Source organism: Pollachius pollachius, assembly GCF_949987615.1.
Source record: "Pollachius pollachius genome assembly, chromosome: 14".
NCBI classification, from domain to species: Eukaryota; Metazoa; Chordata; class Actinopteri; order Gadiformes; family Gadidae; genus Pollachius; species Pollachius pollachius.
Window position 1 is genome coordinate 20,943,592 of NC_136947.1, and position 72,089 is coordinate 21,015,680.

The 72,089-nt window shown below is 44.6% G+C and overlaps 3 protein-coding genes across 4 annotated transcripts; 1 reads left to right on the forward strand and 2 right to left on the reverse strand.

Moving 5' to 3' along the window:
* Nucleotides 1-12,986: 12,986 nt before the first annotated feature.
* cpdp (CPD photolyase) lies at nt 12,987-19,205 on the reverse strand. Its single transcript, XM_079751496.1, has 10 exons — nt 19,167-19,205; nt 18,478-18,814; nt 16,984-17,132; nt 16,443-16,625; nt 15,912-16,070; nt 15,298-15,496; nt 14,793-14,945; nt 13,795-13,916; nt 13,483-13,642; nt 12,987-13,389 (listed from the first exon to the last, which is right to left on the reverse strand). Exons 2-10 carry the CDS (start codon nt 18,728-18,730, stop codon nt 13,241-13,243), a joined length of 1,527 nt encoding a protein of 508 aa, XP_079607622.1. The 5' UTR covers nt 18,731-18,814; nt 19,167-19,205; the 3' UTR covers nt 12,987-13,240.
* An 87-nt stretch (nt 19,206-19,292) lies between these two features.
* LOC307085438 (UAP56-interacting factor-like) lies at nt 19,293-23,567 on the forward strand. 2 transcript variants are annotated; one of them, XM_079750233.1, is made up of 9 exons: nt 19,293-19,437; nt 19,626-19,745; nt 19,859-20,022; nt 20,299-20,492; nt 20,600-20,672; nt 22,244-22,299; nt 22,392-22,466; nt 22,751-22,877; nt 23,068-23,567. In XM_079750233.1, the coding sequence occupies exons 1-9, from the start codon at nt 19,377-19,379 to the stop codon at nt 23,164-23,166; spliced, it is 969 nt and encodes a 322-aa protein (XP_079606359.1). In that variant the 5' UTR covers nt 19,293-19,376; the 3' UTR covers nt 23,167-23,567. The 2 variants fall into 2 exon arrangements, with proteins under 2 accessions (XP_079606359.1, XP_079606358.1); XM_079750232.1 differs by having other exon boundaries at nt 22,751-23,117.
* Nucleotides 23,568-23,612: 45 nt separating this feature from the next.
* LOC307085437 (TSC22 domain family protein 2-like) lies at nt 23,613-57,501 on the reverse strand. The gene is made up of 3 exons (XM_079750231.1): nt 55,070-57,501; nt 27,188-27,239; nt 23,613-25,893 (listed from the first exon to the last, which is right to left on the reverse strand). The coding sequence occupies exons 1-3, from the start codon at nt 56,761-56,763 to the stop codon at nt 25,261-25,263; spliced, it is 2,379 nt and encodes a 792-aa protein (XP_079606357.1). The 5' UTR covers nt 56,764-57,501; the 3' UTR covers nt 23,613-25,260.
* Nucleotides 57,502-72,089: the final 14,588 nt, after the last annotated feature.

The window sequence follows — 72,089 nt, forward strand, 5'->3', positions numbered from 1 at the left end:
AGGCAGGAAGAAGCAAGAAAAATCCAGCCTTTGATATTATTGACATATTTTTTGAGAAATGTGGAATTGATAGGATTGTTTTTAGTCACCTGTTGTTTGCATCATCTTTTGTATTTATATCCACACACGGCTTTGTAGCGGGAAGTGATTTGATGGGGGGGGGGAGATCAAGAGTAAGACTGAATTTCTATCCAGTGCAGGCAGGCCGAGGAAACAAGCAGCAGTGGAATATGTGATAACCAACCAGCATTTGGGTTTGTCAGTGCTGAAAACTTTGTCAGGAATAATGTAGAGACCACCAGTCATTATCGGGAAAATAAGCCCCAACTGAAGGGGCTTATTTTTGATAATGACCGGCATTCAATACATTATCCTGCTTATTACACGGCTACTTGCGTCTTTTTTCTTTTTTTTTTACTACTTACTTGTGTCTTTTTACAATTTATTTGTTACCATTCGTAGTGTTGATCAGCAGAGAAATAGTTTGCCAAAGACGTTGAAGTCGCTTAGCAGCCGAATACGCTGGGGTTGACAAGTTACCGTACTACTTGCGGAGAGGTACGAAAGACGTGAATCAGAGGCAAAAAATCCACTTTCCTTTACGGTCAAATATCAATAAATAATTGACGGCCGGAAGTTGGGAAGGCCCATGCAAGAAAACAGAGCATTCCTCACAGAACTGTTGACAGCCGCTGTATAGCTGTTCCGGGTATAGTTAATTTCCTACTTTCTCTTTTGTTTCCATGCGCACAGCAGTTTACAATCTTTGCTTACTCACAGAAAATTGTGTTTTATTAGGCTTTTATTTAACCCAAGTGAAATCAGCCACATACATTGGTCTTGCTGACGAGGCATACAATGACACTTTAGGTCTGCTCCATTCACATACACTACATGACTCAATACTCATTATCGCCTCAGTGATAAGCCTTTAGCGTCACATACTATTATATCCCCTAGACAGAACCGGCCATAGTCCCACTAAAGGAAAACATCCAATACCTGATGAATCCTCAGCCATACAGCCCCAACACTAGAGAGGACATATCACCCATTCTCAGGAGGATACATCAATAAGAAATTGGACCCAGTGGATGTTGAGATCAATGAGATCCTCAAACTACAACACCTCAGCATCAAGACCCTCACAATGAGGATTTGGGGGCCTGAAATGTTCACCCAAAACACCCCGCGGGATGACCCCCTCTGGCCCCCGATGCCCTCAGACGGACCGTGAAACGGGAAGTAACTCATCCTGGACCAGCCAGCTTCATCCCACCCATCTATCATACCACTGTCAGCGTGGGGGAGACCGTCTCTCCCCCCACGAAAGAGAGAGGGGGGACTCTAGGGCACCCGAAGGGTCATGGTGGGGAAGGAGGGGGTTGATAGGACCTCGGACCTGCTGGCTCCTCCATGTAGGTTGTAGAGAAAGTAATTGGTTGTCCAAATCTATTGTGGATCCAAATCTCGTCAAGAGGTTTTATGTTATCAACAAGTTCACTTACAAGTCAGGATTCAAACTCAATGTCCACAGTCTATCAGCATCCGTTGAGCAAGAGGGATTGATGATGGATAGATGATCCCTACCAGCTCCTTAAGTACATGTGTCCAAAACAAAACCAGAATCAGTAAATGGCTGATATGAACACAGGAGTGTGTCCAACAGTCTGCCTCGGCAGCATGGCTCGTCATGGGAAAGAGTCCTGCATTAAAGTGCAGTCCCTTGCTCCTTGCTGACCTGTTTTATTATTATGAAGACAGCAGGTTAATGAAGAAAGCTGTGTGGTCAATCTCTGGGTCAAAGCAACTTTTGAGAGAAACGGTTTTATAATGAGGTCATAGTGTGCCCAAGTGTCTTATGAGTCAGGGAGTCAGGTCTACTTTGTGTAGAGACCGGAATTAACCGGAAAATTCCCCAAGGAGATGCCCTGTGTTCTAATAAATTGCATTAACACAGGATATTCCCAGAGGTGTGTATGGAGTCCTGGTTGACGGCAAGTGTTTGTGACCGCCTATCTTCTCCCGACTTGTATACCCGGTGACTCTTGAGAAGGCTATGAGGTCTTGAATAGGTTTATTGTGAAAGTTAATGTTTGTTTTAAAGATCAGGAGAAAGTGTTCTTTGCTTTGATCATGTTCAGACAGAATCACAACACCTAAGTCAAACCTTTACAGTGGTTAGGGTATAGCACAGCATCATGTTCTATGGTTACACTGGTCCAACACCAGGTTGTCCTGCCCACATGCTGATGGCAAAGGTGTAATTAAAACCCAATTACTACTAGGAGGCCAGGCTCCTCTCTTGTCTCCTCTGGAGAGCCCAAAAGGGTCCAAACTACTCCTCGTTGTAGACGTGTATTGCTTAAAATCAACCTAATATATGGCGTTGTATTTTATGACTGATGATTTAGTGGATGCGAACACAGTTTTTTATGTCACATTTCATCAACTCTTTAACGTTGTAAAAGACAGCGCATTTTCATTAACCACCCAGATTCAGCCTCCACAAAGTGTAGCATAGTTAATGCACAGCACAAATGATAGTCAGATGGAGGAGGAGAGGAGGAGCTCCTCTTGATATATTTTACGCCATATTTTACGCCATTGTAGAGTGGAGGAAAATAAACGTAAGAAACTCACTTTAAGCCACAAAATCGGTGTATTCTACGGCGTAATACCATAAAACCGACATTATGATAGCATAAACACCATACTTTACGTTGATTTTAAGAAAGACACGTCTAAAATGAGGTGTAGTTTAAAATGTGGCATGCTGAAACCTAAATGGAATAGTTTATCAGTGTGGACAGGTGGGAAACCTAACCAAGACTGTAGTGCTGCAACATGAGCTCACACAATAGAGGACATGAACAGGAACCTGAGCAGAATAACAATGCTTTTCTGCTTCAATATTCAGTTGTCCGATTTGACAGTTCATGGAGCGACGAAGCCATCCACGAACAGCAAAGAGAGAGAGGAGAGAGAATCAGAGCAAGAATATAGCCAAGATAATATAACAAAATCTGCCAGAAATACATGGAGAGATAAAGAGCAGAGAGGGTAGCCCAGAATGAGGAGACAAGACAATATCACGAGATGGCAATGGAACGAAGCAGAGCAAGAGAGAGAGAGAGAGAGAGAGAGAGAGAGAGAGAGAGAGAGAGAGAGTGAGAGAATATAGAATCAGATAATCAGAAGCTGTGTTGACCAAGCATGCCTTCACGCATGCAAGGAATCTCTCAATAAGATATGCATGGAATATATAGAGCTATATCATAGCATTGGTTTGTTAATATCTGTATTGTTTTTCTCTTTATTATACTTATTAAATATGTCTACAAAGAAATGTGTAGGGCTGTAATATAGCGATAATAGCAGTTTTCTAAATCTATAGCTCTAGTATATATATATAGATGTATACATATATACATAGATAGATAGATAGATATATTTATATATATAAATAGAAATATATACATATATATATATATAGAGAGAGAGAGAGAGAGAGAGAGAGAGAGAGAGAGAGAGAGAGAGAGAGAGAGAGAGAGGGAGAAAGAGATGAGTATGATTTCACTCGTTTTTCATGTGATTTGCCAGAGAAGCAAGATAATGCCCAAGCATCCAGGTGAGCAATGAACAAATTTGTAGGTGCCTAGCAGCGAAGGTGCAAGGAACCTATTGTTATTGCCATAGCACTATTCATTCAAATGGCCACTATCCTGAGTCCTAACGTCAGATTTGAGCGGAACCAACTTTGGGGCAGTTGAGGGTCGATGTTGAAGGCCCTAAAAATATAGCCAACAGAGTCCCACTTATGTCCAGTCAGTTTCAAGGAGACACAAGGCGGGGTTAACTTTATCTATCAATCATCATCAAACCTGGTATACGGAAAGGCGGATGACTCAAAATTAAACCAAACCGTCCATCGCGGACAATGGGGGGCGCTGATACTGGAAGATGAATGGTCCTTTAATGCATTCAGATCACACATCTGGAGCCATTCATTTGATTTCATACTGAGTCCCCCTATCACTGGCAAACAACGCTCAATCCTTCCTCCAAGGCGGAAGTTCACCCATTTGCATCCCAAAAGGTGTCCAATAGGGTTTGGGAAATAGTTTTAACGAAACCTATTTCGTTAAAGCACCACATTTAAATGTAAAATGAAGCCACTGAATTCACTTCATCCAAATGGATCACCTTGCTGACATTAAAACCAAACCAGACCTAATACGGTCTGAGGAAATAGCTTTTGATACGGCACAATACAACACATTTACATTTACATTTGCATTTAGGGCATTTAGCAGACGCTTTTGTCCAAAGCGACTTACAATAAGTGCATTTGTTACAATAAGTACATTTGTCATAAGAAGTGAAACAATATATCACTGTCGGTACAGTAAAGATGTTCATAGAACCAAGTGCAAGTATTACAATCACTAGGCTAACCCATTCCCCGTGTAAAGCAAAAACAGCAGCTACTGTAGATGCTACACAATTAAGTACCTTGAATAAGTGCAATGTACAAGTGCCAGGACGTACAACATTCAATGGTGGCTGTGCATTGGTTTCTATGCAGGGTCAAGGTGAACTCTGAACAGGTGAGTTTTGAGTGTTTTGCGGTAGCTGGTGAGCGACTCTGCGATCCTGACATCGGTAGGGAGCTCGTTCCACCACTGAGGTCCCAAAACAGAGAAAAGTTGTGACTTCGCTGATCGACCTTTGCTTGCTCTTAGCGATGGCAGTACCAGACGTCTAGCTGAGGTAGTTGAGCGGAGGGATCGACCTGGGGTGTGTGGCTTTACTAATGCTTGGAGGTAGGCAGGGGCAGTTCCATCGACTGCCTTGTATGCCAGTACCATCATCTTGAATCTGATGCGAGCTATTACAGGGAGCCAGTGGAGGTCTCGGAAGAGGGGGGTTACATGTGAGAACTTTGGTAGGTTGAACACGAGGCGCGCTGCCGCATTCTGGATGCGCTGCAAGGGTTTAATCGCAGAGGCTGAACACATAAGTGTTGAACTGGCTCAATAGTGGGCGTAGTGGCTCACTCGGGCCATCTCACCCTGCTGGAGGTTGGCAGAAGGCTCTCGGTTTGGACGATTTGTCCATCACCTCAAGGTCCTTCCAGCAGTTCTCACTGAATTCACAATTTTTCAGACTACAGACGGCTGCACGCAGTAATGTGGTTATAGTTGATTGTTTTAATTTACTTTTAATTTATTGAATGCATTTTCTTAAAGAATCTCATATTTTGTGACAGAGAGAGTGACACAGAGAGAGAGAGAGAGAGAGAGAGAGAGAGAGAGAGAGAGAGAGAGAGAGAGAGAGAGAGAGAGAGAGAGCAGGAGAGAGCAAGAGTGTTGTGTTTACCTTCATCAACATTAATTGAATAAACAAAGTTTAACATATTGTTCTAATGGCACCACCTGGGGTAATAGCAAGCTCATTAGTCCTCTTATTGGAGTGAATATACTTATTCTGAGATAATAGCTGGTTCAATAATCATTGAACTTCTTGCTGCGAGCAAACCGTCAATTTATAATAAGTAATTTCAGCCAGGGACTAGGAAAAGGCTGCCTGGAGGCATTGATTACAGCAAAGACAGAGCCACATGAGAGAAGAGAGAGGAAGAGAGAGGGTGTGTGTGTGTGTGTGTGTGTGTGTGTGTGTGTGTGTGTGTGTGTGTGTGTTTCAATCTGTTTCCAGATTGAAATAAACGGTGATTGACCGAACGATTGCCATCGTCGTCATTCAACACAACGCAGATAGCAACTGTTCCACTAACTTGTATTTCACGTCAGTAATGTATTCAGTACGGGTCATTAGTGTATTCAGTACGGGTCATAACCAGTCGGCTATGAGGTGGTTTCAAATTACTCAAACCACAGTTATATTACAGTAATGGCATTTCTGTTGTGGTCCGGATTACTTTTTATCAAAGACATTGACCCCTAGACAGTGACCATCCGGATGCCTTGGTGTAATTCACCTGTAACTGCTGACACCGCGACTCAATGATTGGCGGTGATTTAGCATTTGCATATGGTCTCAAAATAATATTTTTAATCCTGTTTGAATTTGCGTTCACTCCTCCAGCACTCATCATGTTTGGATCTGTTAACGGAAGCTCCGCCATCATCTTTGAGAAACCTACATTGGCAAAGCAAAGAGGTCTGTATTTTTCAAAAGTGTTATTTTAGAGCAGGGGTTCTCAAAGTTTTGACAGCTGAGGGCCAATTTAGGAACCCAGAATTTGACTGAGGGCCGCCAAAAGAAAAACAATTAGGCGGGAAACGCCGTCAGCCTCCCAGTGAGGTCTAAATCCCGAAACTGAGGTTCATCCTTTCAAAGTAATGTACAGTCGGATTAAAACTAACAAATTTAACAGGATTGAATTGAAAGCTAAAGAGAGTCGACTTTTTTCTTTATATTTATTTATTTTTGTTTAAATTAATATTGATATAATAATTTTAAAAAAAAAGGGCAGAAGGTCACCCGTTTGTATCCCAAAAGGCGTCCAATAGGGTTTGGGAAATAGTTTTAACGAAACCTATTTCGTTAAAGCACCACATTTAAATGTAAAATGATGTCACTGAATTCACTTCATCCAAATGGATCACCTTGCTGACATTAAAACCAAGCCAGACCTAATACGGTCTGAGGAAATAGCTTTTGATACGGCACAATACAACACAGAACACACACGTGGTGAACTGGCTCAATAGTGGGCGTAGTGGCTCACTCGGGCCATCTCACCCTGCTGGAGGTTGGCAGAAGGCTCTTGGTTTGGACGATTTGTACATCACCTCAAGGTCCTTCCAGCAGTTCTCACTGAATTCACAATTTTTCAGACTACAGACGGCTGCACGCAGTAATGTGGTTATTGTTGATTGTTTTAATTTACTTTTAATTTATTGAATGCATTTTCTTAAAGAATCTCATATTTTGTGACAGAGAGAGTGACACAGAGAGAGAGAGAGACGGAGAGAGAGAGAGAGAGAGAGAGAGAGAGAGAGAGCAGGAGATGCAGGAGAGAGCCAGAGTGTTGTGTTTACCTTCATCAACATTAATTGAATAAACAAAGTTGAACATATTGTTCTAATGGCACCACCTGGGGTAATAGCAAGCTCATTAGTCAGGATAGTGGCCAAATATGAACAAGTCTGATCTGATTCTACTCCTTTCCAAGCCATACTTTACTGATCTATACTATTCTCTTCGATTCTATTGTGTTCTACTCAGTGTGTTCTTACTCTCAGGTGGTTGATGGGCAGGGCAGCACTTTTTGAAGGTGGCCGGCTTCCTTGTCCGATCCAACGGATCCTATCCTTGCAATATTGCTTTCGATGGAGGTTAATTAGAGATGGTTAATAGATAATATAATTTTTCCCCTAGTATGCCATTTGGTGAAAACATTTCATTGAGATCAAAGAGAAGAGGATTGATGCAATTCTCCCCACTTGGCTAAATTGTTCCGTTATATTTGACAAAATAATTAATTCCCGACGTCTCCTACCATCATTACGTCTATACCCGCATGCCCTGGGACGTAGCCACATGGGGGCCTGGTCAGAGGTTGGCCACCCCGCTGCCGCAGATCAGGGAGTACGGCTCCCCGGCTGTCGCTCCATGTTCCAAAACGTCTCTGTGTTCATTGAAACGCAACCATGCTACCCTTGAAAGACGGAGCAAAAGCCTAAGTCCCCAGACATTTGATTGCTGTGCTTTTTAAAGAGCGAAGACACCATGTCGACAATTAGCAGAGCTTAAAACAATCAAACATTCTTGGTTCCCGTTGGTGTATGAAAAAAAGAAATGTCATGAACACCAAATGTCTCGGCTTATGTCTCACTATGCTCTGGGCAATTCATTCCATGTAGCTTTTAATGCACTTTTGGCAACCTTTACTCGATTTGTGATGTTTTTAACATTTCAAGTGTGTCAATATATGACTCAAGTTCTGGATTTAATATGGCAATTACAGAAAAATAATTATTCTAACTATAGAAGGAATAGTACTTCAGTTGATTGCCATCAGCAACACTTTACTTTTAAGTTAAGTACTTTTTAGAGTGCCTTTAGCCAGCATGCTCAAATACAATCAGCACCTGAAGGCACCATAACGCTCTTTAATGCATACATAATTCAGTGGAGGAATAGATCATTTTCACAGATTGGATAATTAAAATTAAAATTGTTGTACGAGAGTCAAGGTGCAAGGGAAACAGTCTTTGGTTTGAGAAAAAGAATGCAACCTTTCTAAGCAACATTTTGTTTCCGTTAAAATTGGTGAAATTATCTCATGCACAGCACACTGTTACAATGTGAGAAAAAATGTGCTAGCTCCGAGGATAATTAACAGAAAGAATTGAACTAAAGATTGTCAAGCTTCGATCCTCTATACTTTCCTGGGCTGTGATATACATCGCACAATAAGGACCCAACATTAAATCTAACCATATTGCTACAGGGTTTGAATGGATAAACCCTGATTTCCACCGGGGACGTAAGCGCCGCGGTCACCGCTGCTGATCGCTGCCACGCTGCGGAACGTCTCAGCAGCGTCCCAGGAGCGGCGCGCCGCGCCGCAGAGCTATCATTCCGCAGCACTTCTATTTTTGACGCGAGCCGTTGCTGAACCGCTCCAATTTCAACAGAGCAGATCGAGCCAGGCAGGAAGTGAAAAAGTAAAAGCCATAGAGCATCCGGTCAATTTTCAAAATAAAAAACAATACTCAGCTCATGTAGCCTATCACAACTTCACATCAACATTACGTCATGACCGGTGAAACCAGGTCAGCAGTCAAACAATCAAAGGGTCTCAGAGGTTCGGCAACATGGACGCAGTAGTTTTGGGAGTGGAAGGTGAGTACATTAGGTTTAGGATTATCGCGTGATCTCGTGATCTCGCGTGAATACGGCTGGCTCGCAAGGCAGCGCTACGCTGCCGTTACGCGCCCGGTGGAAATTGACGCAGGGCAGAGTTCGCAGCCGTTCCGCGGAGCGTACGTCCCCGGTGGAACTCAGTGACTAACTGCCTGGAGTTAACAATCATAGAAGGCCTGAGCTACGACGTAAGGCACCATATTGTTTACAGATATGAGGACGACATATGACCTGAAAACATTTGGTTGGCGTTTGACTATTCTTTCCCGCATTTAGAGGGGTCGCAGAATTCGACGGTCCACTGTCATGGATTGTGACCCATCGTGGATTGCGACCTGCTGCTACTAGACCCTGTGATGATCGCAGACATTAATAATTGCTTACACATACAGATATGATGACAAATGACCTAAAAAAACATTTGGTTGGGGTTTGACTCCTTTTCCCCCGCATTTACATTGGGGTCGCAGAATTCGACGGTCCGATGTCATTGTGACCCATCGTGGATTGCGACCTGCGCTGCTTGTGGACTCTGTGATGATCACGGACATCAATAATTGTGGCAAGAGTTCATATTTATTTCATAAACGGCAGTAAAAAAAAATAATAACGGTGGGCATACAAATAAAAACGGTGGGCAACGCATTATAACAAAAACATAGATAAAACATAAGATCCCCCCCCCCACACCGTAGCTTATTAAATGTGTTTAATAAATACATTTGATTTCGTTAGCCTTTCACAGACCCATAGTATGAATAGGGCGTTTAGTAAGGTTGCTTCTTTCCCCATAAGACGCTATCAAGAAAGAAAGTATTGCCCGGTGTCCTAAACTAATGCACCAATTCCGAGTGATCGATGACGATACGCTTTAAGCTCGTGCATGTTTCCGCACGTGAACGACTTCATGCCTGTCTACGCTTCAAACTCGTGCATGTTGCAGAAAATGTGCAACAGCGCCCCCTGGGGTCACACCTTTCGGTGGGTCGCAGAATTCGGTGTAACACCGGAAGTTGTGAAGGCCCATGCAAGTGAACGGAGCAGTCCACAGCATTGAGAAGAGCCGTGTAATAAATTATATTTGTATTTTTTAATGGTGTAAGAATGTCTGCGTGGAGATATCTAGATATTGTTTCCTTCTTAATAAAAGGTCCCTTGGCATGCTGCTTTATGGACGCTTTTATATAGGTATTAGTGGGCCCCAAATACAGTACTTGAAGACGTTCAAGAAATTCAGCCTTGGTGCAGAATTACAGCCACTACGAGCCTGTCCCACAATGAGCTTTCCACAAACGTGCCGTTTGTGGAGGCGGCTCAGGGTGGAGGATTGGGCTGTGGCCCTGAGCAGCTTGCGGCCACAGTACCATGCGCTCATGTTTAGTGGATGTATTGCAATGGCGAGGCGCACACAGCTTTTGGCCGTGTTCTGTAAATACTCTAGAACAGTGTTTCTCAAACTTTTTCAGACCAAGGACCACATAAAAAAACACTCAAGGACCACCTAACTCAAAATAGCCCCAAAACAATATGCCAACTTCAGTTCACAAATTACAACATAAATGACAGTTTTACCAAAGATACAGGTACTTTATTTTTGTCACACAGCTTGTACAGTGACATTCTTTGTATTTAACCCATCCCTCAAGGAATTAGTATCTTACTTAATGAGAAGAATGGTGCTGCTTTTTTTTTCTCGGCCATGAGTGATGCAATGTCTGGCTCCAAACTGGACAGTTTAAGTCTCATATCATAGTCCACATTAATCCGGTTGCACTGCTTTGTTTTCAGACCAACAAGGGAGGAAAATCCAACTTCACAGTTGTAGGTGGTTGGAAACGGCATCAACAATTTCAGAGCAGTTAGCCAGCTCAGGGTGCTCAGGCTGGATGTGGAGCCAAAAGTCGGTCAATCCTTTCTCCCTGAAAGTTGTTCTCAGTGTCCCATCTGATGCAATGTCCACAAGGCTGTCAACCTCTTTTGGTGAAAGTTTGGAACTGACTTGCTCAATGTGCGTTTTGTCCCCAAATGGATTTCTCATCCACTCAAAGCTTGTGTCTAATTCTGGGAAATATATTCCCAGCTGCGAGTGGAGGTCTTGCAGATGTTGCCTGAAGGATGCAACTGTGCTCCTATCCATGTCCTCTTCAGCAGTGAGGAGAAAATCTGCAAGTGTGGGAAAACTGTCGAATTCTCCGCGATCGAGACGGCCACGCCATAATTCCATTTTCATGCGTCTGGCTTTAATTTTGCCTTGGACATTGAAGATGGTGACAGTCTTCTCTTGCAGCGCCACATTCAAAGTATTGAGAGCGCTGAAAACATCAGCCAAGTATGCCAACTTTGTGAGCCACTGGAAGTCATGCATTCTGTCATACAGTTCATCGCTGTGGTGCATTAATAACATTACCTCGTCTCGCAGTTCAAATAGACGGGTGAGAACTTTGCGACGCGACAACCAACGAACTTCAGTGTGGAACAGGAGTTTTGTGTGTTCGCTCCACATTTCTTCACACAGAGCTTTAAAAATACGTGTGTTCAGTGCTTTGCCTTTGATCTTGATGACTATTTTCACAGATTCGTCCATTACTGATTTTAGGCACTGTGGCATTTTTTTCACAGCCAATTGTTCTCTGTGGATGCAACAGTGTGTTGCTGCTGCAGACGGCGCAACTGCGCGAACACGCGCCACAAGTCCTTTATGCTTTCCTGTCATTGCAGTTGCACCGTCAGTGCAAATACCAACACATCTTCACCAGTCCAGATTATTCGTCATAATTAAATCATTGAGTGAGTGAAAAACTGCTTCACCTGTGGTGTGGGTCGGCAGGAAACGGCAGAAGAGAAAGTCATCATGCACTTCACCGGCATAAATGTATCTCACAAAACACAGCAGATTTGCCTCGTTCCCAATGTCGGTGGATTCATCCAGCTGTAGTGAGAAGAACTGGCTTTGGCGCCAACGTGTCACCAGCTGATCTTCCACGCTTTCAGCCATAGATTTGATGCGCCGCTGGACGGTGTCATTAGAAAGAGGAATCCTGTTAATTTCGTCGCTGGCTTTTCCCCCAAACAATATGTTAGTCATCACCTTTGCAGCTGGTTTAACTAAATTTTCACCTATTGAATAAGGTTTTCCAGCTTTAGCGATCAAGAGGGATACCTTGCATGAAGCCTCAGTAGCCTTAGCATTTTCTCTGGGTGAAAAAAACTGCAGCCTCTTATATCATATGCTGCGTGAGTTCGTTGCGTTTCCGTTCAAAAAATCCAGTAGGTTTCCCCATGTACTCCTTGTGTTTAGTTTTAATTTATGTGTCGCTTCAACTTTACAGGTTTCATTCCCTCGTTAGCTAACGTTTCATAGCACAACACACAGTGTGGTTTAGGATCCTCCTCGTCGCCAGTCCAAAAAAAACCAAACTGTATGTAGTCATAACACCGACAGCAGAACGGTTATCCAAAAAACAAAGAAGTGTACAACACTTGCGTTAGTGTGTGTATTCACACAAACACACACACACACGTGGCGCTCTCATGGTCGGAGCTCATTGTCTCATTGGAGGGCCAAATTCTATGGGCGGGCAAGTCAGAGAAAGGGGAGGTAACTTGGTCCCCTTATGAGGACATATGGGGCCATATTCGAAATCGGCACGTCTAAGCTTTCATTTTTTAAAAGCGGAGCAGGATACCTAGTGCTCGTTTTACACCTAACGCCATTTCTAGATACTGGGGGACCGCAGGCAGGCTAGGGGAACTCTTGTTAATGTTAGAAAACCTCAAAGTGAGATTTTTGTGCCATGCAACCTTTAACAGCTAATTGTAATAAAAGTACAAATATCAGTGCACTCCTTGTGAATATAACACAAGTTAACATACATGGGCTCAAGGATGTTTGATTAACCAGATATAGAACAAGAGCATTAATTTAATTAGTTGTTTCTGTATTCATTTATTGTCAGAAAATATATGTGGTAGTCAACATGCACAAACACTCATGTAATTTCACGTTGAAAGATAAACTGCTGTGAAAACTCATAAACAAGATACCAAAACACATGTTTGTATCCAAATGCTTTGGACTTGCTCTCAAAGTAAAGTAAAGAAACTAACAAAACATCAAACATAAAGTAACATTGCAACAGGTACAGGGCTTCCATAACCATCTTACGTTTGATGGACAAGCAAAAATACTTATGTATCAAATCCTACCCCCCTCAAAGCATTTATGAAAATAATGGCTTCACTGGAATCTGGCTCACAAGAAAAGATCGACATTAGTAGGTGGAAGTATTTGGGCATTGGGCGAGAGACATCGCATTGATGTCCATCAAAGTGATATCGATGCTCAAAGCTTCTTAGGACAGTACTTGGTCTCAAACTTGGCCACATCAAACTTGCGGAGGCAGCCTTTGTAGTTCATGTAGCGGATCTTCCCGAAGACGGCCCTCTCTGCCCAGCCCTGGTCGTGGACGCCGCAGATCGACCACATGCAGCCTGCAGGTCACACAGAACCACCGGAGGAAAACACTTGATTCAATGAAGGGAAGTAAATTAAACACAATCAAGGCCAGTGTGGATCGAACGTACCGACAAATCCGTTGGGGTCTTGGCCGTCGAGGGAGTAGCGGTCGTTGAGGTAGAGTGCGATGGACAAGGCTTGTTCTGGGGAAGAGGTCCACTCCAGAATCTTCTTGGCCCAGTACATCCGCAGAAACCCGTGCATCTTCCCCTCGCTCACCATCTGGTACTATTGAACAATTATCATATTCACAAAACATTCAGCATTAAAACATCCGCAAATGGGATTCAGAGCTTTAGAAGGATTTCAAATAAACAGTTCGTCTTTTACAACCACAGGGTGTGAATGAGGGCTTAGAGCGTTGAGAGGACGGGTTCTACCTGGGCTCCGTTCCAGAGCTTGTCGTGAGTCTTGGCCTTCTCCAGGTCTGCTTGGGTGTAGAGGTACTCTCTTTTGTCTTTTGCGTGGTCTTTCAGTGTCTTCTGTGCCCACTCATAGGCCCCTGAACTCAGCCAAAAGCATAAAGAGTTGAAACGTTCACTTTGGAGCACAAAAAACGCATATAGATGCTTTCTTCAGTTGGCTGTTTTTAGCCGATTCTATCAAAACGCTATAACCTATCGAGTCTTAAAAACAAAATGGCGTCCACGGGGGTAATCTATTGATGGTATTGTGTGTATAAAATGTCATTTTTAATAAACAATATGTACACTTACAAAGTTCACAATGCCTCGTTTTATATGTTAAGACCCTTATTATACTACCAAAGAAGTGTCAGGCTACTTTTAGCCTTTTAAGTGGTTTAAAATAGCGATTTAGTTTTTACCATAACCAGTGCCCCCATCGTTCCAAGTTTATAGCGTTTTGATAGAATCGGCTAAAAACAGCCAACTGAAGAATGCATCTATATGCAGATTTTGTGCTCCAAAACGAACGTTTCAACTTGTTATCATACAAAACACATCCCAAATCCATTTTACACTGGAATTACCCTTTAACATATTGAATACATTGTTTGTACAGGGTGATCTGGTTTGGTAATATGCTAGATGTTCAGAGCTTCCAGATATTTAATTATCGACAAACGATAATTAGTAGTAAAAACAGGTGGAAAGCCTATGAGACATTTAGTAGACAGTTGGACATTTAGAAAACCACTCTCTGGTACCTCTGGAATCCTTTTTGACTTGATTACATACTTTATGTTACGTTTCAAAACCCTTTGTGTTCATAATAAAGAAACGCTACTATTCTTGCTGTCATGATCACCAATAATACCTAGCACATGACAGCTTGCTTGCCCCCCCCAGTGGAGTGGGCAGGGACAGGCTGGAACGGAGGGTTTGCCAACACTTTCACCTACAGAACCCTCACTCACCCTTTATGTTGTCGTAGTTGTCGTTGTAAAAGCAGTAGTTGTCAGTCAGCTCCCTCCGCACCACCAGCTCCTCGATGAAGGGGGCGACGGACGCGCTGAAGGCCTTCCCACAGCGCTGCACCTGCAGGGCCGCGCGCTGGGCGGAGAGGTGGCCTAAGGGGAGCACAGAGGGGGAGGGCGGAGGGAGAAAGGGAAGAAATAGAAAGATAGACAAAGAAAGACGGAGGAGACAAATTAGTGCATATAGCAAAAATGACAGAGAAGGAGTCAAAACTGGACTGTAGAGCGGACTCATTACAATGAGTCCGCTCTACCTTGCATTGGGATTTAGCCTTTTTATGAAAAGTGATAAAATGACGCTTTTATCAAAAGTGGCTTACAGGTGAGGCTGAAAACAACCAAAGCATGCAATCAATATTGTAGCAATGACAAAAGCCTCTTAAAAATAAAATGATAAAGTTACAAGCTGGAATTGATGGAATTAGTATGTTTGAGGGCCACTGACCGAAGCGGATCCAGGGCGAGAGCTGGCTGAGGGCGGCCGAGTTGGGGTCGTTGCGGTGGTCGGCAAAGTGCTTCAGCCGCAGGTCGATGAACGACTCCAGCATGGCGCTCCCAGCGGCGGAGCCGGGCAGGGCCCAGTCCACCTCCCCCACGGCCCTGTCAAGGTGCAGGGAGGCCAGGGCCTCGCTCCAGTCCACCGGCTGAAGCCAGGGGACGCGATGGGAAGAGCAACGTTAGAGAAGAGTGTTTCATCACTGCTAAATATCAGGCTGTTAATTCATTAAAATATCATATTGCATCAAATATCTATTTACATGTAACCATCACACATGTAGCTTAACACTTAAGCAAATCTATCTTTGGCCATTTCCTCTCTTAAAAGAGGTCAAATTTAGTAAAGAGATGGCATTAAGGACATTGTAACATTTACCCAGCTTAAAAACACAGTCACAAAAGTTAAATCTTAATGTAAGGTTTATATAAATAAGATCTCCTTTTATCACTGATTTTTTTGTCTGGATGAAAGTGTACTTCCATTCTCCCTTCTCTCAGCGGCATGGCACTTTGACAGTGAAAGCACTAGTCTGGTCGTCGTATCATAGTAGTACTACCCACCTTGGCGGGCCTAGTTGCGGTGTAGCTGTGCTTTCCGACCACAGGGAATTCTGTGAGGAACTCTGGCAGGAGCTTGGTGATCTTGCCCCTGATTGTTCTTGCTGCGTATTCGAGCTTGATAGATGCAACCCAGCAGGGCACAATATTATGGGCATCGACCTGTGACACGCAAATGACATTTTAATAGGGAATAATTTAATTTGGGATACATAATAAGAAACACGTGGACCTGAAAGAAAACCCAACTGACTCACAGACACAGAGACTAAGTAGTAATGTCAAGGAGTAATGAAACTAAGAACTTTGATGATCCATCTATTTGAGAGAACTACCTAGACAAGGTAGTTTGTATGTGCGCACCTTGGTTGGACAAAGATACAGCTATCGGCACCGCTAAACTTCAGAGTATAAAAAATGATTGTTGGCCATCTGACAGATTTCGGAGCACGTGAGTTAAACAAAAGTCTTCACAAATCAGCCAAATCCATAATATGAGTGTTCTTAATAATGTCTTTGTGCGTGAGGAGGTACCTGTATGAGAGGGATGTCTTCTGGAAGACTCTTTCGGAGGCTCTCAAGCGCTTTGAGGGGGCTCCTGAGAGGGGAAAAGTCTGTGACCACCGCCCCCAGGCCACGGTCCGACACAAAGCCAGGCAGCACCTCGCCTGGGGCCCCGCGGAGCAGGTGGAACTGGATGTCCAGCTCTTTGCATTCCTGTGGAATAGAAGAGTGTGCAGTGTAAGGAACCTGCCCAACACTTTAATACACTAGCTAGGCTACCAATCAACCAATCAGGCTATCAAGTAGTGTTCCCATGGAAACTAGAATGTAAACAATATGTTCCAACTACTTTCCGGACTCGCCTGTTATTTATTTTGAAGATATGCTGTGATATCTTTAGTTTGAGCGAGATGCTACTTTGCTTCGTTTATCAAATGAATGCTCAATTGAATTAAACAGTGTGGCCTCTAATGGTATATTTTTGCAGCAACATGACGCGTGTGCAATGTACAAAGTATGTCAATATTATTCTTATTATTACAATCTTGATAAGGTGTATGAAGTTCAATACCTTTGCAACTTCTTCCAGACCTTTCAACATGAAACTATAGTGCCGGAGAGTGGACAGCTCGGATTTTGGAACAAGCAGACAAACACAGATGTGCAGGGGCAGCTTCTCTTCCACTGCAAGCTGCTGAGCGTGGATCAGGGCCCAGTTATCTGAACGAAAGTCAAATAAAACACAGAAAGAAAGATACAAGTGTGAAATTTCACATCCACCCTTTCCATTTTTGTAATTTATTTGAGTTTAAGCTGGGGTGACAAGACAACCCGGTTTTACCGGACAGTCCTGATTTTCAGATGCGTGTCCCGAGTCCTGACAAAAGCCTGTCGTCGGTACGCTAAACTGTCCCAGTTTCCACCAACCACTATGAAATGTGTCCTTTTGTCCACGATTACATAGCCAATGTGGTCTTAATATAGCTAAATTATCATTAACAAAAAAACACAGAAACATTAAAGCATCCAGCATATGATTTCAGGGCATAAGGGATGGTCACACAGTGGAATGCTGATGGAAAAATAGCAGACGGGCGCTGGGCAGAGATGTTGGGGCATTTCAGAAGCAGGGAGATTCTGCACAAAAATATATGTCTAATTTGTCAGTTTGCCGTGTTTCTGCTCTAATGCTCCCGTTGACTGAGCTGATCTTTCCATAATGAACAATACTTGGACTGACGAGAGGAACCGCGCGACCGTTTCCACCTTAAAGGCATTGCTTGTTACACGGGCCAATTTTGATGACACCTGTCCGCAATTCCAAAGCAGCAGGCTGCCAGCAAACAAATCGATTTTGGAGCAAATTCACTCCTCAAACAAATATATGTAGGTTAATTTGAATCATTGAATGAACTGAAATCATTGAGTGTTTGTCTCTGTGCTCTATGAGGTTGACGTCACAAACAAACACACACACACACACACACACACACACACACACACTTTGTTTCATTTTCTGAAGAATCAGGCTAATTCATAAAAATGAAGATGTCAATGTCTTCATATTTTCTATTAAATGTGTATATAGGCCTACCAAAAACATATTTGATTTTTTTTCCCCCCATTAGCGAGCAGTAGTCCTATAGGATAGTGATCATGATTTACCTCCATATCAGAATAACACCCATAGGAAAAATAGCAATGGTTGGTGGAATGCCATAAAGGAGGTCTGTATATGCAATGTAAGCTTGTTCTGGCTCTTCAAGTCAGGATGTAGGCATGAATCTGAACACATTTTTAGGTAGTAGCCATCCCCAAAATGCACCAGAATACAGGAAATCACACCTACCAAATGAAATTTTTGGGGGGCAGGACCCCTAGACCCCCGTCCCTGACTGCGCCCCACCCACAAATGCAAACACCAGCCGCCACTGGTCCTACGCGTTGAAACTGAGCCTAATATCTGAATCTATGACCTCACATGCACGCGCACTACGGTCACGCTGAAAGCGTCCCGGTTTTATTTTCAGGAAATCTGGCCCCCCTAGTTTTAAGCGTGTCGTACCTTGAATCCTTTGGTCCCTCGACATCCAATACAGAAGGCCTTCACAGCCTTGCTTAACTGACTGAGTGTCCGATATACAACGGATGCGCTTTGGGTTGCATGATAGATCGGTCTCTCCTCTTTGTTTGGCCACATCTTTCAGCAGCCAGCCCTCCAGCCTCTCCCTCTTCTCAACTTTGAATGGAGCTGGCTTCTGCTTCTTAGCCACTGGAGGTTTGGCAGAAGATGCAGCCTTTCGTTTGTCCGATGGCATGATGTGTTGTATGCTTAATATCTGGCTAGATATTACCAGTAAGCAGCGAGTATTTGTCCCGCAGCTGATGAGCTTCAACGTGTGCTTGGCAAAGGAGAGATAGGCATAGTTTAAGCAAATCATGACATAAACAAACGCCATTGATTCAAATAACGCAAAAAAGTATACTACTACAAGTAATTATCCCAAAAATAAAAACACAATAATAAGTACTAAACGTGTAAGTAAGTCCGTGCAGACGCCGTAAGGTTCCTGTGAGCCAGGATGTGTGGAGGACCCATGCAGACGCCCAAATAAATCAACACAGTAAAACGCGAAACAACACTCCCCGGCACTCATCTCTGGAACAATGGTCGCTTGAATGCTCATGAAATCCAATGAAGACTAACTTGACTTACTACCAAAGTCTGCAGAGATTAAAAACTCACGATCTTACCTGTTTTACACAACCGCTACAGAAGACACGTGAGGCTCTTTCATAAGTGTTGTGGTTGATTCAAAACGACATTACCCAGCATGCTGTGCGAGGAAGAGGAGGGTAGTCCTCTGTGTTGGTTGCTAGCATAGAACATAGCACACAGAGAAGACAACCGAGGAACAACGCAAACTACTTTATCCTTTTACATTTTGAACTCATCGTTTCAGTATGAGTCAAAGTGGGTTTACGGCAGGACGGTCAGCCCCCGATAAGGTGGACATGTCATTAGGTAAGGCCTCCGGTACCGGCTGGTTGGATTCACTAATGATATTAATTAGTACTTCATCAATCCAAGCCCTACAAACGGCTCGTTACTCTCATTCGTTATTGATGAGATTATATGAACGCTTATCATACTTTTATTGACAGTGTCGATGTTTTAATTTCGTTTGTTTTTTGGTGTTATGTGTCCAACAGATGACATTATTCGGCTGAATAGAAAAGAGCAGCAGTCCAGAAGAAAGCAGCCCGTAAGGACGGCTGGTCTGGTCCAGGGGAAAGCCGGCTCTGTGAGGTACTCGGCATCAGTCCAACGAGGTGCGCACAGAGCTAATAAGTGACCTCGTTATTGCACGTACAATATATTGTATACGTGGACGTTGTCCTTGTCCTCATCAGAAGCCAAAACCCTCCTTGTGACAACGTTGCAGGAGGTGGTGTGTTACGAGGAGGTGTGTCGAAGTTAAGAAGAAAAATGATCCTTCCCCAAATGACTCGAAAACGGGGTCAGGGTGTTATCACTGGGCTGGCATCCAGAAGACCCACTTCATTACAAAGAGGGTTCAACCCGACCAATAGAACAACATACAAACAGGTACAACCCTTTAGACCAGGGGCTGTGTGTGTGTGTGTGCGTGCTACTTTCAGCACTCTAATTTACATCAAGCGGGTCTCAATGAATAAAGAAAACACTTGTGCTTGTTGTCAGATTGAAGTTTCAGACCTCAGTGTTGAAAGTCACCCTTTACCGTCGCCTACACAGAATTCCACCGATCCATGTACCTAATACTTTTTTCCTATCTGAAATGTAATCATATTTATATGATTAATGTTCTTATTCTCAGTGTATCAATGATGTCCTCGTTTTCAGAGAACAGGCCAGCGGGCGGGACAGCGCTTTGGACGGGGGATGGGACAGAGGACCGGGCCTTTTGTTCAGCGGCCTGAAGTCCTGTACCAGGGGCCCGGGCCCCAGACGGGGCCATTCAGGGAGGGGCTGGCGGAACAGCAGAGGTGCCACATGTCAGCCGCTCCTAGCAGGAGACCCTTTCAGCTTCGGAGGCGGTTAGTCTTCCAAGACGCAGGATCGTCTAAAATACCTGCACACAAAATAATTGTGCAAATGTGCAAAGTTTAAGTTTGGCAGATGACTAATTGCTCTCCTCCAATAGACCCCTTCCTCCTGCTCATCAGGCCCAGAGAGACACTCGCCAGGCTACGTTTCTATCCCATCGCGGACTGAAGGTATGGTGGCTTCCCCTCGCGCCACGGTTGCACCCAGGTGTTCAACTTATCCAGAGGCTCTGTGACGAGGGCTGCATTCCAAAGCCTGTACCAACTGTCAGCTTCCTTCCTGTCGCTGATCACTTAGCTTTTGCGTCAATGAGCTCAGGCCAGTGAGTGGTGGAACAGGAGGGCGTCATTCAAGGCTAATGCTCATTTGATGAATGTGAGGAAATGTCCAGAGCTCTTCCTGTTAGGATACTCTTGATGTCCAAATCTACTTCCGACTTCTCATCTAGCTTCATTACAATTGTGACAGGGGTATTGAGGAAAACACCTCGAGATGAAGGAAGTGGGTGAGAACATTTGCCTACTATTGGATACTGACAAATTGTTTTTGGGGCGCTCCGTCAAGTGTGATTTGTACAAATTTAACAACAGTAAAGTGACAATGAACATATTAAATAGTAAAGTGACTATGAAAGCCTTTTCTTAAACATCAGCAGCCAGAAGTGGTGAACACATTAAACAAAATTATGTAATTATTACAAATTTAACCAGCACGGTTAACATGGGTTTTTGCGGAAAAAAAGAGCCTCCCGGCAAGCGATGAGAAGTTGTGCTTAGTGACATTGTCCCTCTTGAAAATAGTGTTCCCTGTAATGTAGGGTGTCTTCCCAGATGTCCTTTCCCCTGCCTCGAGGCAATATTTACAAAACATAGACTTCTTGGATTGGTCGTAGACCAGCCAATTGAAAGTTTTTAATCACTGGGGGTTAAACCTGTACGTTTTCCTGTTGGCCGAGACGGAGTCATGGGTGGAGTCGGCTTCGTCCGAAGGTGCCGGTTCCGTGCATGTGGTCGCCGAGTCAATCTCTTCCATGCGTTTTTCCAAGTTTCAATCTTTATTTGATGAAGAAGAACTTCCGAATACAGAGAAATACCTTTTCATTTTTCTGTTTTGCTTAAAAAGTGAATTTCCTGCGACCATTACAAAGCCTCTTCCTCAACGTGCGAATGTTCGGGAAATGTAGTTTTTTAGTAGTTGAGCGGAACTGGCGAGCCTATAATTCGAAATACATTTCCCTACATGCATCACTCCCATCATGCTCCCACACACTCGCGCTTAGCAGTGCCATTGAAAGCCGTACAGAAAGACGTATTTTTTTTCGGCACGGGTCATTCGCACCCTTTCGCACCGGTGCGAGTGGACTTGTATTTATCTTCAAACGTTATATATTTTAATAGCAAATGCGATCAAAACTGTCGCACTGTACAGCCCTGCCTCAAGGTCCCTGCGATAACACTGCAGTGGGCCCCCTGTTAGGTGCTCACTGCAGCGCTTCAAACTTGTATGCTTGTCGTGTTGTTTTACCTCTGCGCAGAGACGCAAAACAACACGACAATAACTTAGGGATCTCAGTGTAATGGTGTCTTGTGAACCACATGACTTATGGAAATTTCCATTTCAGAATTCCAGTTCAGTAATCAAACACCTAACTTGTTCTTCTTCCAACACTAGGGTTCATTTCTTGATGTGTTTATCGATCCGTTGTGGTTATTGTAAAGTTAAGCCTCTTCCCTATCTGCAGGTCCACACCCAAGTACGGAGGCAGAGTCCTCACACCGCACCATTAAGAACTCGTCAGTGAGTATTTATGGGGCTCTAAGGCTTGGTTATGCCTATTAATAAACACAGGCCTTCAGATTGTCAATGATCATAATCTATCAATCCACTAGGTGGCACAACTCTACCAAAAGCAACGGCCTCCTGACTGTATCAATTGACAACCCTACTGCCAGAACACAACCCGAGTAGGTTGTGTGTGTGTGTGTGTGTGTGTGTGTGTGTGTGTGTGTGTGTGTGTGTGTGTGTGTGTGTGTGTGTGTGTGTGTGTGTGTGTGTGTGTGTGTGTGTGTGTGTGTGTGTGTGTGTGTGTGTGTGTTATTATAAGTGACATCTTGCTGGTTACTTGAAATACTTTTTTTTCTTTTTCTTTTTTGAAAAAAATCTTCAGATATGTGGGCAGATTTGGCCAACAAATAGAATATGTTGTTGTAGACCAATTGATCGGTTTAATCAATGTGTGTGACCCTAGGCCTCCGACGGCCTGGTCCCTTCACCCACAGCCCCCCCACACCACTGTTAAGATGGAGCCGGAGGAGGAGAAGAAGACGCCTAAAGGAGTGCCTCTTCAGTTTGACATCAACACTGTCGCTAAACCAGTAAGAATAAAAACAATCTGTGTGCTGCCAAGACCTTCACTGTGGCTCCTCCCACTTTGGTTTCACTTGACAAGCATCCAGAGAAACTTTTCAGGTTGCCTTTTCATTTTCATAAATATGGTATTTTGAATATCTGTTGCTTTTAAATTTGAATTATATCAGTCCATTTTGCTTGGCCCCCCCCTTGCAGCAGACAGCGATGACTTTGAACGAGAGATTCCGCATCCTGAAGGATCAACGTACCGCCACACAGCACAATAAAGGCAGCAGATTTGTTTCTGTAAGTTAGTTTGCCTTGTCCTCACCCACTCACTAAACCCTGTTGGCCAGGGAGGGAAAGCTGCAGTCAGGATTTGAGCCTAACTCACTGAAAATAGTTAGACGCGAAGCATGATGGAGTTTGGGGACACTCTCCTGTGGAGAAGGCTCCTGGAGTATGAAGGCACAGAATACTCGGAAAGCCTCCCAGATAGGCATCATGGAAGAAAGTTTCTTTTAATGTACAATTCATATCCATATTTGATGCCGTTTGACTTGGATTGTCAAGATACTGTGCTGGAATTTTTTATCTTTTGAATGTGCAAGTGTTTACTATTGAAGAACAAGATGACTTGGGTTAAGTTTTAGTGTTGGAATAGATTTTAAAATGTTTTGTATCTTTTGCTCAAATAAATGTCACTTTCATTTGTATTCCATTCTGTACTGAACATGTTGGTGTCGTTGCTCAAGCAGCAGGGAAAAGGCTGTTATAGATTTTTGAACCAGTGCCATCTTGTGATCAAAATGCCAACTGGGTCCTTTGGCACTATTGTGTTGGCATCTTGGATGTGTTCAGAGGCAAAAAGTATCATAATCTGGTGCAGAACTACATATGGAAAAAAGAGCCAATAAACAAGAACAGCAGTTTCGTATAAGGCTCAACACTTCTGGTCAATATTGCTTTTATTTAAATACGTTAAAATTTGCAATGTAACAAAACTATTGGCATGAAATTCAAACACCATTTAAATGAACATGGCTCACTTCATTTCTGACTAGTGTTTGGCAACATTAGTTCTTCTACCTCTCAGCCAACTCAAAATGTACTTTTGCCCCGGTAGACATTGTTCACAGACTATCTTACAATAAGAGTGAATAAAAATGAGGTAAGAAAGTGGTTTGAAAGTTACAGATCATGCTGAACAACAAAATAAATTGTGGAGGAAGAAATGGAACAAAATAAAAAGTGCATTAAAAAAAAGATATACACAGCTTTGCATCTTTGGTTACAAAAGTAGGTTGAATGATTTCACAGCTTTACCCCCCACATACCATCAAAAAAATAAAACAGGCTATGTAAGTTGGGAAGAGGGGGTGTGGCATACAAATATATTTAGAATTAAGAAACCAGCAATATGTTCAACATCTTCCTGCAGTTTCATTTGAAGAATTTATGTCAATGTTTTTTTTCTTCACCTTGCGAGAATATTAATACTAAAACATCCTTTACAAGTACATTCATAGTGAGTTTAAACATTTATTTATTGTAATTTGGCATTTCCAGAAGATTTTGAGTTAGTGTTGAACGCATTGTTAAGAGATTCGTGGTTTAGGGCTACATTTTCAACTAATGTAATACAGTACCTCAAGAAAGTATGGCCAAATAATGTGAAATACTATTAACAAATGGCAAATGGCAGAAGAAAGCAGGGATAAAAGGCTATGGTGACTGAAAGGGATGTAATGACATTGTTCTCAATCTGTGACAGCAGCCCTGTAATAAATAAAGCGGTAACAGTAGAATTTGAGCAGGAGACCAGGGTTGTAGATTGATGGAAACCTAGATAATGGCAGCGCTGGTGATCTGAAAATAGACTTTCCTACTTTCTCTCTCACTTATTTACAACATGAAAGAGCAAGGCTAAAAAATACATCCCTTCACACACTAGAATATCTCATTAAAAAAAATATCGCTCTCTTTGACAATCACACCTCATTCGTTCTTCCTGGTGATCAGCGTCTCCACACAGAGTCTCATAAGGTTGCCCCAAAAAGCAAACACGTCCCAACTTCCAGCACAGTGGCAAAACTCAATCGCTCTCCTCGTCTCCGTGTCTTTCTCTCGATGATTGCATGGCCACAGTATACAAACGTATACACACTCATACCTAACATTCACACACTACATGCTGGATATGTTCCACTCCCTAACTCTCTCTAGCCTCCTATCACAAACACACCAATGTCCACACACACACAAAACACACTGTACTTTGTGGTCAAGCTGGTGACAAGAAAGAAAGTTTTTGTACATTATTTTCTCTTTCCACAGATACTAGTTGTACTAAGTTGTAGCCCCCCCCCCCTCTCCTGTGAAGCAAAAGGGGTAGGGGAGGATTGCACTTCAGGCGGAGGTGAAGTTGGGCTGTGGCGGCTGACTAGGGTCTAGATGTGGCTGGGTCTGAGGAGGCTGGGTCTGAGGAGGCTGGGTCTGAGGAGGCTGGGTCTGAGGAGGCTGGGTCTGGGGGGACTGGGTCTGAGGAGGCTGGGTCTGAGGAGGCTGGGTCTGAGGAGGCTGGGTCTGAGGAGGCTGGGTCTGAGGAGGCTGGGTCTGAGGAGGCTGGGTCTGGGGGGACTGGGTCTGAGGAGGCTGGGTCTGAGGAGGCTGGGTCTGGGGGGACTGGGTCTGAGGAGGCTGGGTCTGAGGAGGCTGGGTCTGAGGAGGCTGGGTCTGAGGAGGCTGGGTCTGGGGGGACTGGGTCTGAGGCGCAGAATGGGGGGGCTGCAGCTGTGAATGTGACTGGGACTGGTGCTGGGCCTGACCCTGGCCGAGGCCCGGCGGCTGCGGAGGCGTGCCACCTGAGCAGGAGGCTGGCGGAGTGGACAGCTGGGACAGCTGGTCAGTGTTGGAGATCGACTTCAGGACGACGTTCTCCCGCTCCAGCACAGAGTTCCTCTCCAACAGCTCCTTGATCTGCTCCTTCAGCACCTCCACCTCCTCACGCACCGCATACATAAGGTGACTCTTTACCAAGTCCTGATGGAGATGGGGGGGAAATCTTTGTTAGGGTCAATAGCACCATCAGAAGTCTTGCATATGACTACAGAGCTAGCCTTTAACCAGAACGGTAGCTTAGGACCGGAGTGCTAGCATACGACCAGAGCTCTAGCCTTTAACCAGAACGGTAGCTTAAGACCAGAGCGCTAACCTTTAACCAGAACGGTAGCTTAAGACCAGAGCGCTAGCCTTTAACCAGAATGGTACCTTACAGCCAGAGCGCTAGCCTTTAAACAGAAAGGTATCTGACGACCAGAGTGCTAGCCTATGACCAGAGTGCCAGCATGCAACTGGTGCTCTTGCATGTGACCAGAGTGCTGGCATACATCCAGAGTATTAATATTAACAATTCATATGGTTACAAACGTTGTCGTTTTTTCACCTGCTGTCTAGCAATAACTAGTCACGTTAGTCCTTAAAAGTGTGTGTTTGTGTTTGTGTGTCACTCTGTTCGAGCCTGCATGCGAGTTGTGTGTGTGTGTGTGTGTGTAGCCGTTATTCGATAGCCTGGTAATGTGTATAGGCCTATGTACGGTAGGAATATTCATACTGGTTTAAATAATAAATGTTATAGTATTTCCCATCTTTACTGAGCAAGAGTTTTGTTCAAAAGTTCAGTGATTGAAACAAATAAAAGCCTGGGCTATTGAAGTTCTATGGTAGGCCTACCACTGTCATGCACCTACCCGATGTCAAGTGGACCGGGCTGAATTCACTGCGGGTCTCTCTTCTTACTGTCCTTCTCAACACTCTGATCTCACTAAAAGGCTAGCAGCACGAAATCAAGGGATATTTAGAATAGAAAAAAAATGTGTGATTAATCGCGAGTTAACTATTACATTAATGCAATTAATCGCGATAAAATATTTGAATCGCTTGACAGCACTAGTTATAATATAATCTCACCCAGTCAGTGGCAAAAACAAGCACCTTAAGAGGACACACGTTGACGGTAGCTATTGCTGAAAGGGATTACATCTCAGCAGATTTCCGTGGATTACGACTTCAGCAATCTTGGTCAATACTGGCCCAATTTCTCAAATTGTTTTCCGCATTAATCCCTTAAGCCCTGAAAAGTCCTGAAGTTTACCTTTAAATACTTAAATCTGTTTTATTATCATCTTCATCAGACGCAATTTTAATGGTTTAAAACTAAATCAACAGCTCGTGAAAGTGACTGCATGGTGCCGGCTGAAGTGTGATGAGCCGATTATAGCAGACTTGAAAGAAGTGGTTCATGATCAGATAAAGAAGCTGTTCATGCATTACTCACCATTGCCTGTTCAATCTTGTTGTCGATGGCAACTACACTGGTTCCAGAGGCACTGTGGAAAAAATAAAGAGACAATTAATATCACAGGAGGGATATTATTTCAGAGGGAACATTGTTGTTAACATGTTAACATTGTTTCAGAGAGCTGGAAAGGAAAACATGAGCTGAAGATTGATAGGAGGCTGTTACATCATAGGATGGATATATTGATCTAATTGAGATGCTTCCATTTGACCTGAGCCCCGGTTATCATGATTATTTTGGTCAATATTGAAATCACGATTATTCAAAAGATTATTTTTGAGTTTGAAAACATGATGTATTTATTCAGCATGTCTCTCCCAAAAAACACTTTGTAACTGAGAACTTGGAAATTTTGCCTTAATAAAATACACAAGGGGGGGTCACGTGACGATGGCTGACTAAGAGACGTGTTTTCGCTGAGCTCCCGCTCTCAACTTTTTTTTTTTTTTGCAATTTCATGCGCCCACTTCAGTTTATTTATAACTGGATCAGTGTAAAAACTAAAGACTGCAAGAAAGGTGTCCCACTTGAGATTTAAACAATGTCGAAACAAACAAAACTTCAATCAAGAAAGACGGCTGCTAGCCAAGTGACTTTCACTGCTAGCCACGCCAACTATCGGAGCAGACGGGACAATATTCGCATTATCAATCTGAAAGAGGGCACGGAGGGAAACCGACCAATACAGTTCTTTGAATCCTGGCTTCCGACCGTGCTTGACATGGGAACGGACCCTGGCACTAAGAACCAATAAAATTTGACCGTGCCCACTGCAGCCTCGGCCCGCGACGTGCGCGCCCACGCCCGGTGATCATCACGCTCCACAACTCCAGGGATAAAACAAGGCTACTGGCAGCACTGAGGGCGAAGCCCAATCTGGAGCACGAAGGACAGCGGACCTTCATTTATCAGGACCTGTCTTCTGCGATTCGAGAGAAGCGCCGGGCCTTCAACGACATGTGTCAGGCTTTGATTGTCGAATGCATTTGTTTCAACATGCGCTTTCCGGCCACACTATCTGTAAACCATAATATAACAGAACACAAGTTTGAAACACGGAGAGATGCGGAATGCTTTCTCAACACACTGGGATAGAATCTGTCAGAAGGCGCTTTGGTTCAAACATAAAACTTTATTTTACTTGCATTTAGGGTTTACAAGGCCACTTTCTACCCTACTGAGGATTGGGTGAGATTATTTTTTGAATGAACAATTCAACACAACACTTTAAAATGTTTTACTGCTAACTTTGCCCAACTGTTCTCTTACCTCATGTACACTTTGCAGTGTGACTGATATAAATGTGGCTGCAAAAGCTATGCGTTTACCTAGGTGCCCACAATGGTATGCTTGTTAGTAACTTTTTGTTGTGGGGGTGGGGGTAAGATCTGGAAGTCGTTTTGTTTTTGTTTTTTCATTACCTTTATGCTCTGTTTTCACGTTTGTATTGTTTTTTGGGCATGAAGAAGGTTATTTGTCTTCTCCCATATTTAGGGGATGGACATATTTATGTTTACTACAGCACAGTTTATCTGCCGGTTTATAGTAAATTGCACGAGATTGTTCCTAATGGGTTGTTTCTTTGTTTGGAATGGAAATTTGTATTTGTTACATGAAAAGTACATAATGACTTACGCAAAAATCATTACACTAAATGTCAAAGGAATTAATAATGTGGTGAAAAGGCGTAAAATACATTCCATGCTTAAGAAAGATAAGGTGCAAGTGGCCATATTACAAGAGCCCCACCTCACTGATCTTGAACATTTAAAATGAAAGCAAGACTGGGTTGGGCAAATTCATCATTCATCATTCAACTCAAAAAGTTAACCCAAAAAAACTCAAAAGCTAATCCACAAACATCTTACGTTTACACTTGATTAAGTCATCCAGGACACAGAAGGAAGGTTTGTTATTATTACTAGGTTTCTGTACGGCGAACATGTCCTCTTAGGAAGTGTCTACACCCCAAACACTTTCAACATTAGGAACTTTTTATTCCCACAAATGACACACCTGATGTTTCTGCTTCTACCCTATGGGAAACAGGTAAGGCCTTCTTGAGAGGGTCCATAATCTCCTATACAGCCACTATGAAGAAGCAGCCTGATCTGCCATAGACCATTTACTAACTCATAAAGCAGAATCATATATATTTTTTGCCAAAAATTGATTATTTGAATCTGGTAACAAACCCGGCAGGCTCCTTGCTTGATTGGCCAGGCAGGCTCTTACACAATACCATCAATCAGAGATAGCACAGGTGCACAACAATTTGAAGCCAAAATTATATATTACAATAATGAAGGACTTCTATCAGGAACTATACTCTTCTGAGTGTCAAAATACTTCAATGTTGAGAAAAAAAATTTTTTGAGGTGATAAATCTCCCAACCTTATCTGAAGAACTAAGAAATTATCTGTGTAGACCAATTACAGAAGAGGAAGTCCTCGAGGCAATTAAATCCCTACAGAGTGGGAAATCTCCAGGTCCTGATGGGTTTGGTGCTGAATTTTATAAAAAGATGGCTAAGCTAGTAGTGGGTCCTCTAACCAACATGTTTATCGAATCAACTGAAAGAGGCACACTTCCGTCAACTCTAAATCTTGCACACATCTCTTTGATTTTAAAGAAAGATAAACCTTCTGATTGTTGTGCAAGTTACAGACCAATTAGTTTACTCTGAGTCGATTTTAAACTTCTATCGAAACCCCTTGCTAGAAGACTGGAGGAGGTGTTGCCCATTTTAATTAGATCAGATCAGACAGGATTTATAGAAAACAGATATTCATACTCCAATGTTCGACGGCTTCTTAATGTAATACAATTCTAACAAAGCACAAACAATAGGGTCCTTGCTGTCTCAATGGATGCTGAAAAACCATTTGATCGGGTGGAGTGGGAGTATCTTTTTGATGTCCTTGATAGGTTTGGGTTGGGCTCTGGTTTTACAGAGTGGGTTAAACTTCTATACAGCTCTCCAGCTGCGAGGGTCCTGGTTAATGGATCAATGTCTAACATCTTCCCCTTGGGTAGAGGTGCACGTCAAGGCTGTCCCCTCTCCCCTCTATTTGCGCTTGCACTCAAACCTCTCACAGAGACTAGGAAACACCAAGGATTGTCGGGGGTCATATAAGGAGACACCGAGTACAGAATTTCCCTCTATGCCGATGATATATTACTGTTTATTACCAATCCAGAGGGATCTATACCTGTTTAATTATCTATTATCAGTCAATTTGGAATGATTTCAGGCTACAAAATTAATTATGACAAGTCGGAGGCCTTGCCAATGGGTGTTTTTGGGGACCGGGCGGCTCTTGTCAATTTCCCCTTTAGATGGTCAACTTCAGGCTTTACTTATCTGGGAATCAGAGTATTGGCAAATATTGAAGAGTTGTATAAACTGAATCTAACACAAATTCTGACAGCAGTTAAATATGACCTTAACAGGTGGATTGATCTCCCTCTATCATGGATGGGTAGAATTAGCTTGATTAAGATTAATGTACTTCCCAGACTATTATAACCAATGCAAATGCTTCCACTTAAAATCATTAGAACAACCATTTTGGATATTGAAAGATTTCTATGGCATGGAAAGAAATCTAGATTAAAGATGAAAACGTTGCAATTACCAATAGATAGGGGTTAGCCTGGTCCTACCAGACTCTCATACTTTATTTAATTTGCACAGAGTCTGGACCCACTCAATTGACAAACGTTTACTCACTTGAAGGCGGGTGTCTGTTGAAGTTTAAAACTATTGGATCTGCCCAGTGCCACTCGATCTGCCATAACCAATCGCTAACGTTTGGCCAGAAATCACGTTGTGCGCAGGCTGTAAACAAGCCAAACACTGTGCGTGAAGATGTCCGTCAACAAGAGCTGACTTTCACGTCATTGTTCTCAGCCACTCCCTCTGTTCGCTGATTGGACGCAGAAAATTTGGACAGAGAAAACCCAAGAATATACCGCAGACCCGGACGTAGTTCTGAAGGGAAATGAAAATTGAGCGGAAGTACTTAGGGTGGCGGAGCCAGGCTAGATAAAGTTGGTCAAGCATTTCCCAATTTTCTGTATTACAACTGGGCCTGTCATTCTCAGATGATTTCAGGCTGGCTCATTGCAATTTCTACATCAAACAGAGCCCCTCGTAGGTGCATGGTGTTGTACCCCTTCTCCCGTTTCAGCCTTACTTCAATAAAATGGTTAACGTCCCAGCAGGGGTTAAAACCAATCCTATAATATCTAACACACTTAAGATATGGCGTGATATTACTAAACACGTCGGCCAGAGAGGTTTCTCATCAGCGCTACAACCTTTAACACAAAATAAAGTCTTCCCTCCTGGTGTAGGAAAAATATTTTTTTTCGATGACTGGTACTCAAGGGACCCAAGATTTGTCTCTGACTTGTTTGAAAGTGATAATTTTATGTCATTCGCACAACTTCAGCCTAAATATAGAATATCTAACAGCCACTTTTTTGGTTTTCATCAGGTGAGCATTTTGTTAAATCTGATTTTATACTCCCAACAGATCAACCATTAAAAAGACCAATTGAAAGCGTCCTTCTCAATTTTAATTCAGCCACCTTAAACAATAAAAAAAAATCATCTCCTTTTTTTAATGAAAAACTCTTCTTTGTTAACCGTGTGCCTACAGAATTAGGTAATTATGGGAGAAAGATATTGGGGTTGAATTTGATGCTGAGATGTGGTCAGATGCCTTTGAATCTGCTAAGAAGTTATTTACATGCGATAGACTCAGAGAGAGCCAGTACAGAATATTGCACAGACTACAGAGAACACCTCACTTCTTACACAAGATTGATCCCCAGATTTCGCCCATTTGCATCAAATGCCAAAAAGAAGTAGGAACGTACTACCATTGTATCTGGCAATGCCCCTTGATATCCAGGTATTGGAAAAACATTGCCAAGGAGCTTAGCTCAATTTTCCGCAAAACCACAAAGGTGGAACCAGGTTTGTTACTCCTGAATATGCCTACGAGACAGCCACTCTCTTTATCCACTAGACAGCAGACTTTAATGGGTATACCCCTGCTTCTAGCGAGACGATGCATTCTTTTCCAGTGGATTGAGGAGAAACCCCCCACAGTCACACAGTGGTACCGAGAGACCTTTAAGGTTTTTCCTATGGAACACCTCAGTGCTACATTAAAGGGTAACGATAACTCATTTAATAATATTTGGCAACCCTTAATTGATTATCTTCCTGATGATATTGTTGACCTACTGCAGAAAGGGCACCCATGCTTTGTTTTCACCAATAGATCATAGACATCTTTTTCTCTTTTTTCTTTCACTTTTTATGTATTATTATCTTACTCTCTCCTTTGACAACTTGTGTGTATATGAATACAACCCATGTATGTCAAGTCATTTATTTACTCTTGTGTTATAGTTTGACAATGTCTGTGCTGTCTGTCCTCTGTTGTGAAAAAAACAAACAATATTGTTTAAAAAAAAAGAATACACAAAATGGTCAAAAAGAAAATGAAGATATGTACCCAGCTGTTCTGAACTTTCTATAAAACATTTAATGAAAAAAATAAAAATGATAAAAAAAAGAAATTGAAAATTCGATTAGATTACTTTTGTGATCGTTTGACTCTAAAATCGAAATCGCGATCAAAATTCGTTAAATTGCCCAGCCCTATGACCCCAAACACACTGATAAAGCAACACTTGACTGGTTTAAGGATAAACATGTAAATGTCTTGGAATGGCCTAGTCAAAGCCAAGACCTCAATTCAATAAAAAATCTGTGGTCCGATTTAAAGATTGCTGTTCACAAGCACAAACCATCCAACTTGAAAGAGCTGGAGCAGTTTTGTTCCAGATCCAAGGAGGAATGGGCAAAAGTCCCTCTGGTAAGATGTGGCAAGCTCACAGAGACTGCAACTTGCAGCTGTGATTGCCGCAAAAGGTGTCTCTACAAAGTATTGACTTTTGGGGGGTGAATAGTTATGCACATTGACTTTTTCTGTTTTCTGTCCTTGTTGTTTGCTTCACAATAAAAGAAAAGCATCTTCAAAGTTGTTGGCATGTTCTATAAATTAAATGCTGCATAACCTCAAACAAAACACGAAAAATGCCAAGGGGATTAAATGCTTTTGCAAGGCACTGTAGAGCTCTGTGAATACAGGAAACAGCTCTATGAATACGGGAGGCAGAGCTCTGTGAATACAAGAGAAAGAATGTGAATATGGGAGAAAGAGCTCTGTGGATACTGGAGGCAGAGCTCTGTGGATACTGGAGGCAGAGCTCTGTGTGGATACAGGAGGCAGAGCTCTGTGAACAGGAGGCAGAAAGAATGTGAATACAGGAGAAAGAGCTCTGTGAATACAGGAGGCAGAGCTCTGTGGATACAGGAGGCAGAGCTCTGTGTGGATACAGGAGGCAGATCTCTGTGAATACAGGAGGCAGAGCTCTGCGGATACAGGAGGCAGAGCTCTATGGATACAGGAGGCAGAGCTCTGTGTGGATACAGGAGGCAGAGCTCTGTGAATACGGGAGGTAGAGCTCTGTGAATACAGGAGGCAGAGCTCTGTGAATACGGGAGGCAGAGCCCTGTGAATACGGGAGGCAGAGCTCTGTGGCTACAGGAGAAAGAGCTCTGTGAATACAGGAGGCAGAGCTCTGCGAATATATGAGGCAGAGCTCTGCGGATACAGGAGGCAGAGCTCTGTGAATACAAGAGAAAGAATGTGAATATGGGAGAAAGAGCTCTGTGGATACAGGAGGCAGAGCTCTGTGAATACAGGAGGCAGAGCTCTGTGAATACAGGAGGCAGAGCTCTGTGGATACAGGAGGCAGAGCTCTGTGAATACAGGAGGCAGAGCTCTGTGAATACAGGAGGCAGAGCTCTGTGAATACAGGAGGCAGAGCTCTGTGAATACAGGAGGCAAAGCTCTGTGTGGATACAGGAGGCAGAGCTCTGTGAATACAGGAGGCAGAAAGAATGTTAATACAGGAGAAAGAGCTCTGTGAATACAGGAGGCAGAGCTCTGTGGATACAGGAGAAAGAGCTCTGTGGATACAGGGGGCAGAGCTCTGTGTGGATACAGGAGGCAGAGCTCTGTGAATACGGGAGGCAGAGCTCTGTGAATACGGGAGGCAGAGCTCTGCGGATACAGGGGGCAGAGCTCTGTGGCTACAGGAGAAAGAGCTCTGTGAATACAGGAGGCAGAGCTCTGCGAATATATGAGGCAGAGCTCTGTGGATACAGGAGGCAGAGCTCTGTGTGGATACAGGAGGCAGAGCTCTGTGGATACAGGAGGCAGAGCTCTGTGGATACAGGAGGCAGAGCTCTGTGGATACAGGAGGCAGAGCTCTGTGGCTACAGGAGGCAGAGCTCTGTGTGGATACAGGAGGCAGAGCTCAGTGGATACAGGAGGCAGAGCTCAGTGGATACAGGAGGCAGAGCTCAGTGGATACAGGAGGCAGAGCTCTGTGGCTACAGGACGGCAGAGCTCTGTCAGCAGTATGGCGCATCGACCGTGAACCTCAAACCGCCTGAGACACGCTAAAGGGGAAATGGGGCAACGAGAGACACATTTAGCAGCTGAAAGAGGAGCCGGCGGTAGTAGGCCTCTCGGAGGTCCGCTGATAGGAGGAGGAGCACTTCCCTCATTAAGAACAAACATGTGCCCTCATTCTCTCATATAGTCACACTGCCCTGAAGGCCTGCGACTGGTCATGAGTTAAAACTTCACATGAGAGCGTCACTGCCACGTTATCCCAATCGTTCGCCCCCCTCCCACCTTAAAGAGATAGTTCTACGACCAAGAGGAGGTCCATCAAGTATGTTGCAGAAGAGTTCTGCCGCAGGGCTGTACACATTTATTTGAATCGTGTTTTTTTTGCTATATTCTAGAAACAAAAAAAAGGGTATAAAGCCCTGATAATCCACGCCGATCACTACCTATTCCAAGCACAGTGAATAATAATTCCAATTTCATTAAAGAATCATAATCCCCTCCTCCTGATTCCTCCATGTATGCACCATGCCGTGCTGCGTTTCCACCACCAGTTCAAATGAAGCGGGCCGTACCACACTGTATCATCCTATCGCTGACAACAGGCTTTTTTCATGATAAAAAGAGTGTCGCTATCTGTCTGAAACAACCCAAATGAAACTAAAAAAATCAGATTTTATGGTAGGCTAGAATATACAATTCTTTGTTTATTTGTCTGTTGTTGTGTCATCGACTCAAGACAACGGTCAGGGCTGGTCTGCCGGACCGCGGCGAGGGGGGTGTTGGACTCAAAGATGAGGGTTCTGGTTTTCAACCATTAAAACTGCTATAGTCCAACTGTAGGCATCCTTGAGGAAGTAGCCCTAGCCCCAACCAGCTACATATGCTCACTTCCAAGTTGCTTGGGACCAAAATGTCTGCTACAATGATCTCAAAGGACTAACTGGTAGTTTGATGGGCTTTGAGGATCTAAAAATAATTTATATCCAAAGCAATGGCTACAGTAAAACAGGTGATGTAGTGAAGATGTAGATACAAACTACTTTTTCCAAATTAGTCTTTGATGCATGGTCCTTACACCAAAGCAGTTAACGTTTGGGTCCTCATTTTTTCTTAGTTACTCCATTAATGAGGTACTCAATGCACATGTTTCAAATCAACACTCAGATTTGACAACCAAGAAGCAAGGGAAGGCGTGTGGGTCAGGAGGACAGTGCGATAGAAGCTGAATACACATCGGTGCGATTGGATTTATGATCCTGACCTCACGTGGCGGCGCTTAAAATGTATGGGACAGCCCCCTGGCCTGGACCCAGCAACCGAGAAGCCCTTGGTCAGGGTCCAGGTATGTGGGCTGTCAGGAGTAGGTCAGCTACTTGAGGGGGATTATTTATAGGCCACATGAGTTTAAGGAAAAGTGTGGGTTAGGTTGTTCGAATATAAATAAAACAGCATACATTGATTAACCACAATTAATATCTATTTATCTAACCATCTTTATATAATCTGCATATTATATCTAAATAATTCACCACCTTCTTTACAACCTTTGTAAATAATCCTATGTATTTTTGAAGTATTAAAATCTCATGTCTGTAAAAGATTGCCTGAAAATATGCTTCAAACTTCTTGTATGTTTAAAAGGAACAAGGACTTACAGTGGACCTGCATTAGAGGTGAGTTTCAACTGGAAAGAACTTAAGAGTTTAACCACAGGGAGAAAAACAGCCTGAGAAACACCCTCATGCTATCTGCATCAAGAGAACATGTGACAGGCTCGGCGACGGTTTCGCCGCTATGGCAACGCGCGTAACAAGCAGACGCCCAATAACACCTTAATAACGCATGTGTTTCCCATTATTCAAGGAACCCTGAGCCAAGACTTTGACGATGTCTGGCAGTTTTAACTCTTCCCACGAGTCAGAATGAATGGAATGAGCATGATGCATGACTTTAGGGTGACTTGGTAGGACACTGACCACCTCCAAGAGCTCACACTGAGGCCAGAGGCCACAACAAGCCTACAGTATGAACCATCAAGGGCAATATGAACTGCTTCAGGAGGAACTGCAACTATACATCGATCTATATATCCATGTCTTTTTTATAAAAAAGGTCATTGGTGAACACTAACCTAAATCATCTTATAGCACTGAGTTCATACATTCCTCATAGTCAGCATGATTAGGAATCAAACCATTAACCCACGCTGTACAAACTGACCCTGGTCAATGTTTAAAGTGTTAGAAATAAAATACTTAAAACAGTGCTTACGAACAAGTCTAAAAGTGGATATCCGCTATACACCGAGCCTGACGGGGGTTTAAAGGTCCCATGGCATGAAAATCTCACTTTATGAGGTTTTCTAACATAAATGAGTTCCCCTAGCCTGCCTATGGTCCCCCAGTGGCTACAACTTGCGTTGGTGTAAAACGAGCACTAGGTGTTCTGCTCGCCTTTGAAAAAAAGGACGCTCAAGCGTGCTGATTTAGAATGTGGTCACATACGTCGTCATAAAGGACCTAAGCTCCTCCCCTTTCCCTGCCTTGCCCGCCCAGATAATTTGGCCCGCAAATGAGACACGACCGTGCGAGCGGCACATGTGTGTGTGTGTGAATACACACACTGTAACGCAAGCGTTTGCGGTTGGTGTTAAGGCGCATAACACGTCGGTTCTTTGACGTCTCTTGTATTTCCACAACGAGACTGTAGTTGGGGTTATCTAAGCCATGGTTGAGAAGGAATTGGGGAAAGGAACATTGGCTTTGACTCCCTGAAGTACATGAACTGCGACATGCTGCCTGCCGCCGGTTGCCGCGAGGCACCACTGCCGCGAAGCACCACCGCCCGGCAGCCGGCAGCGGGCAGCCGGCAGCGGGCAAGCGGCAGCGGAAGAACCAGAGACGTCGGAGAACCCGACGAAGTCGTTTGTGATTCATAATATCGTCTGATGGGGCACACAGCTTTTGGCCGTGATGATATATATTATATGATATAGATATCTATGTATAATATGATATTATTTAGATATAGAGCTCCAGGACTCCCGTGTGTTCTAGAATATTTACAGAACACGGCTAAAGGCTGTGTGCGCCTTGCCATTGCGATACATCCACTGTAAGCAGAGCTCATTTGCATTAAAGCTACAGACACCGAAACGGCGCATTTGGGGAAAGCTCAATGTGCGACTGGCTCATAGTGGCTGTAATTCTGCACCACGGCTGAATTCCTGGAAAATCTTCAAATACTGTGTTTGGGGCCTACTAATATCTATATTAAAGCATCCATAAAGTAGCATGCCATGGGACCTTTAAGTAGGCAACAGCAAGTGCATCAGTCATTGATCAACACATCACATGGTGCTTGGGGTCGATAAGCCAGGGGGGAGAGTTGAACTTGATGGCGTTTTCATGGCCCGTTCTCATGGACTTCATGGCTCCATACATTTAAACTAAACTCAAGCAGCCAATGTATACAAAAACCCTATGGTAGAGCGAGCTCCAGGGGAATACCTGTGCAATGCAAAGCCTCACTGCTTCTACCAACCACAGGTAGTAAGGGCTAAGGGATGGTTAAGCGCTCTGTAAAGTTGACCTTGTGCAAAAGGTGTAAGCCCAGCTCTTCACATAAAGGCCCATAAGTGGTCCAGTTCTACATTCAAAGGAGCACATGCTATCATGAAGCAGCCTCTGGCAACCCTTCCAAACACAAGTCTAGTGAGGCATGAAGTCACTGAGGTAATAACAAAGGGATCTTCCTCTCTCTCACACACTGCCACTTGACAAAAACAAACTCATGAGGAGAGGGGAGCCACATCATAGGGATCACAGAAGGGACTGGGCACATTACAAACTTTAACAGTGATAATCAGAAATTATACATTTGTTGGTCAATGACTCATAGCATAAGTGATGCTTACAGAACAAAGGTTAATAAAAGAATTGCACCACATCTGGATTTAATGCAATGACTAAGGGGACCTCCTTTAAGGAGGATCAAACTGGGAATCCAACACAAGGCAGCGTGGAGACTGATCCGTCTGTACAGAGTACACCAAAAGGTCAACAACAAGAAACTGACTGAACTACCAGGCCCACAATGCCCTGATGACGGACAGTTATACTCCCACTATGCAACCATGGAAACAGAGAAAGAACAACAGCTCAACAACAGGCAAACAAAAATACTTCCAAAACAGGAACAGAATCTGTACAGCTGTAGCGTTTATATCTTCATTCCATTGTGCCATAATACAGCCACCCTGGATTATCAACTCACCCCAGGTTCACGTAGTTCAGAGTGGATAAAGGTGTTCAGTGTTCACCAGAGCAAGGCCTTAACGTGTTGTTGGGGTCTTAGTGTGAGCACACCACGCAGTGTTTCAGCAGCACTTACAGGAGGCTGAAATGCTGCTTAATTAGAACAATTGGTGATCCGCCGTCTAAAGCCAGGTAGTCTGATGAACACTAGCCTGTATTAAATGAGCGGCCCCTTCTCACTGCACAACATCAGCTTCATCTGATGAGGAGGAGAGCAGCACACAAAGCCAGTCAACCACATATTCACAATCTTATTTTTCAAACAAAAAATAAAATATTTTTCTTTTTTTAAATTCTTCTACCACCCCCTAGTGGCAGGAGCCCCACATTTCGCTCAGTGGCCATATGCCGCTAGGACCCTACATATTGGCCCTACATGTTGGCGGTTTCATTTTGATGTAAATGCGATTAGACGGTTTCTCAGTTCCTGGGGCGGGACTTGGGTAGATGCTCTGTTGTAGAGAAAACGCAGTGATATCAACATGAGAAGTTCTAACTGGAGAGACATTGAAAACCGTGAGATGCTGACTATCATGGGAGAGAAGGTGATGCAATTGCATTTAACGCAGATGGGGAAAGATGGTGCGATCTACGAGAAAGTACCAGAGGAACTTTCCTTAGGAGGCTTTTGTCTGCAGTTTGTACCGTTTGTAGCCTACACTCAGATGCATACTCATTCTTGCATGCAGAAATTGAATCATGAAAAAATAAAAACATTTAGAGTACGCAAATTATTCTAAAGAGATCTGCTCTCTCCAGTGAACCATGAAAGCCGGCTCCTTGACGAAGGGGAAAGGCAAGACAGTGAAATTGCAGGGTCTGCCAAGCTGCGACCAAACCAGCTTGGCAGTGTAAAAATTCCTAGAGACAGTTTATCAGAGAGAAAAAAATGAGCGCGAGAGAGAGCCAGAGCGAGAGACAGAGAGAGAGAGAGATTATTTACTCAGAGAACAGAGTATTTTACCCAAAGCTCCCTGGCGGCCAGGCTTTGGGTTCCCTAGAGTCCATCACTGCACATGGCCAAAAAAGCGAAGCTCTCCACTTCCAAACACTGCACGCACGCACGCACGCAGTCGCACGAGCGCACACACGCAGCAGGTAGGTCCAGTGCAAACCAGTCCGGTACCATACCTATCACTGGGGGTCTTTGAGTCCCTTAACCTGCTCCCAGGCTGGAAGGCCTGGTAGAAGGCCATGGATGGGTTCCTGTGCCACCAGATTAAGGAGAGGAAAGAAGGAGGGAAAGAGAGGAGGGGGGGAGAGAATGAATGAATGAGAGGTGAAAGCAAGTGATTGGAGTTGATGCGGTGGTGGGGGTGTGTTGCATGTCGAGAGCACTTCTGGAAAAATTATAATTTTTTATTATTATTATTTCCTTCTTCATCAAACTTCTCACAGGACTATAGATTTAGCAAGAGCTGAGCTTTTGTTACCACAACACTGGTCATTAGACCGAACTGATCAATTAACAATCAGGCAACTGTCTCAAATAATAAGTGCCCTTTTTTCCCACATGAACAGTTTATCACACCTGGAGAGTGACCATATTTCACCACAAAGGGTTTATAGTCGCTTACAGATTATATTAAATTATTACCGATTCAATTAGGAATTACATTCTTTGCCAGGGATGTCAACTCTGTGTGCGTGTGTTAGCTGGGTCAAAGAGACATCCTGAGCAGAGGATTGTGTGTCTTTAAAATAGAGAAGGCAATTTGAAGAAACCAGCCAGAGAAGAGTTAAGGTAGGATCGGTAGAATCGGTAGGAAAGTCCCCCCACTCCCTTCACACCTCGTCCACAGCCACTAAACACACGACTAGACTATAGCTTCAGCCCCTCGTCCGCTTGGCCTTAAGGAGACTCCTGGCAGTGAAGCACGGTGCAGGTACCCAGAAGGGGGTACAAGACCAAAGGGTAAGGCGTAATGCACGCCCTATCCATTGTACGGGTCTGTAAACTGCTAATCAAATCAAATGCATTTATTAAGCACATTTATTAATAAGGTGAGAGGGGGGGGGATCTTCGGTTTTATTTATGTTTTTGTTATAATGCACACCATTTTTTTTTGTTGTGCAGTTCATGAAATAAACAATGAACTAATGCCTGTATGTGAAGTGTGTGTGTGATTGCAGAGACATGGGTGGATTTGCATGCAGCTTAAGGGTAATTGTAGTGTGTTAAGAGACCAATTTAATAGGGCACAAATTTGGGGCAATCCGAGGTCCCTTTGCCTACGTTTGGTGTGATGCTGAAGCCTGCTGTCCCCTGTGCAACGAGAGTCGACAGTATTACGCACACTCAGTGTACAATACTGTTGGCTCTGCGCGCTCATTGCGCTCTCGTTATGCCACCACAGAGGCATATCAACCGTTTTGCTTCAGCCACTCAACGTGCTATTGTCCGGTGTCACAAAACGACTGCCCCCATTCCGAGTGATCGATGCTGAAACAAACGTTACGTTTTAAGCTCATGCTTAAAACGTACGTGAACGACTTCATGCCTGTCTACGCTGTCTAACTCGTGCATGTTGCAGAAAATGTGCAACATCGGAATTCGGTGTAACAGCCGTTGCCGTTGGACATGGCCAAAACCTGCTTTGTACACATGCCTTCATGCATCAGAGTCGGACGGGTATCCAACTAACTTATTTCTGCTCGCTCTCCTTGCTTGACCGCAATCTAGCATCAAGGATTGATGGCTCTTCCTTGGGTCCCCGGTTGTTAACAGAGAACTTCATACATTGAATTTTGCAGCTGAATTGGCATGTTTAATTTGGGGACGTTGCAAATATTTACTGAGTTTTGCATATAGAATTTTCCTACGTAGAATATTAGATTTTGAATTTGTGAACACGGTGAAAAATATTTGTTTCAAATTGAAAGAGTTAAATTCAGATGCAAAAAATTCAGATACTTTATTTCAATGTATAAATGCTTGAAGTGCTTAAAATTCAATTGCTTACATTTTCAAAAAACGATGACACATTTACTTCCACACAACACTAGCTCTGAGATGAGAGAAAGTTGACTGACACTCTTCATAAGTGCTGGAAGACTCAACTTTGAATGATTCACAACAGACAAAATATTTGAGAAAGTACAAATAACAATTGTAATACAATGTTACATAAACAAAAATGTAATTAAAGTCGCAATGTGTATATCAACTAGCTTGTAGCTTAAAACACAGCCACAGTGGACATAACCTGGAGTTCTGAAAGTGTCCCGCCTACTAACTGGGTGAGGCTGGGTCTTACACATCGAGGACTGATCTAAAGGACTGATTATTTTGGCATTATTTGAGCGACAGGGATGACGTAGCTTTGGGTTGGTGTTGACAGGTGACTCCATTGGTGAGAGCCCCCAGAGGCCTAGTGTGGCCTATTGCAGATACACACACACACACACACACACACACACACACACACACACACACACACACACACACACACACACAGACACACACACACACACACCTAGCAGGAGTAAAGGGGTGGATTTACAACATCTGTGAGAATATTAACACACGGCCTCTTCCTAGAAATCTTGGTTCTAGATAAAGGGGGGGGGGTTCAAATCCTTAGGCCCATGTACACATGGGCCTACATCAATCTGCGATTGGTTCCACCCGAGCAGTAACCCTGATGATATTCATTCAAACCCTGTCTTTGTGAATGACTCGTCAATGTTGTGCAGCAGCAGCCAGCAACAGCTAAAAGATGCAGTCTTCCTCTCAAACTGGGTGGTAGAAGGAAGAGGAGGAAGGGATGGAGAAAATGGATTGCATGTAAACACCTCCATATCCACAGGCTGGCAAGACCCGTTTATTTTTCCATCCTCTCCAATTGCTAGGTCTGTAGTCAACCAAAGGAAATCTTTGTAGACTGTGTGTGTGACGTCAGCGAGAGCGTGCGGTAGTGTGCATGTCTGTTTAGTGAAGTAATGAACGAGTCCGGTTGTGTGTAAGAATAAAGTACCCAGCCTGTCAAGAATCGGTGGCCGCTACATTCCGACCATATTCCGACCTATAAGCAGACCCACTGTCGGTCAAAGTGAAGGGTGTTGCACCCGAGACAGCATCGGCCCTGGAGGGAACGTCTCCCCTGTGGAGGCGGAGCGCAAGAGGGTATACGTGCTCCAATAGTGCAAGATAAAAATAGAGCACATTCATTTGAATGATTTTAGCTTGTGTGTGATTTATCGCGGGCACGGGCTGGGTAACGGGCCAAATATTAACGGGTCCGGGCGGGTGCGGATTTCATTTTGACATTATCACGGGTGACGGCGCGGATCTGGTGCTGGACTTTGTGGGTGCAGGTCTCAAAAAATGGGTTGGTTGGGCCGCATTTGCCATGTCACCATCATGGACAGCATCGTAGCTCAACTGACGTGGGAAACCATCTGACTTAACACATCTATGGATCTACCATGCGACTGTTTGGGCTACAATTCCTTTAGAGATACTTTCTCGTGCAGACCCAACCAACGCGCCCAAATGCTGCCACACCAACTCTGCTTTCCGATATTTCAAATAGCCTTATTTCAAATAGCCGAAGCCAGAGTCCTGCACTGGTCCATTGTTTGAGACCCGCCCCCGCCCGCAAAGATCAGCACCAGATCCGCCCCATCACCCGTGATAATATCAAAATGAAATCCACGCGGAGCTGTTAATATTTGGCCCGTTACCCAACCCGTGCCCGCCATAAATCACACACAAGCTAAAATCCATCAAATGTATGTGCTTTATTTTTAACTTGCACTATTGGAGCACGCTTACCCTCTTGCGCTCCGCCTCCAACTATGAGATGGTTAGTGTTACAACTTTCCTGCTGTCGGCTCCCAGACCGTAGTCGAGGAGCACAGGGGAGACGTTCCCTCCAGGGCCGAAGCTCTCTCGGGGGCAACACCCTTCACTTTGACCGGCAATGTAGCGGCCACCGATTCTTGACAGGCTGGGTACTTTATCCTTCTATTCTATTCTTCACAATAACCCCCAAAAAATAATAATTAAATATTAATTAATCTGCCATTAGAAATGCCAATACCGATAGTTTAGGGCTGGGCGATATGACGATATATATCGTGTGACGATATAAAAACGTCTATCGTTTCATATGATGCTCTATCGTTTATATCGTCTTGCCGCAAATCACACTCTTTACGGTAATATTTTTCGTCATTTGGACGACGCTTTACATTCTTCCACAAGGCACATGAAGGCAACACAAACAAACATGGAGGAGAGTGACTCCGACGACCAGGCCAGCCAAGACAAAGTGAGCTTGTACCTAAAAGAGGGGCTACTTCTATCGCATGGACGTGGTTTGGGTTTGAAAAGTAGGACACGGACCAGAAAAACGTACTTTGTAAAGTATGCCGCAAACCGGTCCCCTGACCAGACTCAAACACCACCAACCTATTTTACCACCTACGAAAGAATCACGACAAACAGTATGGAGAGTCTACAGATGCAATCCAAAAAAATCGTTGTCGAGTGCTCAAAACAAACGCCAGACCGTACAAGAAGCTTTTGCCCGCGGCACACCATATGACAAAGATTCCCGACGATGGAAGGAGATAACGGCTGCCATTGCAATTTACATCTGCAAAGACATGGCCACAATTTACATGGTCGAGAAACAGGGGTTTCGTGAGTTGGTGCGAACACTCGACCCAAGGTACACAATGCCAAGCCAAAAATACTTCACTCGAGTCCAGTTGCCTCATTTATATCAAGAGTGTCGGGCCAAAGTAGAGGAGGAAATCCACAAGGTATTGTACTACGCTATAACAACAGATATGTGATCGAGCCGAACGACACATCCCTATATGAGCCTGACGATACACTTTGTTCGAGACTGGACACTCTGCAGTCGGTGTTTACAGACAAGCTATTTCCCAGATGACAACACGGGTGAAATTATAGCCAGAGGTCTCAGGGAAGCTCTTGAGTCGTGGGGACTGCGTGAGGATCACCTAGTCTGTGTCACCACGGATAACGCCACAAACCAACCACTATTTTAATTTAAAAATTATATTTTATTGTTACTGTATTTTATAGAGGTGTGCACTAGGGGGTGGGAAAAATCATGACTTGATTGTTTACAAAGTCAGGGGGAGTATTCTGAATTTTAAGCTTTTAAACTGGCTTTTAAATGCTCAGAAACTCAACTGCAGACAGTTTACCATGTATGGCTGTTACTATAAAAATTCTTATTCTTGCTGAAATATATTTTTACATTGTTTTAGACACTCACCAATGGCTAGATGAAGACGGTGACCAAAACATTGTAAGCTGTACAGTCATTCAGCCGAAGTGCAAGGATGTTGTTTGTGGCGTTATCCGTGGTGACAGTCGAGGTGATCCTCACGCAGTCCCCGCGACTGCGTGAGGATCTTTTTGGTTGGTTTTAATATTTTTGAAACCAACCAAAAAAGTGTTTTCTATTTACCTTTTTATACATTCATATTTTATATTTTGTTGCATGCATAATTTGCACAAAGTTTCTAAATAAAAAGGAGAAAAATAATCATGAGTAAGTTATCTTTATTTGTAGAGTATATAATTCAAAATGTAATACGAAATAGGCTGTTCCATGTGATCATTTTATATAAACTATTTATTTTTCATTGAATTTACAGAAAATGTGCTATATCGTGATATATATCGTTATCGGGATATGAATGACCTATATCGGGATATGATATTTTGGTCATATCGTCCAGCCCTACGATAGTTTGGAAAATGCCTAATATCGGCCGATAATATAGGCTCGCCGATAAATCGGTCGGGCTATATCTGAGATCTGACTCGGCTCCCCAGACCTTCTTTCCTGTAAGGCGGGTCAGACGAGCCCCGGAACGCCACGCTGCGTAGGAGATAGACCACACACACTGGGAGATTTGATTCAAGGTTTTGTTCCGTGCATAATAGGATGGCTGCAAGTCGACAAACCGATGGATCAACCGACCGGAACTTGATCAACCTACCAAGAGCAATGGTCAACGGACTAGTTCTGGACCATGACTGGACCCAACCCAGCAGACTGGTTCTGGACCAGGACTTAACCCAACGGACTGGCTCTAGACCATGACAGAAACACCCTTTCATGCCTTCTCACTGGAAGGGGGCCTGGGCACCTGGGGGGCCGTGAGACCTGTGATGGTTGGCAAGATGCCAATTTGATGTCAGGGTCGGGTGCGCCTTAACCCATTCAGACTGGATCACGCATCTGTGCGTATTTACCATTAATGCCGGCAAACGCGTCTGTGTCATTTGGAGCGGTGTCTTCTTTTCCGAGGCATGTGGCCAATTATATGCACTGTGATTGGCTGAAATACTCTTGGGGTGAGTGACAGAGATTTGTGATTGACTAATAAAATGCTCTGTAATTGGTCGAAATAAGCATACACGACACGTGGAGACACTTTTGGTTCGAAATTGTAAGCACCGTGCGAGCGATCCGTCATGGCTGACTCAAGTGAAGGAAGTGATATTGACGAAGTAATTAATTCGGATTTTAATGAAATTATGCAGGATGACACAGGACCAGATTTAAATGATATCCCAGATGATGTAGATGTACCAGCCGATCACGTAGTAAGAGAGCAGTGGATCCAAGCAATGTTTCGAGAGGGAGAGGAGGAAAGGCGGGATTTCGGTGGCTTCCAAGAAGAATGGAAAACAGCCAACTTTCACTCACGTGAGAAGATCCCGTATAATCGCGAACCAGGCGCCAAGATAGAACTTCGTGATGTTGTTACACCAATGCAGGTATTCTCCCATACTTTCACGGAAGAGTTGTGGATGCGACTTGTAACAGAAACAAATCTGTATGCGGATCAAACACGGAGCGCAACTCCATCAAACAGCAAGTGGGTACCCGTCACAGTTAAAGAAATGAAGACCTTCGTAGGACTAACCCTTTTTGCCATGGGAATCCTAACACTGCCATCACGCAGAGATTTCTGGCGTCAGAAGAAGTGGCTTTTTCGAACGACCATCCCCCAAGCCATTTCAAGAGACAGATTTGACATCATCTGGAGGTAGGCTAATAATACTATCAATATCAATGACAAGAATAATTTATTATACTGATTGTGGAGATGGCTAGCCTACTAGCTTTTTGTAATGATGATGGGAATGTTACATGATATGATTGCAACAATGATGGCAATGGCAATAATGATTTGTTGCTTATACTAATGCCAATAAATAAATGTCTAAAGATGATGATTGATAATTGATGATTATGGATAACAATAAAAATGTAACATGATGCAAAAGACAATGCTAGCTTATGATGGATGACAGTAATAATGTCTGATGATAGATAATACATAAAACATGCATAAATACAAATGAAAATTATACCTCATGATGGATGACAGTAATAATTATGATGTTTGATGAACGGATAAAGTAATTAAACAAACACATGACAATGAAAGCTCATGATAATAATATTTTGTGTAATTCACTGTCCAACTTGCTATGTGTATTTTCAGTATCTCCACCTGCAAGACAACAAAAGCAATGATGTGAACCGCTCCGACAAGCTTTGGAAAGTCAGATGGTACCTCGACTACCTGAAAGATCGATTCCAGGAATTGTATGAAGTGGATGGGTTTGTGAGTGTCGACGAAAGTATGGTGAAATTCAAAGGGAGACTTGCTTTCCGACAATATCTTCCTCTGAAACCTACCAAGTGGGGCATCAAGGTGTGGGTTATGGCTGAGAGCTCCACCGGGTATGTATCAAACTTCCAAGTCTACACCGGACATGAGGGAGGGAGTAGTGAAAAGTGCCTTGCACACCGCATAGTGATGGATCTGGCTGGACCATACTTCGGGTCCCATCTCTCCTTTTTTATGGATAACTTTTATTCTGGGGTGCCGCTTTTTGAAGATTTGAAGGCTCATGGTCTGAATGTGTGTGGCACTGTTCGATCAAACAGAAAGGGAATCCCCCCAAAACCGTCTGCCATGGATGAGCATCGGTACCAAGGGTCTCAGAAGGATGACCTGACCTTCTGTGCTTGGCAGGATACAAAGGTTGTTTTGGTACTGTCAAACTACCATGAGCCCATGGCAGAAGGGTCTGTCAGGAGAACACAGGGAGAAGACATCCAGAGAGAGGTCAGAGTGCCAGCGTGCATCTGTGATTATCAGAAGCACATGAAGGGGGTCGATCTACTGGATCAGATGGTAAGCTATTATCAGTTCCAGCACCGGTCCAAGAAATGGTGGCGGAGGCTTTTTTTCTTTTTCCTGTCAGTCAGCTGCTACAATTCTTACATTGCTGCAAAGAGTGCTGGAGCCTACAAGGGTGGCTACAAAGAGTGGCAGGAGGACCTTGCACATGAACTTGTCACCCCTGTGACAGCAAAGAGTGCTACTCAGTGCACTGCAGCACCTGTGACAGCCTCAGCCGAGCACGACTGGGAAAAGATCTTTGAGAAGAGAAAGATCTGCAGGGAATGTTCAGTGCTTTGGAAAGCATCACCGCAGCACTCGACAGTAAATGACGAGTTGTGTTGAGACTTGAGACTGTACTGTTCTGTTAATCTGTACACTCACCACCAAGTTATGATTATATGGTTATTAAATTAAAATTGAAGTTATTAAGTAAAGAAGAAGTAACCCTCTGTTTTGTTTTGGTTTTGTTCTATATCTGTGTTTCAGTGATGATCACTTGTCACTTTGGTACCTCAAACGTATGAAATAAAAGCAGATATGTATTGATTTTCAATATGTTCTTGATGTTTTTGATGTTTATTGATTTTTTAAAAATATGCAGTTGAAGATTATGGCCAAGCAAGTCAGTCAGGTTGACAGCCAAAGAAGTAATCTCTCAAATGCCTTTTATCTCATGTTTTTATCTGCTATAGAGCCTGAGAAATTAAGGTTTTAGTAGGCGTTGACAAATTTTGAATATTGTCCTGAAAACCCTCAGGTTTTGAGAGGGGGTTTACAGAAAAGTACTTTGGCATAAAAAGGCCTTTTTTAGCAGGCGTTTTAGGCCTAAATGGGTTAATGAGCCTGCTAACTGAGTATGCCTTCTATCAGTAATGGGTACCTCATTTTTCTTGGAGGTTGGACTGAGACAGAGTGTGGGGGGGAACAGCATCAGAAGGATTTAAAGAAAAGAGGGTGGATGGGTAAACTAGTAAACTAATGGTGCCGGCCGATGGAACCGAGTGCATCCAACACATGGCAGCACAGAGGCTCCTCCGAAAGGCTAATAGCTATACTAGCTCTCTCCTGGTAAGACCGGGAAAGGGTGGCAGCAGCCACGTGGAAACCAAGTTGGAATATATGCATTTCTACTAGGGATGGGTCAGAATATTTAATTATTCGATTATTGGTTCCCGAGGGTCAAAATCGATTTTTAACATTTGGACCGTTAACATTTTTTCCCATTCACATATAAAGTTTTTCACAAGCCATAACTTTGTTTCCCTGGTAACGCCTGAGGGTTTGACTAATACAGTAGGGGGATTATTTGTTCATCAACACGACGGATGCGCTCGCAGAATGTTTGATTGACCGGTTGCCATGGTTATCTCTGTGTGGTTAATTTGCAGTTGCGGTTAATTAGCGATGTTGTCAGCTTACTGTTACATTAAACTGTAATCAGAAAACGCGGCTATATGCCACATGGTATAAAGGCTGGGACAAATTATAAATATGTACACTTTATGTTGAAAGTATAGACCGTCCCGATTCTTATTGAAATGAATGGCGCGGTGATTATTCTTCAAAACGAGAGCTGTTAAATTGTGGGAAAATGAATTAAACTGTAATCAGACAACGCGGTTATATGCTATAGACCCTAGAGAATCTGTTGTATAAAGGCTGGGACGAATTTCAAATTATAAATATGTACACTTTATGTTGAAAGTATAGACCATCGCGATTCCCATTGAAACGAATGCCGCAGTGATTATTCTTCAAAACGAGACCTGGTAAATTGTGAAAAATGAATTAAACTGTAATCGGACAACACGGTTATATGCTATAGACCCTAGAGTATCTGTGGTATAAAGGCTGGGATGACCTTAGCTACGACGTGGCAACGGGAGGTGTTCTAGTCCGCTCAGCTATGAGCCAGACAGCTAACCTTATGCATTGTACATATTTATAATTCGAAATTCGTTCCAGCCTTTATACAACAGATACTCTAGGGTCTATAGCATATAACCGCGTTGTCTGATTGCAGTTTAATTCATTTTTCACAATTTACCAGCTCTCGTTTTGAAGACCGAATCACTGCACCATTCTTTTCAATTGGATTTGTGACGGTCTATAGTTTCGACATAAAGTGTACATATTTATAATTTGAAATTCGTCCAAGCCTTTATACCACAGATACTATAGTGTCTATTGCATATAACCGCCATTGTGGTCGGCTTAGCTCAGGAGTTAGAGCAGAAAGGTTGCTAGTTCAATCCCCAGCTCCTCCTAGCTGATGTTTGTGTCCCTGAGCAAGACACCTAACCCTAACTGCTCCTGACGAGCTGGCTGTCGCTTTGCATGGTTGACTCTGCCGTCGGTGTGTATTAACCGATGTAAGTCGCTTTGGATAAAAGCGTCTGCTAAATGCCGTAGTTGTGGTTGTTTTTTTTCATTTAATATATTAAGTAATTTCTTTCCGACGATCCATGGCTGCCTTTGTGAATGTCGGCACACATCGAATAATCGATTATTCGTTCATACCAGAGATGGGACAAAGTCACTGTTTGGCAAGTCCCAAGCAAGTCCCAAGTCTAAGCAGTCAAGTCCAAGTCGAGTCCAAGTCAAAGTCACACCAAAGCCAAGTCGAGTCCAAGTCCAAGTCACAAACTTTTTCAAGTCTTGAACAAGTCATCATGTATTTTTACTTAATGTCATTATTAGGCTATTGATCATAATTTCAACATATCACTCTAATGTACAGTCATTTCTTATCAACAGTTATAATATGTTCATTGTTTCTGTCTTCAAAAGTGTTAGGATATGCACATGCGGTGAAATTGTATGTTTTTAAAAGTAGCCCAATAGCGTGGGAAAACCGCCGTTTTGATATTATTGAAGTGTAGATTTGTCTTCGCTCGCTGTTTTTTTTCCATCTTGACGGAAGTGAATGCGTCTTGGGTGTCTAGCCCTCTAGGCGGGAAACAGGTTAGATATCTAAAACAATAAATGTTTTTGACTCAAGACATGTCGAGTCATTACAAGTCAAAGAGGCAAAGTCCGAGTCAAGTCTCAAGTCAATAGCAGTCAAGTCTAAGTCGAGTCGCAAGTCATGCGTAATTTTGTCAAGTCGAGTCTGAAGTCATCAAAATCATGACTCGAGTCTGACTCGAGGCCAAGTCATGTGACTCGAGGCCACATCTCTGGTTCATACCACCCACTGATTATTCGACCATGAAAAATTTGAGCTATTCACATCCCTAATTTCTACACCCCTTTATTATTGGCATTTAAAATAAAATTAAAACACAGCTTACTAAACTTCGAAAGCACAAAGATAGTGCAACAGCAGGGAGGAGAGTTTAAACAACCCTAACTAACAGGTTGCAGAACATGGAGCCAGATCAGAGGGTGCGGTGATGACGGAGGAGATAATCCCTGCATGGACACACAGCGAAGCAGCAGCTCTCGGAGCAAATGCCCCTCCTCTCTGAACCGGCCGGTGAGGGATAGGGGATGAAGACTAGTCAGGGAGGTTATTGATCAAACACACGTTGCATGAAGCGAGCTTGAACACTTGGGACAGGCAAATGGAACGTCAACAATTCAACTACTCTGCAAGGCCTTCATTGGAGGAAGATACATTCTTACAAATGTTGCCTCAGTGGGATACAGATATAGATATGGTGTCATCCCAACAGTATGGTATCGAGAGAGTATTAGTTGTACATTGTATGCATCACAAAGTCAACACCTTATTAACAAGAGCGCCTATCAACACTTCCTCTGAGTCTGAACACATCTGTAACGCCTTGCTTGGCCCGTCACTCAGGCCCCAGCTAAGAAAACAAACCTGAAGACCCACTGAGGCCCTCACCCAGGAGGAACATCAGGTAGGCCTATCACCTGCAACACCAGGAAGGCCTACCGCCTACCACACCAGATAGACCTACCACCTGCCACAATATGCATGTAGGCAATATGCATACAGTTGGTTGAATACAATGACCTGTTTTCGAGAGAAGTTGGTTTTGGCAAAAGCTGGGGGAAAACCAAATACAAGTGAGTTATTGCGTGATCAAGACTCTGAAGGTATCGCTCTCTGGCATGACTCGAAAAGATAACTTTCTTTTTACCAGCAGAGATTGAACTCCACGCGGCGGCCAATGAAGTAGGAGTGAAGTAGAGTGTCACTGAGAAATACGCTCAATCCCCACTTACGTGTGTGAGAGAGAGAGAGAGAGAGAGAGAGCGAGAGAGAGCATGATGTAGCGACACGCCCCAGTGACAGGTCTCTTATCTGCAGCATGGAGCAACGGTGGTAATACCACTGCTGACTCTCTGATAGGACCCTGCTGTCGTAACAGAGCCCTCTCTAATCAGCACTAGCAGTACACAAGTGACAAATAACACAATCCTGACTACAAAAATTGTTATAATATATATAAATATATAAATCATTTAATAGCCATCATTTGATATAAAAAAAATATTCTGTTGCATTTTCAAAAATGTTTTGCATCCACAATGTTTTCAGAACCATCCTCATCCACACGGAATGCAACGTGGAGCTAAAATTGTACACCCTTACAGTAAGTATGCCAGGCAAGTAGGTAGTTTTCAGCTCAAGTATGAAAAAAAAAAAAAAAAAAGAAAACCCAAAGGCTGCATAAAACAGCTTCTACTCCATCCTTGTCGTCATGATTTTTAAAGAGCTACGGTAAAAGCTAGGTTTTCAAAATTCAAAAGAAGGATGGTATTAAAAGCCTCCATTTAGTAGTAGTTTCTAGCAATTTACACATATGTCTGTGTACAGCCACTGTCCGCTCTGTTTGTACTATACAGCTTAAGGGATACAATAGCCAATATCTGTTCTGATATTATATTTTTGGCCTAAAAGACTGTCAAACCACATAACCGGATATTGAGGAGGAAAAATACTGTTCCTGGGGTCATTATATGACTTGTCTGCCACTGGACGGTCCACCAATGGGTCAGCCACTAACCACTGGCCAACAAAATACCTCAACAACAATATGCATTGCAAAGCTGTTATTTGGAAACATTTAACTATCTATCCTTCCTGAAACATCCAAAAGTTCATAACATCATATAAAAAGGTATAAATAAGGGGGGATTAGATAATGATAAGAAAACGAGTACACCTTTGCACCCCTTTTTCTGAGCAGTAAGCATGCCTTGATTTACCTGACAAATAGTCAACGAATATCCAGGGCCATTCAATAGGGATTGACCCATGGGATATAATATCCAACGCAGCTGTTTGGGAAAAGGAAGCTGGTTTTCCATGTGCCATATGAAATGTATGTGGCTTTTGACAACGTATGATATATTCCCTTTGATATGATTTTTTTTTTTTATTACTTCTGGTGTAAGGCTGACATCCGATGGTCATCCTGCATCACTGAAACAATGGTCCTTTATCTTTGGACAAAGTTCGATGTGGTTAAGCTTCAGAATACAGTTAGCAGCCATAGGCCCCTTTGTAGACACTTCCACTAAAGAACCACCACAGATAAAACCATGACTTCAGTCTTGTCACATGCTCAGAAACAATAGGACTTTGATAATACAACCACAATGGAAATTCTTTTGTTTACGACTGCAGAGCTTCCCCGTGAAAAATTAACAACATGAGATAAACGAAGTGACAAAAAAAATGGAAGCACCTGGTTAGGATATTTTCTGGGGAAAAGCCAGGTTAATGGCTATGGCAGGTTTATTATAGCATGAACATGGAAACGATCAGGAATTGAAAAGTACTTTACTTTTCCACTTTCCCCGTAAGCCAAGCCCATCACAGAACGACATAAAATCAAAGGGATTGGAAGACAAGCCTGTTTCAAAGATCAGCAATAGACAGAAGTCTTTAAAAACCTAGAAAACATGAAAAGCTAAGTTAGATCTTGCCACCACGGCAAGGAAGCGTTGCCATCTGAAAATCCAATGCAGATCCACTACCGTACATGAGACATTTAGTTGATATCACTTGAGAAACGCATTAAACGGTAAATGCTGGCTAATATAGCTCCATAATCGCCCTCTCAAATGACAAGAAGCACCAGAGAGGAAGGTAGAAATGATAAGAATGTCTCTTTAGGTTTCAGGAAATATGCCAACCAATTAAAAAGGTCATGCACACGTTGGCCAAGACGTATGCGCCTAAGACTAGTGCTGAGTCAGCCCGGTGCTCAGCTACCCTCAAGCAGAGCACCAGAGATTTCCTGTTTGGAGCCAAGGCCATCGTCTTAAGAAAGTAACTGCAACAGCCAAAAGTAGGGAGAGAATGGGGGGGGGGGGGGGTAGATAAGCCTACACGATAGCAGACCCCCTCACACACACAAACACCAACTAAAATAGAAGTTTGTTTGCGTGATCAACGGTTTCAGTTGATGAACACTTCCCACTCAACAGGGGCAGAGTAACGTATCGCATGTATTGCCTTAACATTCACTTTGTGCCCCAGCAGGATATATCATTTGTTTCCATATTAAAATAAACCCCTGCATCAAGTTCAGCACCTAAATATAAAACTTAACATAACAATTGCGTGTAAATGGGCTTGTGCAACTTCCACAACATGCAAAGTTCCCGACATATCTAATGAGAAGAAGGTATCAATTGGATGTATTGAACTTTCGTTAATGTATTTATCCATTGATTAAACATACAACAAAGTTTATGATCTCAGTGTCAGAAGTGTGTGATGACAATGTTTACACCATGTTGACCAAAACCTTGAAGTAGTTTACTTTCTTCATAACAAAGTTATCAGTGGATATATCTACTGCTGTGAATCCCCAGGCACTGGGCAGATTGGGTCACTTTGTGGTCGTACCTGTCCTCTTCCCCGTCCACGGGTAAGGGAATCCCAAACAGACTGCGGACCGTGGGGCTGGAGAGATGCAGGCTCTCTGGGATCAGAGGCTTCATCAGGTCCTTCCCAGGGACCAGGGCCCCGAAGACCCCGAAGGCTCCCAGTTGACCGCGGGAGAACTGGGCCTGCTTGGCCATCAGCAGACTGGAGGTCATCAGGTTTGGCATGGCTGCACTTGAGGCACTGGGTGCGCCCGCGGGCACTGCGGTGGGCACACTGGAACTTGCGGCAGGCACATTTTGGCCACCAGATGGTGCGTGCTCGAGGTTGTGTGGCTGAAGCTGACCGGGGCTGGCGTACTGACCACCAGCCTGCTGAAGGGCGGACCCCTTCAGCAGCAGGGAGCCCCCCGCCCCGCCGGGGGGCGGCGGCAGGCGGCTTGGCGCGGTCAGGACAGGTAAAGGGCCTCCTCCCCCTGGACCAGCCATCTCCCCACTTTGCCCAGAAGCAGAGGTCCGTCCCAGCGTTTGGGTTATGATGGGAGAGGGGCCTTGTCTCCCAGACTGGGCCAGTGTCAGAGAGGTGGGGGGAGCTTCCTGCATGGGAGACACATGTAGTTGCTGTTGTTGGTGGTAGTATTCTGTCTGACTGGAGGTTGCAGCAGATCCCTGCCCGGCCGGTTGACTGAAGGCAGTCTTCTGCATGTTGATACCAACTTGAGACAGGCTGCTGTGTCCGACAGACGGTTGGAGAAGGCCGACGGCAGGCTGCTGCGGGGAGGAGACAGCTATGGACTTGATACTGCTGGAGAAGGCGTTCTGGGAGGCCGTCCCCCCGGGCTGCTCGGTGGCGTAGGCAGCCTGGTGCATCTGCTGCTGCAGAGCATCCAACGTCTGCATGCGAGATGCCGGGAGCGATAACATCATGTCCGCCAAGGAGCCCAACCCCTGACCAAAGTTTGTTGCCGGGGTAACGGCAGAGCCACCCATGTGGCCGAGCCCGCTGTCCCTGTCGACACTGGGGTCGGGCGCAGCGTTTGCGTGTCGGATGTTATCGACAGACCGACCCATCACGGAGCCCTCTGAATCCTTTTCGTAGAACTCTGTACATGTCCATCTGCCTCTTCGGAAGGGCTCTCCAGTACCATGGTCCAGTTTAATGACCCTGAAGCGTGAACTGCAGCTCACTGTAGCTGTGGTAGAGGAAGGAGTGGAATAAGTCACCGGTGCTGCATGGGACACGTTGACTGACAGGCTGGGAGGCCCACCACCAACACTCACCCCAGGGGGAAGGTGTTGCTGCTGCACGGGGCCTGGCTGAGTGACAAGGGCAGACATCAACGCAGCCCCCGGATCATGCCCTTGCTGACTACTCGAAGCAGAGCCTGCATATCCTACATTTCGAGAGCCTCCGTTAGGGTTGTTTGGTAATGCAGACAACTGATTAACTTGAGGTATATGTTGCGGTACCATGACGCCAGGTGCCTCAGTCTCTCCGACGTTATTGATTGCTTCCTCTGATGAACTTCTGTCGCACACTGGCTCATAATCCGCTCGTGACACGTCGAATATTTCCGATGAGCCGTCCTCGGTCCGCGCCTCGTCCGGGTCGTCCAGGCTCTCCGTGTCGTCGGTGGCGCTGCTGGCCGCCACTTGGGCCTGCGTCACGCTGGTGATCTGGAAACAACTCTTTTTCTTGGCCGGCATTTTCGACATGTTTGCGGACTGTTAACAACTCCCTTATGGTTATCCGTCAAAATGCGCTTAATCAGCCTAGAACTGAGTCGATTAGATCGGGTTTCACGTTCGCATTTATACAGAATTAACAAGTAAACTGCAATCAATACGAATCTGCGCCATCCTCCTCCTTTTTCTAAGTCTCCTGTTGCATTTTATGAGCGCGTAAAATAGACTGCTAGATCGTGTACAGCATCCTGGAGCTTTAGCTGTTAACAGTAATACCTTACAAGGGTTTGCGACAAAAGTTTAGTTCACTCCACAGACCGGGTCCCGGAGTTGTCACCGCGCCGCCCTGCAACGGGAGCTACTGGAGGCTGAGGCTGGCTGAGGGGGCGCAGCCCTCCGTCACCGAGCGACTGGAGGCTGAGGCGTGCCGACTGGAGGCTGAGGCGGGCCGCAGCGGACTGAGGGGCCGCAGCGAAGCTACTGGAGGCTGAGGCGGAATGAGGGACCGCAGCGGACTGAGGTGGGCCGCAGCCCTCCGCTCCCCGAGCTACTAGCGGACTGAGGGGCTCTAACACTCCCCCTACGTCGGAACAAGTATGGAAGACATCTTCTACAAACAAGTCTTCTTCACCAACTTGGTTAGCATCCTTGTGTTCGTTTAGTAGTCACGCCAGCCTAGAAGGCAAGTCCCTTATGAGTGTTCAAAATGTCTTAAATGTTATACTTTTGGACAACTGGAATCCTTGCAGCGCTTCCCTTCCTCGCTCTGACAAGATGGCTCTGTGTGCGCCGCGCTGCATGCTGGGTACAGCGAGCAACAATACGTAGAATGAGATCGAGAATAGGATGCAGTCACTGTGTGCAGTGCACCGCCCATCCACACACGCACACACACACACACACACACACACACACACACACACACACACACACACACACACACACACACACACACACACACACACACACACACACACACACACGCTCATATATTGAAATAGTAGACTTAATTATTGCGCTTTCCTAAATGGAAGAATAACACTGCGTATTAATAAAAACGCACACACACACACACACTTTGCATTAAAGTTGCACATCAAGCCCGTAATCGCAGTTCAAATCTCATATGAGCTCAGAGCCCTCATGAGCGGGTTAAATGTTCAAGTTTAGCCAAAACCGAATGGGAAAAGCAAGAGACCATGAACAGTTACAAATAAAGAACAAACAGAAGGACCCCTTCATACAGGAACGGCTAGGCGTCTGATAGAGGCTGGCCATGTAGGAAACAACACAAAACATTATATTGCAAACTGCTTTGTTCACTCATTTTTAGCTATTACAGTATGTTGAATTAACGTTGTTGGGCATCTCCTATTTAGCACTTGAGTACCACCAAAAGGCATACAATAAATTGAATAAAAATAATCTATCAATGTTGTTATTCAGATTCCTATACTCTGCACTTTGTCCAGTGGATTTTTTTTAAAACCTGCTTGTGCAGCACTTAAACTTAATTATAGCATGAACTTAAAGGTTTATGAGGTTTTCTAACATTAATATGAGTTCCCCTAGCCTGCCTATGGTCCCCTAGTAGCTAGAAATGGCGTTTGGTGTAAAACAAGCACTAGGTATCCTGCTCTGCCTTTGAAAAAACAAAGCTCAGACACGCGCTGCCCACTGCCCGCTGCCCACTGCCCGCTGCCCGGCTTCTTGTGGACAAATGTAGTTGATTTCTGTGTTAAACTGAGAAAAAGGAGTGAAAGAACGGAACCCTATAATGTTCAGCTAACTGTTAGGCGTGCATCTGTGAACTTATGTATTGTAATTCATTGTATGATTCATAGTTTTAGAGTTAGGATAAGGTATCTTAAGGTAATTTACATTTCCTACAGGGAAAATACTACATCAGGGGTAGTATTTTTTCAATCGATTTTCAGGTTACAAATGTCAGGGAATGTTGTTAGCAGATACGGCCCATCAGGATAATAGCAGGAGAATATCAGGATTTACACGTATTTGTGAAAGTAGCTATAGAGAGGTTTACAACTTAAGGGGCCAATTTAAAGTCAGCTCAGTAACTGGGGTTCATCTCAGGATCTGCAAATTTGGTAACTACATTAATACAGCGTTTAACATGTAGCTTTAATTGTGACAATAATTTGTTAACCTTAATGTATAAGTGAACTGAGAAATAGTATGTGGTCAATGAATATGGAGAGATAACAGCTTCAGTGGTCACCGGTCGCCCTAGGAACAGCTCTGATGTAATCATGAGATAAGAGGCTCCTAGCAGAGGGATATCAGGAGGTGTAATAAATGACTCACGGGATTCCCTTGTAACAGGGCCCTTATGGTGTGAACCAGATGCCTCGGACACCAGCCTTCCGATTTGCAGCTGTGACTTAATTTCCGGTCTCGGAGAACTTATAAGCGTTCCCGTTCGTCTTTGTGATTGTGTCATGAAATTGGCTACTCGTTGTTTATTGTTATCTACATTAACCTCTTTAGCAAACCAGCTTGAAAACAAACGACACAACTCTACATTGGATTGCACGTACAGCAATACCGTGCAATGCATTATTTGGTGACCGGATTAAGAAGCAGTGTAATCAAGTGTGTAAGAGCATTTTAAAATCGACATTAAAATGACCAACGTGGTACAAATACAAAGAAAACAAATCTCTTCACGGGTACAGCCATTTTTGTTGAGAACATCAGTGAATGCCTCCGTGAAATGCCGCAACAAAGCTGGGAGATTCCCCCACTTGCAACTCAGAAGGCTGGTGTCCGAGGCATCTGGATCACACCATTAGGCCCTGTCCACTCGGATACCATGTTTGTGTTAAAACACGGAACCCTTGACCGTTTGGGCCGACCGTCCAGATGGACCCTGCGTTTGTGGTACCTGCAAATGCACTCTTTCAAAACCAGGTCCAAGGGTGGAATAGAGAAAAACGGCCCCCTGCGTTTTTGTGTTAGAATTCGTTAGAACCCCAGATACGCAAACGATGACTTCATCGCCCCACCCACCAGTGGGCAGTGTTAGATTTCCGTCTAATTTGTTTTTGTTTAATTTGATTTGTATTATTTTAGGTTTAAAAACTACTGTTGCATTTTTCTGTTGCTGACTGTGTTTTTTGTTGGAGAAACAGCACCACATGTAGGCCTGGAATATGTACTACAGCGTTTCTGCAGCTAAAAGCGTTTTTGCAATGAGTCCATCATTAAAGAGAAATTCCTGCAACGATGCCAAAGAAAACGGGGGGGGGGGGAAAGATTGTTTTCGTAGGTGTGGACATGGTCTTAGTAGGCCATAACTTTTTTCCACACTGGTTTGAAATATGTGGGCAAGATATAGTTCATAGTTCCTTTAAACCTCAGCCGTTTTCTCCAGTACCTGCAGGTCAAACTCCATCCAGAACCCCCACATCCATCCTTCCAGCTCCTCCAGTAGAACTCAGCCTGCAGTAGGTGAGTTGTGTTTCTTGTGTGTTAAAGCTGCAGTTGTGTAACTAATTTGATTATGGCCTAATCCAGACACATTTTTGCTATAATTATATAAAATATTTACAATCAGTTATGAACGTACATTACTCACCCTGTACATCTCGAATGTCTCATCAATTTGTCTACAAATGGATGCTAGGGAATCTATTTGACTATATATTGGGTCTGCAACTAACTATATTTATTCAACTTGTCTACAGGACACAATAAAACTAGAATCACTTATTCCAATCAAAGAGTAATTTAAACCGGGATTCTTGCTCTTAAACAGATTGCACCCAAAAAGAGAGAAACTTGCAGGCGAGGGATCGGATAAGTAACTGGCTGTAGGGTACTGGGCAGAAAAGTGTTCTAATGGCGCATTTCCACCGGAAGGTGCAGCTCGGTTCGGTCTGCAAAGGTGCGGCACGGGTCGCGTCTCCACCGCTAAAAGTGGACGTGGTCTGAACTGAGCCGTATTGAGGCGTACTTGTCTTGCAGTACTCCTCCGTTGGGGTACAGAGATGCCTGAAAGGGTGCTGGTGTTACACCGAGTTCTGCGACCCATCGAAAAGTGTGACCCCAGGGAGCGCGAATGGGGTGCAGCTGCAGCCCCGGAGAACAACCCTGGAGTGACAACAACAACCCAGGTGCGACGGAAGTACTCTGGTGTGACGTAAGTGATTTATTTTTTAAACTTTTTTTACACACCGCTATCAGAAACCAAAGATCAACCATGGAAGTGAGACTGTCAATAGGCTTAAAATATTGAGTAATATTCATGTTAAAGCCGTGCCGTGGTTTATTTACTTTTCACCAAATTCGAATATAATAATACCGTGTGGTGGTTAACATAATTCACCCACGGAACTATGGGTGGGGTGCGTGTTTAGCACGGACTCTTTTAGCAGACGGAACGACCGTCTCAGTTCAGTCCTGTTGGTTTTTGGAATGTACTGGTTTTCAAGTTGTTAATTAAAACTCAGTGCTGGATACTCCGACTCCCGTCTCTCGGCACTACACTGGTGACCCAAACGTAGGTCTCGCTGAAGCTTCAGGGACCAAAACAAACATGGCGAATAACGCTTTTATCAAGTTGCCGGAGTTCTGGGAGTTTTCACAGACGGCGTGGTTCACGCAGACAGAGGCGCAGTTCGGCACCCTGCTGGGTGCCGAAGAGCCTAACTTCCTCTTCATAGAGCTGTTCCTCAACACATGCCACCGCAGGTCCGGACGGCGCTCGCGGGCACGAGGATTACCGAGCCACGCGCGTTGGCAGAAGAAGCCGACCGGTTTTTCCAGGCTGCTCAGAGTTTCGTACCCGAGGTGCTAGCCCCAACACTCAGTGTCTACCCCCCGGACAATGACGGATTAGCTAACAGAGCCCCAGTGGTCGCCAAAGGCCGCGCCAGCACAGGTATGTGCTATTTTCACGCGCGTTTCGGCGCTAAGGCAAGGAGGTGCCAGTCCCCGTGCAATTTCAAACTGTGGCCATGAGTGCAGGCACGTTAACCCGGCTATTGTTCATCAGGGACACTCTCTCCGGCCGCGAGTTTCTTTGCGACACCGGCGCTCAGAGAAGCGTCCTGCCGGCTACGGTGGAGGACACCGCGCCAGGCGTCCACGGTCCACAGTTGAGGTCCGCTAACGACACACCCATCCACACGTATGGTACAAAGACTGCGGACCTGTGTTTTGGAGGCCAGCGATTCAGGTGGGATTTCGTCACGGCCTACATCTCCTTTCCCCTCCTCGGCGCGGATTTCCTTTGTGTGCACAATCTGCTAGTAGACGTCAAAAACAACCGCCTGGTGGATGCACAGACGTTCTCCTCGTTTGCATGTGCCCGCTGTCAAGCAGTTTACGGCGGGCTCTCCAGCTCCCTCTCAGAGGGGGACGAATATCAGCGCCTGCTCAGGGAGTTCCCCGGTATAACCCGACCTACCTTTTCCACGGTCACAGCGAAACATGGTGTAGAGCATCATATAGACACAAAAGGCCCACCCGTCTATACTAGGGCCCGACGACTTAACCCCGACAGGCTGAAGGTCGCTAGGTCGGAGTTCGCCAACATGGAGCGCCTGGGCATCATCCGCCGCTCAGATAGCCCCTGGGCCTCACCCCTCCACATCGTTCCCAAGCCAGACGGTGGGTGGCGACCTTGTGGGGATTACCGCTGCCTGAACGACGCTACCACGCCCGACCGCTACCCAATCCCGCACATCCAGGACTTCTCAGCACACCTGGCGGGCAAGCGGGTCTTCTCGAAGGTGGACCTGGTGCGCGGTTACCACCAGGTGCCAGTGCATCCCTCGGACATCGCCAAGACGGCGGTAGTGACACCTTTCGGGTTATTTGAGTTCCTGCGTATGCTGTTCGGACTCAAAAACGCCGCTCAGACCTTGCGGTTAATGGACTCGGCGCTCAGGGGGATGCCTTTCGTCTTCGTATATTTGGACAACATCCTGGTCGCCAGCTCCTCCGAAAGGAGCATCAGGGTCACGTACGCGACCTCTTCATGAGGCTAGACCAGCACGGACTGATCATCAACCCGGCGAAGTGCCTGTTCGGGTTGTCCTCCATCCACTTCCTGGGGCATCTCATCAACAAAGATGGGGCCGCCCCTCTTCCGTCGAAAGTGGAGGCGATTTCTGCTTTCCCCCGCCCGCACACAGCTTGGGCGCTCCAAGAATTCCTGGGGATGGTGACGTTTTACCACCGGTTCATCCGCCAGGCGGCTCATGTCATGCGCCCGCTGTACGGGGTTCTCAAGGATAAGTCCCCTGGCCAGGCTTTCGACTGGACAGCGGAGAGGGAGAAGGCATTCGAGGCCACGAAGGCCGCCTTGGGCCAAGTCGCCATGTTGGCCATCCATCACATAATGCCCCCATCACCATCACCACCGACGCATCTGACTACGCCGTTGGCGCGGTGCACGAAAAATGGGTCGATGGTGCCTGGCAGCCGCTCGCCTTTTTCAGTTGCCAGTTGACCCCCAGGGAGCGCAAATACAGCGCGTTCGACAGGGAACTCCTTGGACTCTGGCTGGCGATCCGCCCCTTGCGGTTCCTCCTGGAAGGCCGAGAGTTTGTGGCTTTCGTGGACCACAAGCCACTAACATTCTGCATGTCCAAGGTGGCGGAACCGTGGTCTGCCCGCCAGCATCCACGGACATCCGACACATGGCTGGCAAGTCCAACGTGGTCACAGACTGCCTCTCAAGAACAGTCATCGGAGCCGTCCAACTGGGCCTGGATTACGTCTGTATGAGCGTGGACCAGGCCTCCGACCATGGGGTCCAGACCCTGAGGAATTCGGATACGAGTTTGCGCCTGGAGGAGGTCGCGGTGGGCAGCTCAGATGTGAGGCTATGGTGCGACGTCTCCACGGGCCAGCCTCGACCGCTGGTCCCGGTGACCTGACACCGGCCTGTTTTTGAGGCGTTGCATGGCCTTTCCCATCCCGGTAGGAAGCCGTCGGTGAAATTGGTTTCCCAGAGGTTTGTGTGGCAGGGGCTTAGAAAGGACGTTAGTGCTTGGGTCAGCTCATGCGTTGACTGTCAACGGTCCAAGGTGCACCGCCATATAAAGGCCCCCTTTGGAGAGTTTACTGTTCCCGAGAGGAGGTTCGACCACGTCAACGTCGACCTGGTTGGACCGCTTCCCTCCTCTCACAGGTTTACCTACCTCTTCACCATGGTCGACAGGATGACCCGCTGGCCTGAAGCTGTTCCCCTCTCCTCGACGTTGGCTTCTGACGTGGCGCGCGCGTTCATCGGCACGTGGGTCGCACGCTTTGGGACTCCTTCAGACCTCTCCTCAGACCGTGGCTCGCAGTTCACCTCGGAACTTTGGAACGCGGTGGCTGAGGGGTTGGGGGTCAAGCTGCACCGCACTACCGCCTATCACCCCCAGGCAAACGGCTTGTGCGAACGTTTCCACCATTCCATGAAGGCGGCCCTACGGGCCAGCTTGAAGGACAGCGACTGGGTGGATAGGCTGCCATGGGTAATGCTCGCCCTCAGGTGCGCCCCTAAGGAGGACCTGCAGTCCTCATCGGCGGAGCTGGTCTACGGGCAGGCCCTACGAGTGCCAGATTTTATTCCTGATACCTCGGTTCAATGGTCGGTGGCCAAACAACGTTCCTCCCTCCTGGAAACTGCCAAGGTTTTCGCGCCCGTTCCCACGTCGCAACACGGCACACCCACTTTCCGCATGCCCCCCAATCTGTGCACGGTTGACTATGTCTTTATTCGCCACGTGGTCACCGTGGTCCCCTACGCCCTCCTTACGATGGCCCGTTCAGGGTTTTACGCCGCGGCGACAAGTGCCTGGTGGTAGACGTCGGGGGTAGGCCTGAGACCATTTCCTGGGATAGGATTAAGCCAGCTAATGTGGACGTTTCCAGACAGGTGGAGGTGGCGCAACCCCCACGCCGGGGACATCCGCCTGCGCCGCGCCCCACGCTGGCCGTTGAGACTCCTTCGACTTCGTTGACCCCCGGGACCTCCGAGTTGGTGGACGGCACCGACGTGCCTGCTGCTTCCTCTGCCTCGGCCCCTGTCACCCGCTTGCGACGGGGTCGGGTCGTCGCCGCTTTCCGTCACAAGGACTTTGACTATGGGTGAATTCTGGGGGGGCTTGTGTGGTGGTTAACATAATTCACCCACGGAACTATGAGTGGGGGGCGTGTTTAGCACGGACTCTTTTAGCAGACGGAACGACAGTCTCAGTTCAGTCCTGTTGGTATTTGGAATGTACTGGTTTTCAAGTTGTTAATTAAAACTCAGTGCTGGATAGTCCGCCTCCGACTCCCGTCTCTCGGCACAACAACCGTGCCCTTTTTGAAAAAATTGCTGCACTTCGTTCATGGAAGTAAGTGAGAGTTAACATGAATATTACTCAATATATTAAGCATATTGACTGTCTCACAAATAAATCACTTCCGTCACGCCTGGGTTGTTGTTGTCACGCCAGGCTGTTGATCTCCGGGGCTGCAGCTGGATATTATTGGAGGGCGCTGATGCACATTTTCTGCAACATGCACGTGTGCATTATATCAAAAACATAAATAAAACACAAGATCTCCCCCCACCGGTGGGTCTTTCTTTTCTTGATACTAACATTAATTCTAAACAGCATTTTACACAGTAGCCTATAATAGGAAATGCTCAATGGTAAATCAGCTTAATTTAACACTGACTGTAGCTATTTATGGGTAAAGAATCAACGGTGAAGGGCCGTACTAAACGCCCTACCCATACCCCTGTATGGGTCTGTAAAATGCTAATCAAATCAAATCAAATGTATTTATTAAGCACCTTTAATAAAAAAAAAGTTAATTGGTTCGGGGGAGATCTTATGTTTTGTTTATGTTTTTGTCATGCCTGTCTACGCTTCAAACTCGTGCATATTGCAAAAAATATGCAACAGCGCCCCCTGGGGTCACACTTTTCGGTGGGTCGCAGAATTCGGTGTAACACCAGCAAGTTCGAGCTACCCACGCCATCCGTTGATTGGTCGACAGAATCGTCAGTTTCGTGTGACGGGGGATAATAACAAAAGGCGTGTTTCAGATCAAGAATGCTTTGCATAACATAATGCATTCTGGGTTTAAAAACATCAGAAATGCTGATGATAACTTCTCTATGTGACATGTCAAATTGATTTAAAACGTGCGGGAACTCCAGGATAACTCCCTCTGTCTGAAGTGTTCTGTGCACATGGTCTCAAATAAATGCGGACATAAGTTACTCCCCTCAACATATTAAAACGTTGCCCTAGTTGGTTGGAATTATCACGTGTTTCCTACGTGAGAATTCCCACGTGAGAAATTACGTGCCCTCTCCCAAACTATGCTTATTTATAATAGACGACTTTGTGAACTTTGTCTTCGTCACTCATCATGTTGATTTTTTTTAACTACAGTTGGCAAACAAAATCCCAAGGCTGCAGAAAAGTTGACCTCCATTGTGATTTCTTATTTACTTATTTGAAGCAAGCGCCACTGGGTTGGCCATCTTCTTTGTTCAAACCACGAGAAGTGCACCTGTGTCCGACTTGATGTGGTGGGAACTTGACGTGTTTCTACCCTACCATAAGGGTACTGTCGGTGGTGAAAACGCGAGCCGTAACTGAGCTGGCCTATACCGTATCCTCACTACTGGGCTGAGGCGTGCTGGGTCCAAAGCGTACCCGCTGTCGGAAAAGCGCCAGAGGACCAAGAGAGGAGCCTCACAAGCTGCTTTCACACATACACCTAAATCCTGCTATTCTCCTACTATTCTCCTGTAGGGTGTATATAGACATTTTTCGTTGTTTGGAAAACATATATACCAAACAACAATAAAATAATCAATCCCAACCGTACAATGCAAATGAAAATGAAAACAATGCGAACTACAAGCTTACAGTCTTCCCCTGCTACAAAAAGAAATGTCCCCATTTTAAGTTACCTGTTGAATCACAATAACGTAATCGTATCACATCTCAAAGTCAGTACTTTAGAAATACAGGAAACCGAACAACTGGTAATGAAAAGATGTAGAAAACACATAAAATTCCTGCTAAAGAAATCACTCTAGTGGATTTGAAATACGAAACATTCCGACCCAAGGTAGGTACACATAAACAATGTAACACAGTACACCCACAATAAATCCAACCAATAAAGGCTCCATCAAACCCCTAAATTACACTAAGTAACAACGTCCCTGTACTTTGGTGGTTGCCTAACTGTACGTCCACAACGGGACTTGACAGGCAGAGGCTCCTGAGGAGACATGGAATGACCATCATTTGCCGAGGGGTAAAGGGGCCGACGACTGGGGTAATGAGAGGAAGGGGGAGCACTGCGCTGTGCGGCAGTACTGTCAGTAGCAGGTAAGAGCTAATCCTAGCTCTTGAAGGAACATGAGGAGGGGTAGGAGGGTGAAAAGGCAAGGCCCCTGACAAAGCAGTGAGAAGAGGGACTGATGTCTCTGAGGGGCCCGTCTCAGCCGGCCTTGAGGGCGACTGTGAACTGGGGTAGTTGGAAGGGTCCCTTTGTAGGATTTTAGTATGTTATGGTGAACAACCCATGAACGTGAGCATTCACTCCTTGGATCTATGATCTCATAGGTGACACCTGGTTATCCGTCTCTATCCATTCTCCTTTGGAGCACAAATGGGCCCTTCCATTGGGGTGCAAGCTTGTTCATCCTTTGTGCTGGATCATCCAACAGAAAAAGGTCCCCTGGCTGGTGAGGGTGGAACACAGTCTTTTTGTCATATTGAGTCTTTTGATGCTGTTTGGACACAGCAGATTTTAGGGCTGCATCCCTGAAAGCATGTGACAAACGTGCATTGAGGTCTTGGGCATACGCTGCTGGCGTTCCAGATGTTGAAGTCATCACAGCTGGACTGCAGTTAAACATGACATCCAGAGGCAAGTTCGGTTCTCTCCCATGCACAAGGAAGAACGGAGTTATATCTGCTTGAATGGATTAGATTAGATTAGATTAGATAAACTTTAATGTCCGTTTACACTGAAATTTATCTTGCATTACACGTCTCTTTAATCCTCATAGCAAGACATTAAAAAACGACACATAAAAAACATTCGCACAACATTAAAGAGCCCAAGAGTACATACACACAGATACGTCCATAAGAGTCAGGGGGTCTCACAAGCCAATAAATTAAAGGCCATAGATGTCTCAGGGGTGTGTAAAGTGATATTGGGAGTGTGTAGTGTGTTTGCATGTGAGATGTATGTGGAGTCTACTTTGCTCTTCTCTGTTGGTTGAGCAATGATACGGAATGAGGGAGAAAAGAGTGTTTGTATTTGTTTCTCCTGCAGCTAGGCATTCTTAAGCGTCTTCCGGACGGCAGGAGCTGATACTCCTTATTTAAGCCGTGAGAGGGGTCCAAAGCAATCTTGTCTGCCATCCTGAGGATGTGTTTTAGGTGCAACTGTCAAAGAACTGACCCTCCATTATGTGGCCCACCAGCTTTAAGCAAATGCTCAGAAGTCTTAGTATCCGGTATTTTAACTCGACAGAGAGGCCACAGAACCAAACTGCCCTCAATGTCCAACTGTTGCATTTTGGAGAGAAGTAAATTCAGTTTGATGGTATTGAATTGATTGATTGATTGAAAACTTTATTGAACAACAATTAACAGAAGTGTTCAAAAGGATTAAAAAACACAATAAAGCCCAAAGGCTTGTTTCCATTGTGGTCCTTTAGATGGGAAGGGAGAAATAACACATGGACTAAAGCATGGAAAACAAACACACAGCACATGGACTACAACGTTGAGGAAAAAAGGGGAATAAAATAAATAAAACAAGGGATAAGTTCCAAGACGGACAAGCAGACACACAGACAGCACAATATTCCTAGTACTTCAGGGATCTTTTGATTTTGTTTATGAGTTACGTAACCATTTGTTATTGAAGATTTAAAATGAAAGTAGGAGGAGCTCAACAATTTAAGGTTTAAAGGTAGGCCATTCCACAAGACAGCTGCCGAGTATAGGAAAGAGTACTTTTCCCATACAGCTCTTAAAACGGCAGAGCCTGAAATCAGTGGAACTCCCCCTGGTGGAGTAATTGTGTGTGACACTAATTTTAGAAAAGTAATGTCGTAGGTACTTGGGTGCCAGGTTATTTCTTATCTTGTAGACTAAACAAAGTTTGAGTTGGGAAACTCTCTCCTCCACTCTGCGCCACCTAAGACTGGAGAAGTGGTCAGTAAGATTCTGTTTTCTGAAACATACTTTGCGCAGCAAAGAGAGCCGACTTTATCTGATTCCCTATAAGGTTTCATTGATTGGCGCGCACTCTCTAGTCTAGAATATTTGTAGACATTAAAAATGCAACGTTCCATTCATTCATTATCATTCAAACGCAGAGGCTAGGCATTGACACACAGCTATTGCTGACCCGATAAGGAGTGCTTGGTCTAGATCCTGCCCATATTGTTGGGCAGGGTGAAGTAGGCTATAGGTCTTTTCACATGGCCGAGCCGGTTCGGTTGCAGCTTGGCACGCCCGGCGATTTCACCTTCTTATCTCAAGTTTCCTGTGTAAAACCAAGGGGTTCAAATCCCCCGTTCGTCACGGCGCGGGCTTTCTTGGTTAACTGGGGAAGGCGGGGCTGCGCACAGAGTCTCTGACCTCTTTAGAATAATTTGTATTATTGCATACTCCCGAATGTTTTACTTTTTTTATGAATGAAGACACCCGCATGCAATAATGAGTTCACGTCTGAGTGTCGACTACAAAAGCGAATAACTATGGTCAGGGATGTTTGTAACTGTCTAGACACGGTCCAATAAATAGTGAACTTCATCAAAGCCTCACCGAAGCGCCTACAGTGCTTAATGCAAACAATCGCAACAAAAAACGCCTGCAGAAATTCTCCGACACCCGCTGGTCTCAGCATAATGCATGTCTGCAGTAGCCTATGTCTTCTGTCATTGATCAATATGAGTACATTTTAACCACGATGGTTGAATTAAAATCAGAGGGAGACAGCAAGTGCAGCTCGAAAGCGACCTCCCACACAAGAGCAATGGAATCATTTGATTTTATTATAAGCTTTGTGACGTGGCGTTTGGTCGGTACATTTCAGCTGCGCATGTATATTTTAAATTTTAAATTGCTGCAATAAATTATGTTGTTGTTGACTTCTAACATGTCTCTTTCTTTGCTGTTTAAATCTAACAGTAGTCTATGAGTAATATATCGGCGGTAACCACTGTTTTTGGTTGCGAAATTGCTCCAGCTGGGCATTCCGTGGTATTGGATGTGTTTTAATAAACCGCATCTAATACACGGAATGTCCGCTGGTGATGCCACTGAGGCTATAGTAGGCTAACGATGCTCTTAGCATCCTACGAGTGCCCCTGGAGTCCTCGTTAGCCACGAGCGTTTTCATGACGTTCGTTACCAACGATGCTTTCGGGAAACGGTGTGAAAACTGTACGATGCTCGTACGACGCACTTCACGATCCACTTAGGCTAATGATGCTTTCGGGAAACGGGGCCCACATTACTTGCAATTGTTGTGAAGAAACTATTAAAGGTATTTGCCACCATTTTTTTTATCATATGATATGGACCCATTTATATCTAGGCCTACTTTACTTTGTTTTTGCTTAGGGTTCACTTTCGTCCCCAAAGGCCTAAGAGTTGCCCACAATTTCTTTGGATCCTTTTTATGCTCCTCAATTTTAGACCTAAAAAAATATTTTTTCGCCTCATCCACCATTCGCTGTACCTTATTTCTTAGTGTTTCACACTCTTTAAAAAGAACAGGCAGTTTGGTTCTTTTAAACTCAAGTAAGATTTTATCTCTCAAGTGAATGTGTCCAAGATATCATTATTTATCCAAGGCTGAGATCTCTGTTTAATCCTGGTCTCTTTGAATGGTTTTATCTTGTCAAGTACTTCCAAGAAAGTAGTTGATTGATTGATCCCATGCTATATCAACATCACATATGTTTGTAATTTCCATCCAGTTAATATTATTAAGTATGTCCTGACATTTGTTAAGAACATAAACTTCTGCTCTTCAGAGATTTGTGACAGGTTTTTTTTTCCTGGTACAGAAGGTTAAAAAATGGTCACTATTTCCATACACAATGACACCACTTTGTAGGATTTTACATGTGTCAGATATCATAATATGATCAATAGCAGTTTGGCTATGTTCAGTTATTCTGGTTGGAACATTAATTAATTGGGTTAGACCATGCGTTTTTAAGAAAACACAAAAGCCATTGTACAGTAGACCTTCAGTATTTAAAACATCAATATTATTATCTGCCATTAAGATGACTTCCTTCTTTAAAAAGTCATGACAACCTGCAGATACGCATTGCAAGGTTTGGATAAAATCATTCTGATGAGGAGGTCTATAAACAACACCTAACAATATTGGTTTGCTTTTTGGAAGTAAATATCAATCCACACAGCTTCAGGGTTGACATTTTCCAGGTCCTGTCTTAATTTAAAATCAACGACTGACCTTACGAATATGCATACCCCTCTCCCCTGTCTGTTCCGGTCTTTGCGAACGATAACAAAGTCTTCAATTTCAACCTCGGAGTCAGTGATATGAGAATCTAACCAAGTCTCTGAAAAACATAGTATGCTTGCCTTGATTTTCATGGCAAGCACACACGCCTCAGTGATCTTTGGTAGTAAATTGCGAATGTTTAAATGAAAACAGTGCAAACCCTTTGAAGCAAATACGGATGTCTGCTCTTCAGTGAAGTCCAAGGTGCCACTCCTTACCGTAGTGGCGTTGCGCAGCGATTTGGTAGCCGACACTACTTGTGTCCCCAGCAGCACACCGTGTGTGTCAGCCTCCTCGCCTCGCCCGGGTAGCAGCCCCGTCAGTGACTCCATCGGCGCTTCACGACCCCCATGCCCCAAAGTGCTGACCGCAGCGGCCCCATCCTCGTACCCTCCAGCGCCTGGTGTCCACCGGCGCCGGGCATTCCAGCGTCAGTGTCAGCAGCATACCGCAGCCTCCCACGCGATTGGTCCAGTTTACTCTGCCCTGACCTGGAGAGCAAGGGGCAGATGATTATTTCCAGAGACTTATATAGAGGACAGAGCCACAGGTCGGAAATCATTGCACTCCTTTGGGCATGTTTTCTTTGGAAGCGGGATCAAATGTGAGGCTTTCCAGGCAGTGGGGACAGAGTGGGTGTCCAATGACTGTTGGAATATGGGCTGCCACACAGGGGCAAGCTTTTCACTGTAAGGCTTCAGGACAGAGGCTGTAATGTTATCAGGACCCATAGTCTTCTGTGCGTAGAGGTGTCGAAACGCCTGGGCCACCTGCTCTACTGATATCTGTACTCTGTCGTCAGGGTG

Bases quoted from the DNA above. Each gene is read 5' to 3' on its own strand.
- LOC307085438 (XM_079750232.1), top strand. From the start codon at position 19,377: ATGAGTCAAAGTGGGTTTACGGCAGGACGGTCAGCCCCCGATAAGGTG. The intron at 19,438-19,625 runs GTAAGGCCTCCG...TGTGTCCAACAG, and splicing joins TAAGGTGGACATGTCATTAG to ATGACATTATTCGGCTGAAT. The intron at 20,673-22,243 runs GTATGGTGGCTT...CCCTATCTGCAG, and splicing joins TATCCCATCGCGGACTGAAG to GTCCACACCCAAGTACGGAG.
- LOC307085437 (XM_079750231.1), bottom strand. From the start codon at position 56,763: ATGTCGAAAATGCCGGCCAAGAAAAAGAGTTGTTTCCAGATCACCAGC. The intron at 27,240-55,069 runs GTACGACCACAA...TTTTTTCCACAG, and splicing joins GTGGACGGGGAAGAGGACAG to TGCCTCTGGAACCAGTGTAG. The intron at 25,894-27,187 runs GTGAGTAATGCA...CATCTCCATCAG, and splicing joins ACAAGATTGAACAGGCAATG to GACTTGGTAAAGAGTCACCT.
- cpdp (XM_079751496.1), bottom strand. From the start codon at position 18,730: ATGCCATCGGACAAACGAAAGGCTGCATCTTCTGCCAAACCTCCAGTG. The intron at 17,133-18,477 runs GTACGACACGCT...ACTTTCGTTCAG, and splicing joins GAGGGACCAAAGGATTCAAG to ATAACTGGGCCCTGATCCAC. The intron at 15,497-15,911 runs GTGGGTAGTACT...CCCTGGCTTCAG, and splicing joins CCGCAACTAGGCCCGCCAAG to CCGGTGGACTGGAGCGAGGC.